This window comes from Bactrocera dorsalis, chromosome 3, assembly GCF_023373825.1.
Source record: "Bactrocera dorsalis isolate Fly_Bdor chromosome 3, ASM2337382v1, whole genome shotgun sequence".
In the NCBI taxonomy this organism is placed as follows: domain Eukaryota; kingdom Metazoa; phylum Arthropoda; class Insecta; order Diptera; family Tephritidae; genus Bactrocera; species Bactrocera dorsalis.
In genome coordinates this window covers 33,151,344-33,223,432 of record NC_064305.1, presented here as the reverse complement: position 1 = coordinate 33,223,432, position 72,089 = coordinate 33,151,344, and the positions used below count along the sequence as shown (strand labels likewise).

At 37.2% G+C, this 72,089-nt stretch overlaps 1 protein-coding gene and 2 long non-coding RNA genes across 5 annotated transcripts; 2 read left to right on the top strand and 1 right to left on the bottom strand.

Annotated features, from left to right (window-relative positions):
- Positions 1–17,722: 17,722 nt before the first annotated feature.
- LOC125777349 (putative mediator of RNA polymerase II transcription subunit 26) lies at positions 17,723–27,532 on the bottom strand. 2 transcript variants are annotated; one of them, XM_049452076.1, is made up of 10 exons: positions 27,319–27,532; positions 26,079–27,218; positions 25,827–25,982; positions 25,408–25,758; positions 25,180–25,311; positions 21,413–22,420; positions 21,161–21,316; positions 20,742–21,092; positions 19,553–20,645; positions 17,723–19,482 (listed from the first exon to the last, which is right to left on the bottom strand). In XM_049452076.1, exons 1-9 carry the CDS (start codon positions 27,530–27,532, stop codon positions 19,615–19,617), a joined length of 4,539 nt encoding a protein of 1,512 aa, XP_049308033.1. In that variant the 3' UTR covers positions 17,723–19,482; positions 19,553–19,614. The 2 variants fall into 2 exon arrangements, with proteins under 2 accessions (XP_049308033.1, XP_049308035.1); XM_049452078.1 differs by lacking the exon at positions 25,180–25,311 and having other exon boundaries at positions 21,413–22,552.
- Positions 22,185–22,685, top strand: LOC125777406 (uncharacterized). The gene is made up of 2 exons (XR_007422286.1): positions 22,185–22,282; positions 22,349–22,685. It is a non-coding gene; the product is annotated as an uncharacterized LOC125777406 (long non-coding RNA).
- LOC125777407 (uncharacterized) lies at positions 22,928–27,845 on the top strand. 2 transcript variants are annotated; one of them, XR_007422287.1, is made up of 2 exons: positions 22,928–25,107; positions 27,015–27,845. It is a non-coding gene; the product is annotated as an uncharacterized LOC125777407 (long non-coding RNA). The 2 variants fall into 2 exon arrangements; XR_007422288.1 differs by lacking the exon at positions 22,928–25,107 and adding an exon at positions 26,882–26,948.
- The last annotated feature ends 44,244 nt before the right edge of the window (positions 27,846–72,089 follow it).

Here is a 72,089-nt window from a genome sequence, read left to right as displayed (position 1 = left end):
GCGAAGCGAAAATTATGTTGCCTGAAAACATTTTGGAATGTTGAATTATTGCTGTAACGGTAAACATATGTAAGTATGTATAAAAAATACAAAAATGTTGACAAACAGTTAGAAAGGAGCAGAGTAAATTATTGTTTATTTTCATGTTTCTCATCAGAATTAATGCTGATTTTAAAATGCCTAAACTACCCGGACTTTGTAAAGAAATTTAAAAATATTTAAAGCAAAAAGCAAACTTTTCATGGCATATATTTTTTTTCGTCTAATTACGACATAAAACATGAAAATTTACTACTTTAAAGTGAAGGTCAAAGTTTGTGTTGACCCGTGTTATTATGCCAACGTTTTGTGTGTCACCTCTTCAATCGACTGAAAACGGGTTCCACAAAGCGACAATTTCCTGCCCTGCCATGCCCACGAAACGCCTTTAAGCGAAAACCTATTAAGGCAATAATTAAAATAGCTTGTGTTTGTTTTCGACTATTGTATTATATTGTTGTATCATAGCTTATTATTGTGGCTAGTGACTGTTGAAGGACCATTTGTTGTTACTTTTAATCATTTTGTAGGTTTTAGCGAATATTTTTGAAAAGAATTGTCCATTGAGAATGTTTGAGATGGTTTAATAAAGGGTTTGTCCGGAAAGTAAAAGGACTGAGTCAATTTAAAAAAAATCGTTACAATTCTTTAAAAACTTTCAAAATAGGCTCGACTCAGAATGCAGCGCTGCCAGCGCAATTTTCAAGCATTGAAGGTGTCATGAAAGGCATTCTCCGGCCTTGAGTGCCGAGGTGAATGCTGCATGGATCCCCTCTGTCGTCAAACAAGAAATGCGCTATCGTGGGACACCAGGCAGGAACGAAGTTCCTTCGGATAATGTAGAATCGATACAACTTGCAAAAAAAATACCACATGATAATACATGAACATTCGTAAGAAGGCAGCAACATAACAATGGCCGGCATGTACACAAGACAACACAGCTGTCCATTTTGCATGTACACAATATCGTTGTGGCCATACTAATACCTTTCACTTCAATGAAATTTTAATATTTTGTTCAAAGTGAAATTTTTTTTATGCAAAAAATAAGTAAAAATTGGTAAATATTTTTTTTGATTTAAATTATCAATTGTTATTACAAATGATATAATAGAGCTATGTTATGCTTTTATTTGTAAAATAACGTCAAGTTTGTTAGAGCTGTGAATAATTTTACATTTTACATATTACTGGCATCACCACTCTACCTCCTCTTTCTATCTTCCATTCTACTATCAACTCTACTGTCGTCCTACTGCCGTCGGCAAATATAGGAAATATTCATATGCTGAATACAATGCTTGCGACACAACATGGCATCACGACAGTGAACTGAAAACGGCGTTGTGCATCCTACTACATGAACGCATGTACACAAGACAACACAGCTCTCCATTTTGCATGTACACAATTTCGTTGTGGCCATACTAATACCTTGCGCTTCAATGAAATTTTAATATTTTGTTCAAAGTGAAATTTTTTTTATGCAAAAAATTAGTAAAAATTGGTAAATATTTTTTTTGTTTTAAATTATCAATTGTTATTACAAATGATATAATAGAGCTATAATAGAGCTATTTTATGCTTTTATTTGTAAAATAACGTTAAGTTTGTAAGATCTGTGAATAATTTTACATTTTACATATTAGTGGCACCCCCACTCTTCCTCATCTCTCTATCTCCCATTCTACTGTTAACTCTACTGTCGTCTTACTGTCGTTAGCAAATATACGAAAATATTGAAGTTAGCGAGAACGACAACTGTCGGCCAACCGTCGTGTAGTCGTGCAGATGTCAAAATAACAGTGTCCGTAAGAACGTCTGTATTTTAATATTTGACAGATGTAGTTTGCAGTCTGTCGCGCTCTATGTGTTCCGCACTTCACTCAAAACTGCATTCACAATAATGTTACAGATTTTCATGCCTAATTATTTTGCAAAACCTAAAGGTAGGCTATAACTAGCGATCTTACAGTCTTTTTCTTACGGGTTATTTCCTCAAAGCCTGCGCCAAAAAATATGCAACAATTCAACTCCCCATAAACGTATTTAGTGCAAGCACAATTCTCAGGTGGTGAACACAATGACTGCGACAGCATGGCCGGCATGTACCAAGACAACACAGCTGTCCATTTTGCATGTACACAATATCGTTGTGGCCATACTAATACCTTTCACTTCAATGAAATTTTTATATTTTGTTCAAAGTGAAATTTTTTTTATGCAAAAAATAAGTAAAAATTGGTAAATTTTTTTTTGTTTTAAATTATCAATTGTTATTACAAATGATATAATAGAGCTATAATAGAGCTATTTTCTGCTTTTATTTGTAAAATAACGTCAAGTTTATTAGACCTGTGAATAATTTTACATTTTACATATTAGTGACATCACCACTCTACCTCCTCTTTCTGTCTTCCACTCTACTGTCAACTCTACTGTCGTCCTACTGCCGTTGGCAAATACAGTGAAAACTCCCTTGGGCGGACACTCACCGTCAGTCAACTTTTGTCCGCCCAATAGAAATGTCCGCTCAATGGAGTGGGTAGCTATTTTATAAATTTTTAATTTTATTATGTCCTTAATACTCAATACTTTCAGATTTAAATGCAAAACAATTCATATAACATTGTTCAAACAGGAATTTATGTATGTATTATGTACTTCAAAAATTCGTATAAATTTCATGTAAATTCACATGAAGTAATATATAAAAAAATATAAATATTAAATTCATTGCTTGAAAAACTGGGTAATTGTAGACTGGCTTACGTTTTTTTGCTTTTTTAAAAGAAAATTGTTTTGCAGATGGCTTTCCAAATTTTGCAACAATCCGAATGCAATAAGGTCGTCGCTACAAAATATTTTTAAATTTGAAACGGCAATCAATGCGGTTTCGTTTGAGAAAATTTCATTTCTTTCTTCGGTAGTACTCTCATTATCAGTACTATTATCGTCAATAGTTTCTATGGTTTCGTCAATTATAACGTCTAACTCGAAGTCTGAGCTTTCGGTTCATGCATTATTATCTATTTGGACAAAGTCATCCGAATTTGAATGAGTACACTCTCCAAGGGCTTTTGATAATTCAAAAATCGAAGCCAGCGTTGATAACGGCAAGTCATCTTCGGGATCGAACTCAGTAGCCAGATTTCTATTTTTGACAAATCCTGCCTTTTGGAAGCAATTTTTTACGGTTTACGGTTGAACATTTGCCCAGGCTTCTTTTATGAAATGTATTGCCTCTAAAACGTTTATATTTTTTTTTTTGGCGAACCAGTCTCTATGCTTACCAAAATATTTTTAACCTGAGAGTTTCGGTAGTGAATTTTAAAATTTTGAATAACTCCTTGATCCAAAGGCTGGCAAACTGAAGTGGTGTTACTAAGCAGAAATAGTATTTTAACATTTTTCAAACTTATATCTCGAGGGTGGGATGCTGCGTTGTCTAAAAACAAAAGTACTTTTCTGTTTTCCAACTCCATTTTTTTGTCGAGTTCTTTCAACCACTGTGTCATCACTTCACGCGTCATCCAAGCTTTCTTATTGGACTGCCAATTTACTGGAAGCTTTTTTAAATCCATTGATGCAAACGCTCTCGGTCGTGCAGCTTTCCCTATGACAAGGGGTTTTTCTTTTTCCCCTGCCATATTTGCACAAAGCAAGACAGCCAACCTTTCTTTCGATAGCTTACCTCCACGGCATACTTCATTTTTAAGAGCCAATGTTTTGTTCGGCAAAGCTCTGAAAAAAAGGCCTGTCTCGTCCGCATTGTAGACATCCCTAGGGCTATAATCAATCAGAAATGATGGTAGTTTATCTAAAAATTTCTGCACATCTTGCATATCAACAGCAGCACTTTCACCACAAATGTATTTGAATGTTATATTATGACGGCTCCGCCATTTTTGTAGCCAACCGTTAGAAGCCACAAAATCATTAATCCCCAGCTTTCGGGCAATTTCTCTTGCCTTTTCTTGGATTATTGGTCCAGATATTGGAACGTTTTGGCTTCGTGCCTTATTGAACCAGTCTAAACACATTTCATCAACTTTTTTTCCATCGATTTTCATGAATGACCTTTTTGATTCGACATTGCTCCCAGACATCCATTTTGTTCGAATTTCTTCTTTATTTTTAATTACCAGCGCAGCCTGCGTTTTTCTAATTTTGAACCTGATAACAAAAATTGGGCACATTTTCAATAATATATTTTGTCCGCTTACGAGGGGTTCGCGTCCGCCCAAGAGAGGTTTTTGATTGATTTGCTATGAAAACAGAAGTCAAAGTCCGTCGATTAGAGCTTCGTGTCCGCTTAGTAGAGGGGTTTCGTCCAACTTTGTAGCAATAACTGTCCGCGTCCTGCCAAGAGAGTGTACACAATAATGTTACAGATTTTCATGCCTAATTATTTTGCAAAACCTAAAGGTAGGCTATAACTAGCGATCTTACAGTCTTTCTTACGGGTTATTTCCTCAAAGCCTGCGCCAAAAAATATGCAACAATTCAACTCCCCATAAACGTATTTAGTGCAAGTACAATTCTCAGGTGGTGAACACAATGACTGCGACAGCATGGCCGGCATGTACCAAGACAACACAGCTGTCCACTTTGCATGTACACAATATCGTTGTGGCCATACTAATACCCTTCACTTCAATGAAATTTTTATATTTTGTTCAAAGTGAAATTTTTTTTATGCAAAAAATAAGTAAAAATTGGTTAATTTTTTTTTTGTTTTAAATTATCAATTGTTATTACAAATGATATAATAGAGCTATAATAGAGCTATTTTATGCTTTTATTTGTAAAATAACGTCAAGTTTGTTAGACCTGTGAATAATTTTACATTTTACATATTAGTGACATCACCACTCTACCTCCTCTTTCTATCGTGCAGCTGTCAAAATAACAGTGTCCATAGGAACGTCTGTATTTTAATATTTGGCAGATGTAGTTTGCAGTCTGTTGCGCTCTATGTGTTCCGCACTTCACTCAAAACTAATTTGCATACACAATAATGTTACAGATTTTCATGCCTAATTATTTTGCAAAACCTAAAAGTAGGCTATAACTAGCGATCTTACGGGTTATTTCTTACGGATATTTCTTAAGGGTTATTTCTTACGGTTTTTACTATCACTTTTTTTTCAATTAGCTCCCGCAGCAAAATCCTATCTTTTGCAAGCCTGCCGAAGGAACTTTGTTCCAAAAATGCTTGCCTTTCATCTGCCTTTTGAGGCAAGAAACAAAAAAAGTCTGGAGGGCCACATTTGTGCTGTTGGGCGGCAGCGGAAGCGTTGGGATGCCCGCTTTGGTTAGATTGCTGTTCACAAGAAAGGTGGTGTGAGGCGAGTGTTGTCGTGGTGCATCTTCCAATAGGCTGCGATGTCTTGTCGGACTCGATTGACCTTTCTTTTGAGTCTCTTGAGGACTTCCATGTAAAACTTGGTCTTGACGGTTTGTCCAGGAGGAACGAATTTCTGGTGCACGGAGCTACATATTTATGAAAGCTTCAAACAGAGCTAGAAGTATATATAAATAGAAATGATCTTTATAGCAGTAATGACTAATGAGATGGACCTTTAATTAGATTTCACCTAACCCAAACATTTTAAATGTATAGTATATGTATGTTTTAGGGACATTGCAAACTCGTCAGGAAGTATGTATTTGATGGATGGATAACGGCTATTGTCTAACCTAGTAATGTACGATTATTGCTTTGGTTGTTGTTTGTGCATGTTGGGTATTTGGTTTTCGCCTTTTTCCAGTCCTACTTAATATTATTGGAAATTTAACAATACTTATTATATCAATTTTCGTTTTTCTTGCAAATGATTTTTACACTTTATTGTTGTTACAGTATTTAGTTGTTTTTTATTTTTGCTTTCTCAGTTGCTGATAAATTTCATTTTAATGTAAAAGCAATTTGTCACCATTGTATAAAGTGAAAACAAGTTGGGTGCGAGAGGAAGAGAGAATGAGAAAGTGAGGTAAACACATCTGACACACGTGGCGCCACAAGAGTATAGCATACCGAATAGTCGTTCTTGATTGCACATTCTGCTATACGTGTATTACGGTCCTGTTGAAGGTATTAACAAAAAAGAGATAGCTTGCCAGTCCTCAACTTTTGCTGAGATATTAGGCGCTTAGCATTCTTAAATTCTTAACAGAAACTTTAAACTTTTGACTGAATTACACTAGTTGTAGTTTTGTTTTTTTTTCAAAATTTTATGGTATCCTTAATATAAAGTATTAAGGGGACATATCCTTTTTATACTTTTGCAACCAGTTACTAAAGAGTATTTTAGTTTTGTTCACTTAACGGTTGTACGTATCACCTAAAATTAAACGAGATATATATAGGGTTAATTCATATGCGTCTGTCCGTCCGTCCGTCCAGGCAAGCTGTAACTTGAGTAAAAATTGGGATCTCGATGAAACTTGGTATACGGCTTTCTTAGTACAAAAAAAATTTCGAGCTCGTAGATGGGCGTAGTCGGACCACTGGCACGCCCACAAATCGCCATTAACCGAAAGCATATAAAGTGCCGTAACAAAGCACCAAATTACGATATGAAGCTGTAATTTTTTGTAATTACATATCTTTACAATTACAACAACCAAATTTGCTGAGTGCAAGTCTTATATATAAGAACTTCTACCGACAAAATAGCCTAAATCTGAGGATAACCCCACTCACTTCCCATATAACGGTACTGCTAAAAACCACTAAAAGTGCCATAAATTAATAACTTAATACACCAGAGACATTAAACTTTACCACTAAGATGGCACCGCCCAATCTATGGTGAAATCCACATAATATTAAGGTAGGTTTCTAAGCAGGTGTTATAGGCGCTTTAAGCTCATTTTGCAAAACGATCTTTCGAGTTTGAAACAATTTGTTTTCGTTCACATTTTTCTCACAGGGATGCTTCCATTACATCTCTGTTGCAGTTTCCGACAGTGGCTGATGGCTACAAATCCCAAATACACACGCGAATATGTACAAAGCCCATATTAACAAATGAGCAGCAATTCATATAACACGTAGGAACATCGCATATTCTGTAATAAAACGAGAAACGAGTAAACTCGTTTTAACATACGTGTCACATTTGACAATTCACGTGAGATTTGCTGTCATTTGAGAACTCAAGAGATGGCTGGCGAGAGGTGACAGTAAACGGTGCTTGTAGGGGGTTGAACATTTGACTTGTCGCTATTGCACTAAATACAAAGCTCCGACTATACACTTATTTCATGCCGTACGTGCCACCTTCTAGCAACGTTCTGGCACTTCAATCGAGCTTTTATGCAATCAAATGTTGGAGAAGTATACTTGCGCTACCTATTTAGGTCAAAAAACGATTTTTGTTTTATTGCAGTGGTTTCTGTAATTCCCTCAATTCTAAGTGATACAGAAAACTGTAAATTCAGGGTAAAAATCATTAATACATACCAACATATAGCATATACATATGTATATATACCAGAGGCCTGCACGATTAAGGTAGGCATCGTACGATTACGTTACTAAGTAACCCTTCTGACGATTACCACGATGCGAAGGTAACATTGCGCATCGGCATCGCGGCATCGTGGCATCGTACGATTACTACCTGGTATCGTCAATAGCAAATGAAACGCTATAGTCTTACATGATGTTAATTCGTTGCTGGCTCGACAACGACTGAACGATAGAGCAGAGCCGCTCAAAATAATGCGCAATTTATTTACCAACGCATACAATCACACATTTGATATCTGCTAGCGTATGATTGTGTGCGCGCGCTTGCTTAGTACACTGAGTGAAATCGTGCTATTTGGTTATTTTGTTATTAAAAATTTAGAAAAAAATAAAAAATTATGGTTTTTGATTAAAAAAGCAATTAAGAACAACAATAATTTTAAGTTAATTTTTTTAACTTTCCATGATTTTTTCCATATCGACTTCAAGATCGTAAGTTTTGATTCTCATTAAGTCCTCTATATGCTTATTCGAAACTGAATTCCTGTATTTCGAGTGTATTTTTGACGCTGGCAGAATTAGCGTCATACCGTACATGCTTCGACTGCATTTGCTTGCGGCAAGCAGCTTGCCTATACTCCGAGTATAGGCATGAAAAATTTTGAGCGGCTCTGCGATAGAGCGTAAGCGTACGTGTGAAGTTAGTTTCCACAATTGTTCTAAGAAATGCCGACCACTGGTAACATGTTAGTAATCGGCGATGCCCGCGATGCCGATACCCTCGATGCCGATGCCCACGATGCCAAAGTACCGTTACGTAGCGTGTACTCGCCGCATCGGCATCGCCGCTTGCTAACATGTTACTTTTTTAATTACTCGTGCAGGACTCTGATATATACATATCAATATAAATAAAAATGAATCGCCAAAATGTATGTACGCTCATAACTTTCATATCACCTCAGCTGGAAGAAGAACTTATAGAATTGACAACAAACGAGGAAATAAAAATCAAGTTCAAAAATGGTTACCAAGAATTTTGGCTACAAAAACCGATCTCGCAATTGTACCCTAGATTGTGGTCAATCGTTCAACGATTCTTGACAGCATTCCCATCGTCAAATTTATGTGAACGTGGATTTAGTGCTGTGACAACACTGCTTACTAAAAATAGAAATCGTTTGCTTGTTACCGAACGTGGCGACTTGCGACTGTTCTTGAGTAAATTGGAACCTGATATTAACAAACAGCATCAGATTCATCCTTCACATTAGTTTTTATATATGGATCGATTATTTTAGTTTTAGTTTTATTTTTAATAAAAGATTCTCTGTTTTAATACTATAAATTTGTGTTTCAATAATCATTCTTATTGGCAGGTGGAGCCCGTAAGAGTTAACTTGAGACCTAAGCGCCGTTGTATGTTACCTACTGCGCTCATGTTTCAAGTTGCTGGTTATAGTAAAAGTTTCGTTTAGAATTCTCCGTGAATATACATATCGTCACCTGAAATGCAAAATAACGTATCATCAAAAAATTCGAAATTGAGTGTCTTATTGATTACGCTTCACCACTTCAAATTACAAAGATAATATTACATATGTTCAACATTTTCAGGTTCTGCACTCAGATATAAACCAGTTTTAACCAATATTAAATTTTTTTTTTTTCACTCATGTTCCATTTTATTGCGAGTTTCATTCATGCCACTTTACATTTCCGAAAATGTTGTTACGTTATTTTGCATTTCAGGTGACGATATATAGGTCACAATAATTAATTTGAAGTTACAGTGGTTTTTAAATATGTGAAAAAATGGGGGGCGCTAAAAAAATATTTAATCTCAAAGTGGGCGGTAGACAAAATAAGTTTGGGAACCACTGCTCTAAAGAGACGAAAACTCTGTGCAAAGTGGGTGCCTCACAAGCTCATAATCCTACAAAAGCAACGAATAACTGATTCTGAAAAGCGTTTGAGTGCTCTTTAATCGTAATAAAATCCGAATTTTTGCGTCGGTGTGTGACTTTAGAAACATAGCTCCATCATTTTTCACTGGAGTCCAATCGATAGTCATTCTAGTGGAATGCACATGATGAACCGGTTCTCAGGGGTGGAAAGACGAAAAAATCGACTGGATTACTAAGCCAGTTATATAGTAATCTGTTTCACTGCATATTTTGTTGCAGTTCTTTTTTACTATTCCAAATACTTAGCAATTGTATTAGTTTTGAGGAAGATATCTGTTTAGCTTGTGCGCATATATTCAAAGGATTCCTAGGTAGGTAGGAAGATAGGAGTGCAGCCCTGTTACCTATCGGGCTCAATTAGCACTTGTTATGCCATTTTGATACACTATTCGTAGAACCTCCTGTATCTGCTATTACGTTTCACCTTCTCTCTCAAACCATTTTGAGGTTTCGATGAAACAACTTACGTCTGATATGCTTTTAGTAGAAATCCATTCAAGATTTGGTGCTTGATGGCTTCCAAGTGTTTTGTGTCGGATCTGTGCTAGAGCTGGGCATTCGCAGAGAAAGTGGAAAATTGTTTCCTTGTTCCCTGCTACTCCGCAGCCTCGGCAGATGTCGTTGTAGGGCATACCCATTTTAGACGCATGTTCCCCAAATGGCCAGTACCCTGTTGTGGTACCTGTTATTCTGTAGATACTTTCTCTTGACCTATTTAAAAAGTCGTGGTTCTTTTCCTGTCATATGTTGGCTATAATTGTTTAGTTATGACGCATTTTGTATTGTTTTCCACCTGTTATTTGCAACTTGTTGAAACTGTCTATTGATCTGTGCCTTGATCGATCCTAGCGGGCTTGGTATTAGCTCCGCCTCAGATTCGTTGAGGAAAGCTCCTGCCTTTGCCAACTCGTCTGCTTTTTCGTTACCGAAAATGTTCCTGTGGCCGGGAACCCAGATCAAGTCTAGTTGGAGCTTGTCTTTTATTGAGCTTAGTGCTCTCTTGCAGTTACGAATTATACTGGAACTTGTCATGGGTGAAGACAAGGCCAGGAGCGCCGCCTGGCTTTCCGTAAATATAGTTGCTTCATGTATATTCTCGTGGCTTTCTAATAGAACTTCGCAGGCATTTTCTATGCCTAGTACTTCTTCGGTAGACGTACAGAGAGAAATGAGCCTAGATCAGCGGAGAATATCCCGTGCAAACTCCGCAGTCCGTTTTGGACCCATCGGAATAGACTGAGATGGTGTCCTCATCTCCTATTGAACCTCTTCTCCACTCTCGTCTTGATGGTATCCTTACCTGGAAGTGTTTATTGAATTCCAGCTTTGGGAGAATGTAGTCTAATTTATTAATAGTCAGCTTGTTTAGGATTACACTATGTCCGTAGTTCTGCTAATTCCAACCACCCAATTATATTATTCTTATCGCCGCAATAGCTGCTGTTTTGTGAATAAAAATGTCCATTGGTAGTTGATGCAGGATCACATTGAGCGGATCAGTCGGACATGACCTGATAGCACCAGTAACACCTGCACATGCTGCTCTTTGTATACCATTTAAGTTTTTAATGTTGTATTGTTTGTTTATCGCTGGCCACCATACCAGAGCTTCATATGTAAGTATAGGTCTTATGACAGCCGCATACATCCACATGATTATATTTGGTTTGAGGCCCCAATTCTTGCTGACGATTCTCTTACAATTATAGTAGGCCATGTATTTATTCTTTTTATACTCTCGCAACAAAGTTGCTAAGGAGAGTATTATAGTTTTGTTCACATAAGGGTTGTTTGTAAGTCCTAAAACTAAAAGATTCAGATATAGGGCTATATATACCAAAGTGATGAGGGTGACGAGTAGAGTTGAAATCCGGATGTCTGTCTGTCCGTCCGTCCGTGCAAGCTGTAACTTGAGTAAAAATTGAGATATCATGATGAAACTTGGTATCCGAGACGCATAAATATTATCTTATCTTATATACATATGTATGTACATGTAAAAATGAATCGCAAAATGTGTTGGTAAGCGCATAACTCAAAAACGCCTGGACAAATTTTGCCAATTCTTTTTTTGAAATGTTCGTTGAGGTTCAAGGATGGTTTTTACGTCAAGAAAACCCAGAATAATTGCCGGAAAACCCCTAAAACAGCCATTTTCTTTTTCCCATACAAACGAATGTTTGTTTGTTTATTAGTAACGCTAAGGCAACGACAGAACCAATCTTGATGAAATTTTCTGAGAATGTTCTGTGTGGATCGGGGAAGGTTTAGAAATAAAAAACCTGTATGCTTTTCGTGAGGAAAAGTCCGAAAATTGGACAATTCCAAAAAGTTAATTTTTTCCATACAATTTTTTTTGTTTTGTTTTTAAATTATTTGAATAGTTCAAATTTGTCGTTTGCTTCAAAAAATTTTTGAAATTATTCAGTGAAAATGTTATGTGTGTTGCACACAAAGTGATCAATTACAGATTGAAATTTGTAATATCGGTCGGTGTTCTTTTTAGCATCAACATAAGCACATTAGAAGCGCAAGGCACTTGACCGAGTACTCCCAAGATGCGATGGCATACGTGCGGTACTATGGATCGCGGTCAATCAGCAAGCGATCGTCACGATGTCACATCAAGACTTTTCAAGCAACAGCTTCGATGGACTTTATCTAGAAGCAACGTATATATGTTGCGATTAGATACTAGATGTCTCTGTTGAGTGGCAAAAGAGAGGTTTGCCCCACGCACACATTCCTTTTTGGATGGTGGTTACACCAGATGAAATTGATGAAATCATTTCTGCTGAAATTCCTGATGCAGAGAAAGATTCAGTATTATATGAAGTGATGAAAACCATTATGGTTCACGGGCCTTGCGGATATCACAATCCCACTTCGATTTGTATGTCTGACAATAAATCCACCAAACACTATCCACGTGCTTTTCTTTCGGAAACACAAACAAGAAATGATGACTGTACTGTACTGTACTTTATCGGCGTTGCTCACCACACGACAATGGCAGACCATTCAGCTTTCAATTTAGAAGAGTGAATATCGAAGTTGACAACGCACGGATCGTACTATATTCACCGCTGTTGTCTAATTCACATTCAAAAGTCATGTCAATGTTGAGTATCGCAGTTTGGTGTAATCGATAAAATACGTTTGTAAGTACATGACCAAAGGAAGCGACATGGCGGTTATTGGTCTTGAACGATACGGTTGATACGTGAACTGCACTAAAGCACTTTGTAGCGCTTTCCGACTGTTGTGTGTCTCGCAGTTAATTTGGAGAATGGCCAAAGAGTGTATTTCAACCCAGGGAATACAGTACAGCCAATGAAAACACCGCTAGCAACAAAATTACCATTTACGAGATTTTGCTCAACTTTCGTCAGTGATCCGTTTGCGAGGAGATTCGGAAATACCTCGATATTATGCATGGAATGCATCGTTGAAGAAATAATTACGCAGAAAGCAAGGCCAACCATTAGATGGACATCCAGGTGTGTTATCAATTAATGCATTAAGATGAATTTACACAATCCACCCGAAAAACGACGATTGTTTCTACCTTCGGTTGCTATTGATAAATGTGCGCGGTTCAACTTCATATGAGTCATTGCGTACTGTGAATGATACGGTGTGTGCAACTTTTTGAGAAGCAAGCCAGCAATTACAATTGCTGGAAAATGATACTTACTGGAATGAAAATGACGTTCGCACACTTTTCACGATAATAATTTCGACATATCAGCCTCCAAATCCGCGTCTATTATGGGATACGAACAAAAATGACATTGCCGAAGACATTTTACATCTAAAAATTGAATATGGATAAATTCCGGTTGATACTTCCGGTGGTTTGGTATCAATTCCATTTGCCGTTTATCGATTCACGAAAGATGAACTCATCAAGAATTGTTGAGACTTAAACTGGAAGATTCAAAGTCAAATTCCGGGAGAATTGCGCTCATACAAATCGATCGATCGTCTTGACAATGAAGACGACGCCGTGAATTATCCAGTGGATCTAAATTCTTTGGAGGGGCTTTATATGCCAGCGCATCATTTGCGTCTCAAAGTTGGATCTGTCGTTATTATGCTTCGCAATCTACAAGCGCCGAAACAAGCCGAAACTGTGTAATGGAACCCAACTGATTGTGACGCAGCTATCGAATACAAGGGGGCAGAATGCTTAATTCTATGAATTTGTTTGAGTTCTCACGATTTGCCATTTCAGTTCAAACGGATTCCGTTTCCAGTAAAATAGCATTTGAGATGACAATCATCAGGACAGAAGGATAGTCGCTATAAGTGTATGGCATAAATTTTGAGCTGCTATGTTTTTTACACGGCCAAAAATACGTGGCGTGCTCACGAGTTGGAAAACTATCTTCTCTGTACATTTACGCACCGGAACAGAAACCAAAAAATGTTGTTTATCAAGCTGCGTTACATTGAAAATAAAATCTTATATAAATCTTGTCTTATATAAAAATGAATCCAAAAATGTGTTGGTAAGCGCATAACTCAAAAACGCCTGGACCAATTTTGCCAATTTTTTTTTTAAATGTTCGTTGAGGTTCAAGGATGGTTTTTTCGGCAAGAAACAATCGAATAATTGCCAAAAAACCCCTAAAAACAGCCCTTTTCTTTTTCCATACAAATGAATGAATGTTTGTTTATTAGTAACGCTAAGGGAACGACTAAACCAATCTTGATAAAATTTTCAGAGAATGTTCTGTGTGGATCGGGGAAGGTTTAGAAATAAAAAAAGGTATGCTTTTCGGAAGGAAAAGTCGGAAAATTGGATTATTCCAAAAAGTTAATTTTTTCCCTACAAATTTTCTTTTAGATTTTTTTTTGTTTTGTTTTTCAATTATTTGAATCGTTCAAATTTGTCGTTTGCTTCAAAAATTTTTGAAAATTATTCAGTGAAAATGTTATGTATGTTGCACACAAAGTGATCATTTACAGATTGAAATTTGTTACGATGCCACGAAAAGGTCGCGCTAATATCGGTCGGCTTTCTTTTTGGCATCAACATACATTAGCAGCTCAAGACACATGACCGAGTACTCCCAGAATGCGATGACATACGTGCGGTATTACGGATCGCTGACAATCAGCAAGCGATAGTCACGATGTCGCAGAAAGATTTTTCAAGCTACAGCCTCGATGGTCTTTATCTTTAAGCAACGTATATATGGTGCTGTTATGTAGATGCTAGATGTACTCTGTTGAGTGGCAAGAGAGAGATTTTCCACACGCACACATTCTTCTTTGGATAGTGATTACACCAGATGAAGTCATTCAATCATGCGGAAATTCCTGATGCAAAGAAAGATCCAGTATTATACGAAGTGATGAAAACCAATTAGGTCCATGGACTTTGCGGGCACCACAACCCCACTTCGGTTTGTATGTCTGACAATAAATGCACGAAACAGTATCCACGTGCTTTTCCTTCGGAAACACAAACTAGAAATGATGGATATCCACTCTATCGGCGTCGCTCACCAGACGACAATGGCCGAACATTCAGCATTCAATTTAGAAGAGTGAATATCGAAGTTGACAGCATATGGATCGTACTATATTCACCATTATTGTCTAATTCAGATTCAAAACTCATATCAATGTTGATTATTGCAGTTTGGTGTAATCGATGAAATATGTTTGTAATTACTTCACCAAACATGGCGGTCTTGAACGATACGGCCGTTACATGAACTGCAATAAGGCGCTTTGTAGGATGTTCACTTTTATAATTCATAAACGTTTGCCGACTGTTGTGCGTCTCGCATTTAATTTTGAGAATGGCCAAAGAGTGTATTTCAACCCAGAGAACACATTACAGCCAGTGGAAACACCGCCAGAAACAAAATTGACTTTGACGATTATACATGGAATGCATCGTCGAAGACATTTTACATCGTATTCGCTAAGAATTGGAAATGTGTCAGTTCCGGTTGATACTTCCGGTGGTTTGATATCAATTCCATCTGCCGTTTATCGATTCACAAAAGATGAACTCATCAAGAATGTTCATCCGAACATTAGCCAAATTATCGTAACTACGATTCCTTGAGTGCACGCGCAATTTTAGCTGCCAAATTTACCGATGTTGTTGACTGAAACTGGAAGATTCAAAGTCAAATTCCGGGAGGCTTGCGCTCATACAAATCGATGGATCGTCTTGACAATGAAGACGATGCCGTGAAAAAAGTTGGATCTGTAGTTATTGTGCATCGCAATCTGCAAGCGCCGAAACTGTGTAATGGAACCTGACTGATTGTGACGCACCTATCGAATACAAGGGGGCAGAATGCTTGATTCTACGAATTCCTTTGAGTTCTATCGATTTGCATTTTAGTTCAAACGAATTTTGTTTCCAGTAAAAATTGCATTTGAGAAGACAATCATCAGGACACAAGGATAGTCGCTGGAAATGTGTGGCATAAATTTGGAACTGCTATGTTTTTTACACGGCCAAAAATACGTGGCGTGCTCACGAGTTGGAAAACTATCTTCTCTGTACATTTACGCACCGGAACAGAAACCGAAAAATTTAGTTTATTAAGTTGCGTTACATTAAAAAAAAGAAATGATAAATTTAGCTTTCTTTTCATTTCAAAACACATAATTTCACGCAGGACAACGGCTGCGGGGTCAGCTAGTAAATGATAAATTTAATTTTCTTTTCATTTCAAAACACATGTGCAATTTCACGCAGGAAAACGGCTGCGAGGTCTAGCTGCATCTCTCCTCTCAGCAGTACTCCAAAGAGGTCATAAAATGCCTTTTATTTTAGTTCTACTAACGCACATACATGCACGCATGTAGTCACATTAGCGACTGAGGCAGTCAACGTGGTAAAATTTTGAATTCATGTCTTTTTTAAAACAGTGGTCGGCATGAGAGGAGGATGGAGTCATGTGTAAGTGAGGAAAGTTCTCTGATTGCCATTCACTTGGGAGTGGCCCGAAATGATTATTTTACATGTGACTCAAGCAGCTCACGACTTCCGGTCTTTGAACAAGTATCCTCTGGGTAACGTCCGGTGTGTTTTACGTGGGTACCTGCTGACGACAACCTTACTCCACGGCGCTCAAAAGCACAGCGGATCAAATCAATGCGTTGATCAGCGCCCTGAGAATGCTAAGCATTTTCATTACCAATTGGCAGTGTGGAATGGACACACTAACCACCTTGGTCGGGTTCGAAGCCCATCTAAAACCTCTGCCGTGCTTTGGGTCCGGCACGGTTGCAATTCAACTCCACATTCAACTGACAAAGTCAGTTCTTCCCGCGATTTGGGTTTCAACCACAACCACCACGATACTCCCCGAGGGGCCAGTCCGCATGAGCAGGTTGGAGTTACCTCCAAGGGCTCCTGCTCCCCGTGGTACCAGAATTAAGTCTCCGGTCAGACTTCGTAGCCGAAACTACTACCAGTTGAGCTTCCATACTGCTCTGGACTGGTGGCCAGGGGTTGGACCCCATACATACATCACTTACACACACCAATCATACGAAAAACTAAAAACCCTAACTTCCAGCTAACCGCCCTCGCCGCTTATATAATTCACGCGCAAACAACCCTAACTGTTCGGTATTCCGACTAGTGGAGATCACACCACTAACAGCTAACCGTCCATCTGTCCAGCTAATCCCCATACCACCCAGATCCCTAATGTCCGAGTACATCGGGCACTCCGCAATTAAATGCGATCAGTTTTCTGAAACTGCCCCACAAAAACACCCCGACGTATCCGATAGGTGCCTCTGATGCAAAAATGCATTCAGAGGCTCATGCCCCGTAAGCAGAAAACCCAGACTCAGACAAAATCTGAAATCTGGGTTATCCTCAACGAACCCAACGTCCCGAATGTACTCGTACGTCACTCGGCCGTTAGGACTATTGTCCCAACGTTCTTACCACCTACACCTAACCCTATCATCTAGAAGCCTCTTGCTCCCTAGATATCCCTCCCTCTCCACATCATCGTCGGAAATCCAATCGTTCCGCAGCAATGACACACTCAAACCCCTTCTTAACCTGAATGCAACAGCACGCTGTATGACAACCAGGTCAAGAGGGGGTGCACCTAATAACACCTGCATCGCATCCGTTGAGACGGTGCGACATACAGGCAAGCAAGCAAGCATCATACAACGCTGTATTGAGAGGAGCCAAATCGGTTCAGCCATTCACGCGTGATGCCGTGACAACGAATACGGTTTCATTTTTATACTCTCGCAACAAAGTTGCTAAGGAGAGTATTATAGTTTTGTTCACATAACGGTTGTTTGTAAGTCCTAAAACTAAAAGAGTCAGATATAGAGTTATATATACCAAAGTGATCAGGGTGATGAGTAGAGTTGAAATCCGGATGTCTGTCTGTCCGTCCGTCCATGCAAGCTGTAACTTGAGTAAAAATTGAGATATTATGATGAAACTTGGTACACGTATTCCTTGGCTCCATAAGAAGGTTAGGTTCAAAGATGGGCAAAATCGGCCCACTGCCACGCCCACAAAATGGCGGAAACCGAAATCCTATAAAGTGTCATAACTAAGCCATAAATAAAGATATTAAAGTGAAATTTGGCACAAAGGATCGCATTAGGGAGGGGCATATTTGGACGTAATTTTTTGGAAAAGTGGGCGTGGCCCCGCCCCCTACTAAGTTTTTTGTACATATCTCGGAAACTACTATAGCTATGTCAACCAAACTCTATAGAGTCGTTTCCTTCAGACATTTCCATATACAGTTCAAAAATTTAAGAAATCGGATAATAACCACGCCCACCTCCCATACAAAGGTTATGTTGAAAATCACTAAAAGTGCGTTAACCGACTAACAAAAAACGTCAGAAACACTAAATTTTACGGAAGAAATGGCAAAAGGAAGCTGCACTCAGGCTTTTTTTAAAAATTGAAAATAGGTGTGGTGTCGCCCACTTATGGACCAAAAACCATATCTCAGGAGCTACTCCACCGATTTCAAAGAAATTCGGTATATAATATTTTTTTAACATCCTGATGACATATACTGAATATGGGCGAAATCGGTTCACAACCACGCCTTCTTCCAATATAACGCTATTTTGAATTACATCTGATGCCTTCTCTGTATAATATATACATTAGGAACCAATGATGATAACGGAATAAAACTTTACACAAATACGGTATTTGAGCTGAGGTATCCCTTGTGGAAAAATTGATCGGACTATAACTTTTCAAGGTCCCTGATATCGAACACGAAGAACTCAGTGCCTAACTTAACCTAATTTTTCACCGAAAATATCGGTAAATCTCTCAGAATCTCGGTTATCACTTTCTCATGCGAGAGTATAAAATGTTCGGTGACACCCGAAATTAGCCCTTCCTTAATTGTTTTTTATTTATTGAATTCAATTACATATTATTTCAAAACGTACATATGTATATGATAACAAATTTTTTTAGTATTTCAATATTGTTTAGAATTAACGCAATCCTTGCGCAAGAAAACGTTCAACAAAGAATTTATTTTCGATTTTATAAAACTAAAATTAATACTCAATATGGAAATATGTATTATGAGTATGAAAATACTTAAATATATATGGAGACGTATGTGAATATTTACTTATTCAGAAGTATTAAGCCTTAAATGCATGGTTTTTCCTTTTTAAATACCAAGTGTGTATTTTTTAAGTGGCGCGCCAAGCTGTCAAATTATTAAAATTAAAAAGTGAAATGTCATATCATGAAAGTTTGCATTCCAAAGTCAACACAGATATTTTTAGCACCTAATAAAAGTAAAAAATACTGTGTTTGAGTTACCGTTTAGAAATTATGTAAGGAAGAAAACACTGATGTATATATACATCATCATGCATTTAAGGGTTAACATAACTGGAATGCGCATGCGCATCGCTGTTACTTCTTTATCACCATAAGTACGCCGACATCATTTTCCAAATTTGTGATTTTATAGCGACAGCCTGCGGAGTAAGTAAACGTACATAAATTAATGTAATGTAAATTAAACGCAGTTGAGCATGCGCGCCTTACCTATATTAATGGATACCATATCACCAATACCGAAATTGGCGCTTTCGCGTTCCGTGCTGATTTCAAACGTTACTATCTGTCGTCGGAGTCGAAGTGCTCGATTCTGCACCATTCGCGTCACGAGTTCTTAAACGACGCAAACGTACACGCACAGGTCGTAAGCAAACGTTACTATCTGTCGTCGGAGTCGAAGTGCTCGATTCTGCACTATTCGCGTCACGTGTTCTTAAATGACGCAAACGTACACGGACAGGTCGTAAGCAAACGTTACTATCCGTCGTCGGAGTCGAAGTGCTCGATTCTGCACCATTCGGCATAGTCTCCCCGTCGCTCAAATTGTTGGCGGCATTTTTCAATTCATCAAACATTTCGTTGAGCTTCTCCAACGATGGCGGTGGTGGCAAATAAACGCGACTACACTCTAATAGTCCTGTGCGATTGGCGGTGTCATCGTCCGGGATTTGCTCTGCTGCTTCCACTGCGTCAGCTTCTTCTCGCTGCTGTTGTTGCTGCTGCTGCTGCTGATTTTTTTTAGCACCTGTAACTGCTTTCCTGGGTCTGCCTCTTTTTTTCGATATCGCAGTTTGCTTTCCCGTTGCTCCAGTCTTTTTGTTCCTATTTGTTGTGGTTTCGCTGGCTTTAGTTGTGGTTTTCATGTTTTGGTTGGTGATGGAGGAGGAAGTGCATGGTAAATTAATGTCATTTGGCGCTGGTGCGACTGCCATTGAACTTGACACCACTGCTTCATGGTCATCAGTTTCTATGGGTGTTACAGGAATTGCTTCCAGCTGTGCACTCAACGCCTCACTTTCGGTATTTCGTTGTGAGTGCACGGTGCTCGATGTTATATTCGTATCGCCAAGGTAACTAAATGTCACTGTTTTTTTAGGTTTACGGGTCCGCTTCTTCACATTGGCATCATTTACTCTGCTAGAGGCGACTGGCGTGCTTAGATCACCACCTCTACTCTCGTTACTGCTGCTGGAGCTTGTTCGGTTTGTTGGCTTTAATGACGTTGAATAAAACAATGATTTCAAAAGTGAGTGGTACTGCCAATCGGAAGTACTCGGCACGCGTTTCGATCGACGTAAGCCTGTATAGTGCAAACCAAAATTTATTTTTATGTAAATTATATCAAATAGTTGCTAGGAAATTATTTAGAGTGTATTAAAATAAAAGTGCCACTTACCTTCGGTGTCATCTGTGCGCTCAGTTTGATTCACATTGCTGGAGTTGTAAGTTTTTGAATCTTGTAGCCTTCGTTTACGTGAAACACGTGGCGCAAGCTTTGTGGGCTTTTTGAAGAGTTCATCATCCTTTTGGCATACAACTGTAGTGGCAGCGGTATTATTATGCATCGCGGATAATGTGTCGGCCTTTGCACCATTCGCACTACTATCCATTGGTTTGTCGGAAAATGCCGTTGGCGGCAAAACAAATTCTTCCATTGGCAAACTCGGCAGTACAAATGTGGAAACGGTCGAATAGCCCAGTGGCGGCGGCGGTGATGGTATTTGTATATTGCATACCGGTGAAATAACTGGTAAATTATATCAAATAGTTGCTAAGAAATTATGTAGAGTGTATTAAAATAAAAGTGCCACTTACCTTCGGTATCATCTGTGCGCTCAGTTTGATTCACATTGCTGGAGATGTAGCTTGTTCGGTTTGTTGGCTTTAATGACGTTGAATTAAACAATGATTTCAAAAGTGAGTGTCCATTCCAATTGGAAGTACTCGGCACGCGTTTCGATCGACGTAAGCCTGTATAGTGCAAACCAAAATTTATTTTTATGTAAATTATATCAAATAGTTGCTAGGAAATTATTTAGAGTGTATTAAAATAAAAGTGCCACTTACCTTCGGTGTCATCTGTGCGCTCAGTTTGATTCACATTGCTGGAGATGTAAGTTTTTGAATCTTGTAGCCTTCGTTTACGTGAAACACGTGGCGCAAGCTTTGTGGGCTTTTTGAAGAGTTCATCATCCTTTTGGCATACAAGTGTGTTGGCAGCGGTATTATTATGCGTCGCGGATAATGTGTCGGCCTTTGCACCATTCGCACTACTATCCATTGGTTTGTCGGAAAATGCTTTTGGCGGCAAAACAAATTCTTCCGTCGCGTCACGTGTTCTTAAACGACGCAAACGTACACGCACAGGTCGTAAGCAAACGTTACTATCCGTCGTCGGAGTCGAAGTGCTCGATTCTGCACCATTCGGCATAGTCTCCCCGTCGCTCAAATTGTTGGCGGCATTTTTCAATTCATCAAACATTTCGTTGAGCTTCTCCAACGATGGCGGTGGTGGCAAATAAACGCGACTACACTCTAATAGTCCTGTGCGATTGGCGGTGTCATCGTCCGGGATTTGCTCTGCTGCTTCCACTGCGTCAGCTTCTTCTCGCTGCTGTTGTTGCTGCTGCTGCTGCTGATTTTTTTTAGCACCTGTAACTGCTTTCCTGGGTCTGCCTCTTTTTTTCAATATCGCAGTTTGCTTTCCTGTTGCTCCAGTCTTTTTGTTCCTATTTGTTGTGGTTTCGCTGGCTTTAGTTGTGGTTTTCATGTTTCGGTTGGTGATGGAAGAGGAAGTGCATGGTAAATTAATGTCATTTGGCGCTGGTGCGACTGCCATTGAACTTGACACCACTGCTTCATGGTTATCAGTTTCTATGGGTGTTTCAGGAATTGCTTCCAGCTGTGCACTCAACGCCTCACTCTCGGTATTTCGTTGTGAGTGCACGGTGCTCGATGTTATATTCGTATCGCCAAGGTAACTAAATGTCACTGTTTTTTTAGGTTTACGAGTCCGCTTCCTCACATTGGCATCATTTACTGTGCTAGAGGCGACTGGCGTGCTCAGATCACCACCTCTACTCTTGTTACTGCTGCTGGAGCTTGTTCGGTTTGTTGGCTTTAATGACGTTGGATAAAACAATGATTTCAAAAGTGAGTGGTACTGCCAATCGGAAGTACTCGGCACGCGTTTCGATCGACGTAAGCCTGTATAGTGCAAACCAAAATTTATTTTTATGTAAATTATATCAAATATATAGTTGCTAGGAAATTATTTAGAGTGTATTAAAATAAAAGTGCCACTTACCTTCGGTGTCATCTGTGCGCTCAGTTTGATTCACATTGCTGGAGATGTAAGTTTTTGAATCTTGTAGCCTCCGTTTACGTGAAACACGTGGCGCAAGCTTTGTGGGCTTTTTGAAGAGTTCATCATCCTTTTGGCATACAACTGTAGTGGCAGCGGTATTATTATGCATCGCGGATAATGTGTCGGCCTTTGCACCATTCGTACTACTATCCATTGGTTTGTCGGAAAATGCCGTTGGCGGCAAAACAAATTCTTCCATTGGCAAACTCGGCAGTACAAATGTGGAAACGATCGAGTAGCCCAGTGGCGGCGGCGGTGATGGTATTTGTATATTGCTGCGTTAGTGTAGAATTTTTTTGAAAATTATCTTTTTCACTATCTGAAGCATCGCCATCTTCGTCAAACGAATGTACAGTAACAACGAACTCTTGGAATTGTTATCACGGTAGACAACAGCAACAAACTAACGCGCGTTACCTAAACACAAAACATCAACTAAATAAAAGTTAGTTTTTTGTTCACTGCACCATTTATTTCTATTATTTTATTACTGTCGTTGTTGGTTGCAGTGCTGGCCAATGAGCGAACGCCTCGCACATACTGCACATATCGGGTACTTTGGCAAAACTTGAGTGCAAGAATTGGATCAACTCAAATTATAGGACAATGATTGGTGATATATTTTGTTAACCCTCTGTTGACCAACAGTTGCACTTTTGATACCTTAACTACTCCCCTTGTTAAGCTCGAACGTCCCCGTTTCGATAAGGTCATTTTGAATCTCGAAATCGGCGTGATAGTGGAAGCAGGTCACATGGTTTTGTTTGTTTTTACAATTCTAGTAGCTTAGAACTAAGTTTACTTTACAAGTTCTTTTAATGAATTGGTAAATAATTCTATGGTGACAAATCAAAATTTTTGTTTTTACAATTGCAGTACCTTAGAGCTAGGTTTAGTTTACAAGTTCTTTTTAATGAAATGGTAATAATTCAAGATCAAAAAAATATGTTCTTTTAATTCAATTAGTTTGCTAATTTTATGTGGCTTAAAACATGTTATTTTACTTTAGTTCATTATTTAAACTTAATTTCATCAGGAAATCATTAAAGAGGATTATCGCAAATTGCTTTTGTGGATTCTTTTCCCTTCGATCATAACTGCAGTACCGAGATCTCTTTCGACAACTTTTTCTATAAAAATTTTATCAAATTTATTACCTAATCGTTTGTTTCTTCTCAAAAAAAAATTTTCTCCAACTTCGTATGTTTTGGGTGTTTTCTTTGCGTTAAGTCTTTTAAGAGTTTTTTCCTGAGCTTTTGCTAACCTTCTTCTAACAGCATTTAAAATTTCAGCCGGATGATTATGAAACACGTCCATAGGCTTAGCGTTTATGACAGAGTGAATGCTGTGATTGTATTTGTGGGTTGCTAGTAAAATTAGGTCAATAGTTTCATGTAATTCCTGCTGTTCCCTAATACAACGCGCTATTTCAAGCAAGGTGGAGTGAAACCTTTCCACTTGGCCGTTGCTTTCGCTGTGAAGTGTGGGTATGAAGAATTGATCAATAGAAAAGTGATCTCTCAGTAGTGTTTTTATTAGATTAGAGTGGAAAGCCTTTTCGTTGTCAGATACAATGGTTTTTGTATTCTTGAACAATAATAAAATTTGTAGAAGAGCATCTTTGACATCAACAGTGGATCTTGATGCGATTGGCTTCACGACGGCAAATTTAGAAAATTTGTCGACGCATGTTAAAAAATTTTGTTTGGTGGTAATAAAAATGTCTAAATGGAGGATTTCCCCCGGGAAGTTCGGGATAGGCGTTTTGCCAATGCCAGGGTCTGGTGGTTTGCGCTGGTACTTATTCTCCAAACAAATCTTACAATTTGCGATTAGATTTTTTAACATTTGTTTTAAATTCGGAAAGTAATATTCTTTGGAAATTTGATTAAAGTTTTCAGATAAGCAGCGGTGTGCTCGATTATGCTCAGTAGCGACTGTTTCCAGTTGGTCATCCTTGTTTGTCAGATCAATAACGAGTAATTCTGTGTGAACAAATTTTACACCTGGAAATTTAGATAATATGAGGTTCTGTATTTTCGCTAAAGTAGGAAGGTCACAATGAATTCCATTTGTTACGTTATAATTTATTGAAGATTTTACGCAGTGTATTAATTGCTCGACAGTGCAATGTTTCGTGTATTAATTGCTCGACAGTTCATGTTTTGGTTGGTGATGGAGGAGGAAGTGCATGGTAAATTAATGTCATTTGGCGCTGGTGCGACTGCCATTGAACTTGACACCACTGCTTCATGGTCATCAGTTTCTATGGGTGTTACAGGAATTGCTTCCAGCTGTGCACTCAACGCCTCACTTTCGGTATTTCGTTGTGAGTGCACGGTGCTCGATGTTATATTCGTATCGCCAAGGTAACTAAATGTCACTGTTTTTTTAGGTTTACGGGTCCGCTTCCTCACATTGGCATCATTTACTCTGCTAGAGGCGACTGGCGTGCTTAGATCACCACCTCTACTCTCGTTACTGCTGCTGGAGCTTGTTCGGTTTGTTGGCTTTAATGACGTTGAATAAAACAATGATTTCAAAAGTGAGTGGTACTGCCAATCGGAAGTACTCGGCACGCGTTTCGATCGACGTAAGCCTGTATAGTGCAAACCAAAATTTATTTTTATGTAAATTATATCAAATAGTTGCTAGGAAATTATTTAGAGTGTATTAAAATAAAAGTGCCACTTACCTTCGGTGTCATCTGTGCGCTCAGTTTGATTCACATTGCTGGAGTTGTAAGTTTTTGAATCTTGTAGCCTTCGTTTACGTGAAACACGTGGCGCAAGCTTTGTGGGCTTTTTGAAGAGTTCATCATCCTTTTGGCATACAACTGTAGTGGCAGCGGTATTATTATGCATCGCGGATAATGTGTCGGCCTTTGCACCATTCGCACTACTATCCATTGGTTTGTCGGAAAATGCCGTTGGCGGCAAAACAAATTCTTCCATTGGCAAACTCGGCAGTACAAATGTGGAAACGGTCGAATAGCCCAGTGGCGGCGGCGGTGATGGTATTTGTATATTGCATACCGGTGAAATAACTGGTAAATTATATCAAATAGTTGCTAAGAAATTATGTAGAGTGTATTAAAATAAAAGTGCCACTTACCTTCGGTATCATCTGTGCGCTCAGTTTGATTCACATTGCTGGAGATGTAGCTTGTTCGGTTTGTTGGCTTTAATGACGTTGAATTAAACAATGATTTCAAAAGTGAGTGTCCATTCCAATTGGAAGTACTCGGCACGCGTTTCGATCGACGTAAGCCTGTATAGTGCAAACCAAAATTTATTTTTATGTAAATTATATCAAATAGTTGCTAGGAAATTATTTAGAGTGTATTAAAATAAAAGTGCCACTTACCTTCGGTGTCATCTGTGCGCTCAGTTTGATTCACATTGCTGGAGATGTAAGTTTTTGAATCTTGTAGCCTTCGTTTACGTGAAACACGTGGCGCAAGCTTTGTGGGCTTTTTGAAGAGTTCATCATCCTTTTGGCATACAAGTGTGTTGGCAGCGGTATTATTATGCGTCGCGGATAATGTGTCGGCCTTTGCACCATTCGCACTACTATCCATTGGTTTGTCGGAAAATGCTTTTGGCGGCAAAACAAATTCTTCCGTCGCGTCACGTGTTCTTAAACGACGCAAACGTACACGCACAGGTCGTAAGCAAACGTTACTATCCGTCGTCGGAGTCGAAGTGCTCGATTCTGCACCATTCGGCATAGTCTCCCCGTCGCTCAAATTGTTGGCGGCATTTTTCAATTCATCAAACATTTCGTTGAGCTTCTCCAACGATGGCGGTGGTGGCAAATAAACGCGACTACACTCTAATAGTCCTGTGCGATTGGCGGTGTCATCGTCCGGGATTTGCTCTGCTGATTCCACTGCGTCAGCTTCTTCTCGCTGCTGTTGTTGCTGCTGCTGCTGCTGATTTTTTTTAGCACCTGTAACTGCTTTCCTGGGTCTGCCTCTTTTTTTCAATATCGCAGTTTGCTTTCCTGTTGCTCCAGTCTTTTTGTTCCTATTTGTTGTGGTTTCGCTGGCTTTAGTTGTGGTTTTCATGTTTTGGTTGGTGATGGAGGAGGAAGTGCATGGTAAATTAATGTCATTTGGCGCTGGTGCGACTGCCATTGAACTTGACACCACTGCTTCATGGTCATCAGTTTCTACGGGTGTTTCAGGAATTGCTTCCAGCTGTGCACTCAACGCCTCACTCTCGGTATTTCGTTGTGAGTGCACGGTGCTCGATGTTATATTCGTATCGCCAAGGTAACTAAATGTCACTGTTTTTTTAGGTTTACGAGTCCGCTTCCTCACATTGGCATCATTTACTGTGCTAGAGGCGACTGGCGTGCTCAGATCACCACCTCTACTCTCGTTATTGCTGCTGGAGCTTGTTCGGTTTGTTGGCTTTAATGACGTTGGATAAAACAATGATTTCAAAAGTGAGTGGTACTGCCAATCGGAAGTACTCGGCACGCGTTTCGATCGACGTAAGCCTGTATAGTGCAAACCAAAATTTATTTTTATGTAAATTATATCAAATATATAGTTGCTAGGAAATTATTTAGAGTGTATTAAAATAAAAGTGCCACTTACCTTCGGTGTCATCTGTGCGCTCAGTTTGATTCACATTGCTGGAGTTGTAAGTTTTTGAATCTTGTAGCCTTCGTTTACGTGAAACACGTGGCGCAAGCTTTGTGGGCTTTTTGAAGAGTTCATCATCCTTTTGGCATACAACTGTAGTGGCAGCGGTATTATTATGCGTCGCGGATAATGTGTCGGCCTTTGCACCATTCGCACTACTATCCATTGGTTTATCGGAAAATGCCGTTGGCGGCAAAACAAATTCTTCCATTGGCAAACTCGGCAGTACAAATGTGGAAACGGTCGAATAGCCCCAGTGGCGGCGGCGGTGATGGTATTTGTATATTGCTCCGTTAGTGTAGAATTTTTTTGAAAATTATCTTTTTCACTATCTGAAGCATCGCCATCTTCGTCAAACGAATGTACAGTAACAACGAACTCTTGGACTTGTTATCACGGTAGACAACAGCAACAAACTAACGCGCGTCACCTAAACACAAAACATCAACTAAATAAAAGTTAGTTTTTTGTTCACTGCACCTTTTATTTCTATTATTTTATTACTGTCGTTGTTGGTTGCAGTGCTGGCCAATGAGCGAACGCCTCGCACATACTGCACATATCGGGTACTTTGGCAAAACTTGAGTGCAAGAATTGGATCAACTCAAATTATAGGACAATGATTGGTGATATATTTTGTTAACCCTCTGTTGACCAACAGTTGCACTTTTGATACCTTAACTACTCCCCTTGTTAAGCTCGAACGTCCCCGTTTCGATAAGGTCATTTTGAATCTCGAAATCGGCGTGATAGTGGAAGCAGGTCACATGGTTTTGTTTGTTTTTACAATTCTAGTAGCTTAGAACTAAGTTTACTTTACAAGTTCTTTTAATGAATTGGTAAATAATTCTATGGTGACAAATCAAAATTTTTGTTTTTACAATTGCAGTACCTTAGAGCTAGGTTTAGTTTACAAGTTCTTTTTAATGAAATGGTAATAATTCAAGATCAAAAAAATATGTTCTTTTAATTCAATTAGTTTGCTAATTTTATGTGGCTTAAAACATGTTATTTTACTTTAGTTCATTATTTAAACTTAATTTCATCAGGAAATCATTAAAGAGGATTATCGCAAATTGCTTTTGTGGATTCTTTTCCCTTCGATCATAACTGCAGTACCGAGATCTCTTTCGACAACTTTTTCTATAAAAATTTTATCAAATTTATTACCTAATCGTTTGTTTCTTCTCAAAAAAAATTTTTCTCCAACTTCGTATGTTTTGGGTGTTTTCTTTGCGTTAAGTCTTTTAAGAGTTTTTTCCTGAGCTTTTGCTAACCTTCTTCTAACAGCATTTAAAATTTCAGCCGGATGATTATGAAACACGTCCATAGGCTTAGCGTTTATGACAGAGTGAATGCTGTGATTGTATTTGTGGGTTGCTAGTAAAATTAGGTCAATAGTTTCATATAATTCCTGCTGTTCCCTAATACAACGCGCTATTTCAAGCAAGGTGGAGTGAAACCTTTCCACTTGGCCGTTGCTTTCGCTGTGAAGTGTGGGTATGAAGAATTGATCAATAGAAAAGTGATCTCTCAGTAGTGTTTTTATTAGATTAGAGTGGAAAGCCTTTTCGTTGTCAGATACAATGGTTTTTGTATTCTTGAACAATAATAAAATTTGTAGAAGAGCATCTTTGACATCAACAGTGGATCTTGATGCGATTGGCTTCACGACGGCAAATTTAGAAAATTTGTCGACGCATGTTAAAAAATTTTGTTTGGTGGTAATAAAAATGTCTAAATGGAGGATTTCCCCCGGGAAGTTTGGGATAGGCGTTTTGCCAATGCCAGGGTCTGGTGGTTTGCGCTGGTACTTATTCTCCAAACAAATCTTACAATTTGCGATTAGATTTTTTAACATTTGTTTTAAATTCGGAAAGTAATATTCTTTGGAAATTTGATTAAAGTTTTCAGATAAGCAGCGGTGTGCTCGATTATGCTCAGTAGCGACTGTTTCCAGTTGGTCATCCTTGTTTGTCAGATCAATAACGAGTAATTCTGTGTGAACAAATTTTACACCTGGAAATTTAGATAATATGAGGTTCTGTATTTTCGCTAAAGTAGGAAGGTCACAATGAATTCCATTTGTTACGTTATAATTTATTGAAGATTTTAGGCAGTGTATTAATTGCTCGACAGTGTTAAAAAAAATTGTGTATCGAATAAATTTTTTAAACAAAATTTTAGTGGTTTTACTAAAGGTATTCGATTTAGTTAAAATGAGCTGATTCTTGAATTGATTAATGGGTTGCTTTATGGTTTTTATAATGTTACTAGATTATTCTTCACTATGAGCGGTTTTATTTGTTTCAGATTCTTCTAAGTTATTAACGTACTGCCTAGAGAGCGCGTCAGCTACCTAATTCTCTTTTCCTGGTTTATAGTGGAAGTTTGGCGAAAATTCCTCTATAAATTTTCTAAATTTGCCGTCGTGAAGCCAATCGCATCAAGATCCACTGTTGATGTCAAAGATGCTCTTCTACAAATTTTATTATTGTTCAAGAATACATATCGGGTACTTTGGCAAAACTTGAGTGCAAGAATTGGATCAACTCAAATTATAGGACAATGATTGGTGTTATATTTTGTTAACCCTCTGTTGACCAACAGTTGCACTTTTGATACCTTAACTACTCCCCTTGTTAAGCTCGAACGTCCCCGTTTCGATAAGGTCATTTTGAATCTCGAAATCGGCGTGATAGTGGAAGCAGGTCACATGGTTTTGTTTGTTTTTACAATTCTAGTAGCTTAGAACTAAGTTTACTTTACAAGTTGTTTTAATGAATTGGTAAATAATTCTATGGTGACAAATCAAAATTTTTGTTTTTACAATTGCAGTACCTTAGAGCTAGGTTTAGTTTACAAGTTCTTTTTAATGAAATGGTAATAATTCAAGATCAAAAAAATATGTTCTTTTAATTCAATTAGTTTGCTAATTTTATGTGGCTTAAAACATGTTATTTTAATTTAGTTCATTATTTAAACTTAATTTCATCAGGAAATCTTTAACGAGGATTATCGCAAATTGCTTTTGTGGATTCTTTTCCGTTCGATCATAACTGCAGTACCGAGATCTCTTTCGACAACTTTTTCTATAAAAATTTTATCAAATTTATTACCTAATCGTTTGTTTCTTCTCAAAAAAAAATTTTCTCCAACTTCGTATGTTTTGGGTGTTTTCTTTGCGTTATGTCTTTTAAGAGTTTTTTCCTGAGCTTTTGCTAACCTTCTTCTAACAGCATTTAAAATTTCAGCCGGATGATTATGAAACACGTCCATAGGCTTAGCGTTTATGACAGAGTGAATGCTGTGATTGTATTTGTGGGTTGCTGGTAAAATTAGGTCAATAGTTTCATATAATTCCTGCTGTTCCCTAATACAACGCGCTATTTCAAGCAAGGCGGAGTGAAACCTTTCCACTTGGCCGTTGCTTTCGCTGTGAAGTGTGGGTATGAAGAATTGATCAATAGAAAAGTGATCTCTCAGTAGTGTTTTTATTAGATTAGAGTGGAAAGCCTTTTCGTTGTCAGATACAATGGTTTTTGTATTCTTGAACAATAATAAAATTTGTAGAAGAGCATCTTTGACATCAACAGTGGATCTTGATGCGATTGGCTTCACGACGGCAAATTTAGAAAATTTGTCGACGCATGTTAAAAAATTTTGTTTGGTGATAATAAAAATGTCTAAATGGAGGATTTCCCCCGGGAAGTTTGGGATAGGCGTTTTGCCAATGCCAGGGTCTGGTGGTTTGCGCTGGTACTTATTCTCCAAACAAATCTTACAATTTGCGATTAGATTTTTTAACATTTGTTTTAAATTCGGAAAGTAATATTCTTTGGAAATTTGATTAAAGTTTTCAGATAAGCAGCGGTGTGCTCGATTATGCTCAGTAGCGACTGTTTCCAGTTGGTCATCCTTGTTTGTCAGATCAATAACGAGTAATTCTATGTGAACAAATTTTACACCTGGAAATTTAGATAATATGAGGTTCTGTATTTTCGCTAAAGTAGGAAGGTCACAATGAATTCCATTTGTTACGTTATAATTTATTGAAGATTTTAGGCAGTGTATTAATTGCTCGACAGTGTTAAAAAAAATTGTGTATCGAATAAATTTTTTAAACAAAATTTTAGTGGTTTTACTAAAGGTATTCGATTTAGTTAAAATGAGCTGATTCTTGAATTGATTAATGGGTTGCTTTATGGTTTTTATAATGTTACTAGATGACTCTTCACTATGAGCGGTTTTATTTGTTTCAGATTCTTCTAAGTTATTAACTTACTGCCTAGAGAGCGCGTCAGCTACCTTATTCTCTTTTCCTGGTTTATAGTGGAAGTTTGGCGAAAATTCCTCTATAAATTTTCTAAATTTGCCGTCGTGAAGCCAATCGCATCAAGATCCACTGTTGATGTCAAAGATGCTCTTCTACAAATTTTATTATTGTTTAAGAATACAAAAACCATTGTATCTGACAACGAAAAGGCTTTCCACTCTAATCTAATAAAAACACTACTGAGAGATCACTTTTCTATTGATCAATTCTTCATACCCACACTTCACAGCGAAAGCAACGGCCAAGTGGAAAGGTTTCACTCCACCTTGCTTGAAATAGCGCGTTGTATTAGGGAACAGCAGGAATTATATGAAACTCTTTATTTTACTGTTTGGATTTTTTTCGGATATTGAAAAAATAAGGGGTTGGTGGTCGGTAAAAATTTCTATATTTTTTACTCCGTAGAGATAATGTCGCAACGTTTTCAAAGCCTATACGATAGCAAGCAATTCGCGTTCATTTGTGGCGTAATTTTGTTCTGTAGCAGAAAGAGTTCTTGAAATCATTGTAATGGGGCGGGAATTTTGACACAAAACTGCACCTAAGGCGGTTGACGAGGCGTCCGTTGTCAATTCGAAAGGTTGGTTGTAATTTGGATATTGAAGAAGGACATCTTCGGAAGCTAACACTCGCTTCACCTTTTCAAAGGCGCTTAGCGCCTCGTAATCAAGTGTTATTTCAACATTTTTCGACTTTTTGCTCCTACATGCCCATTCTCGCCACGAAGATATTTGGTTAATGGCTAATTGAATTGCTATAGCACTAAACTACCGGCACTCACCTTTGATGATTTCGATGAAAAAAAAGGTTTTAAACGTTGGCACGGTTGGAAACAAGCGAGTGGGTATGCGCACGGACCGATATTAAAAGAGCCTCGGCGCCGTCCGTCAGTCCTTTTTGTTCATTGTGTCCGGTGTTCTCGTGTGTGGTGTATATGATGTAGGTGTGTTGAGCGTGAGGTGTGGATGTGAATGTGGTACAGATGTTTGGAATATGATATGTGGATGATGTAGATGGTGTAGTCGTGTTGAGTATGGTGTGTATGTGTGGGGTGTGTTATATTATATTAAGAGGGGGGTCAGTTGCTCATTTAGCCATCCCGGCCCCCCTAAACGACTGTTTAGCCTAAAAGGCGCTGCAGCTGTTGCAGCGTTGCTACAACGCTGCTCAGACCCGTTGCTCGACGAGATGGTGACCCCGGCTGTCGACGCCGCAATGATGTTCCGCTCCGCTGGGGTGCGGCACGAACTGAGGGTTGGAATCGGGGTATGCGGCCGCGATGGATGGGTGGCCGATTCACCTCGCGTGACGAGCTGCGGTGTAGTAGCGTGTGGTGCGGTCGGTGGCACATTTGGCACAGCCCACGGGAATCACACTCTGTAGTTGCATGAGTGTGCGACTGGCAGTTTAGGCAATGCCCATGAACCTGAGCAACTTGCTGCCGTTGCAAAGGCCGCATACCCCGAAATATTCCACAATGGTGGAGACGATGAGGGCGTCGACAGATGGGACACCTTATTCGACGGGTCTCCGAAGTCCTCGATGTAGTCGCTGATGGTCGGGTGCTACCACGAGGTGCGGGTGTAAGTACCGCTGCAGGCGCGGCTGCCGGTACAGGTGCCGGCGTTGTTGCCGGTGCACTTGCCGGTGTTGTTGTGGCCACAGTACGGGGCGCGGGTGTAGGCCCGGTGCGTGGCGCATTGGTAGCCCGAGCGGTTGATGGGGTTGCGGCTGACGTATCTACCTCCATGGTGATCTGTGGTAAAGGAGATGGTTAGTTATACATATTTGTCATATGAATTGATATGGACAATCATGCCACGATATGTGGTATGAATGGGTCGTCGTATTGATCGACCATTTTTCGTTAGTTTTCATTGTTGTCTTTGACGGTTTGTTATTTTTGACGGTCGATATTGGCGTATTTCTCGTATTACTGTTAAATTTTGTGATTTTATTATATCGCGATATTATCGGTTTGGTTTTTTCGTTTTTCCGATTCGCGGTCGTCGGTAGTCGGTAAAAAGCACAGCTTCACGAGCGGTCTGGTTAATGTTCCGTTTTGCGTACGGAGATCCACGACCCGGATGTGACCGTCGGAGCCATAATGAAGCTTTTCAATGCGGCCAAGCCGCCACTCGGTTGGGGGTAGACAATCATCGTGGATGAGGACACAGTCTCCAAGTTGAGGCGCCTGTTCAGGAGTCTTCCAGCGGTATCTTTTGTGGAGATCCTTTATATATTCGTCCTTCCATCGGCGGCTGAAATCATGATGGAGAATTTTAATTCGTTCCCATCGATTTAATAGGGATAGCGACTCCACGCCTGGCTCAGGAATGGCCAGGATGGGTGTTCCTTTTAGAAAATGCCCTGGAGTTAAGGCGGTGAAATCGGAGGGGTCTTGCGATAGTACTGTAAGTGGCCGTGAATTAAGAACGGCTTCAATTCGATTTAATAACGTCGTGAACTCTTCGTAATTGAATTTATAATTTCCAGCTACCCGTTTGAAATGGGATTTGAAGCTTTTCACAGCTGATTCCCATAAACCGCCCATATGAGGAGCGCTTGGGGGTATAAATTGCCAGTTGATACCTTGAGGGGCGTACTTTTGTACGATGTCGGGTGACACTTGTTTTAGGAAATCCACAAATTGCTTTTCGGTGGCTCGTTGAGCTCCAATGAACGTTTTGCCATTGTCGCTCATGATCTTTGATGGGTAGCCACGTCGAGCGACGAAGCGAGCAAATGCCGCGAGAAAAGCATCCGTCGTCAGATTACTACATAGCTCAAGATGTACTGCCTTTGTCGTGAAACATACAAAGACAGCCACATAGCCTTTCATGAGAGTGGGAGACCTTAACATGGATGCCTTTACTTGGAAAGGCCCAGCAAAATCAACACCTGTTGTGGTGAAAGGCAGAGCGAAATTGCAGCGTTCCGGTGGAAGTGCTGCCATAATCTGCGTTCGCATCTTCTGTTTGTGCATAGTGCAAATCTTGCATGTGAAGATGCACTTCTTGATTTGCGGCTTAAGACGGGGGATATAATACTCCTGGCGTACCATCTGTTGCATGAGACGATGTTCGGCGTGTAGCATTAAGATGTGGATGTAGTGGAGGAACAGTGTGGCAAATGGTGACCTCTCTGGGATTATTATGGGATGGCGTTCGTTATATGTTAGGCTCGAATTAGCAAGCCGACCATTGGCACGAAGCAGACCTTTCGTGTCCAGAAATGGGTTGAGGACTAAGAGTGAGCTCTTTTTGTCAATCGGCTTCGATTCTCTTAGTAGTGATATATCGCGGCTGAAATAGCGCGTTTGTGTATATGTTATTAGTGCGACCTTTGCCTTTTGTAACTCTAGGTGCGTCACTGTGTTGCATGGGAAATTATGTGATCCCTTAACTTTGCTTTTGAGTTGTTCTATGAATTTGAACATATAAGCGACTACTCTGAGCGCTTTTGGAAACGAGGAAAATCGTTCAAGGATGTCGGCATCATCCAATAATGTGTGAAAGGTGGCGATTTTTCGACCTTCTGGGCGATAATGTTGCGCATGGGGGATTGTGGCCAAGAATCAGGAGATTCTATCAACCATCGGGGGCCATTCCACCAGAGGGTGGTAGTGGCAAGGTGCAGTGGCTTGCACCCTCTTGTACCTAGATCGGCAGGATTGTCAGCACTGGCTACGTGACGCCAAGTGGCTGATCCCACTAGGTCAAGAATTTGAGACGTTCGGTTAGAAATATACGTCTTCCATGCATGTGGTGGTTTTTCCAACCAGGCTAGTACAATTTCTGAATCGGACCACATATATAGTTTGCATTTTGTCATATTTAAATGCATTTGCACCATGGCTACTAATTTTGAAAGTAGTAGTGCGCCACATAACTCAAGTCGTGGGAGACTTATAGTTTTTAAAGGTGCCACCTTTGCTTTTGCTACTAATAAGTGGCTTGTGGTCGTGGTATCACTTTGCGTGCGCACATAGATAGTAGCGCAGTATGCCTTTTCTGAGGCGTCACAAAAGCCATGTAATTCGACTTTGTGTTCGGGGGAATAGTTTACCCATCGTGGAATTTGTATCTGAGAAATGTCATTCAGATTTTTTGCGAACTGGGACCATTTTTCTAAGCGAAGAGGTTTCACTTGTTCGTCCCAGTCGGTTCCATCTAGCCATAATTCTTGTATTAAGATTTTCGCTTGGATCATAATTGGCGAAAGCCATCCTGCGGGGTCGAAAAGTTTTGCCACCGAGGATAAAATCTGTCTTTTCGTTATGGCTGATAATGCGGCTATGGACTCTGTCGTGTATGAGAACTGGTCCGATATCGCATTCCATTGGATGCCTAGTGTTTTTGTTGTACTTTCCTTTTCGAAAATAAGGAAATTAGTGTCCAACAAATTTTCTTTTGGTATATTTTTTAATATAGTTGGGTGATTTGCCGTAATCTTTTTTAATGGAAACCCTGCGGATTTGAGGGCTTGGATTACTTGTGATAGTGATTCGTATGCTTGTGGAAGACTGTGACTTCCAGACAGAATATCGTCTACATACGTTTGTGATTTTAACACCTGGGTCGCCAGAGGAAATTCGGACTTGGTGTTTTCAGCCAATTCGTGGAGTGTTCGAATGGCTAAGTATGGGGCACAGTTAACGCCAAAGGTCACTGTTTTTAGCTTGTAGTCGCGTAGTGGACTATTGGGGCATTTTCGGAAAATAATTCGCTGAAAATCTTGATCGTCTTTATGTACGACTATTTGTCTATACATTTTCTCGACGTCCCCGTTGAATACGTATTTGAATATACGCCAGTTTAGAATAAGCAGCACTAAATCGGGTTGAAGCGTGGGTCCCGTAAACAGGATATCGTTTAGGGAATTCCCCGAGCTAGTGGATCTTGAGGCGTTGAAGACAACTCTTACTTTAGTTGTTTTTTTATCTGGCTTTACTACCGCATGATGTGGCAAGTAAAATGAATAGTATTTGCCATTGATAATTTTTTCGCATGGGCTTACTTCCTCCATGTGATCTAAATGGAGGTATTCTTCCAACACACCATCATATTCTGGTTTGAGTTCACCTTTTTTAAGTAGGTTTCTTTCCATACTTAGAAACTGCTGTATTGCAGAGGTGCGAGAGTGACCTAAGGCGAGTGTGTTAGGAAATTGTTGCTTAAGTGGTAGTCGTACGACGTACCGACCATTTTCTGATCTAGTAGTTGTGTCTTTGTAAAAATCCTCACAATACTGATCTTCAGGGGTTGTGACTGATATGGGGGGGAGTTCTTCTAGTTCCCAAAATTTTCTCAATTGTGAATTGAGGTATTCATTTGAGACTTCCTCAACTTGAGTTGTTAATGTTGTAACTGGTTCCGCAACTAGTCCGCTTAGGACCCATCCGAAAATGGTATTTTGCGCCAGAAGTGTTTTGGTAATTTTCTCAATACCTTCGAGAATAATTTGTGGTATGAGATCGCTGCCTAATAGTAGATCTATTTGAGCGGGGGTGTTGCAGTTTGGGTCTGCTAACTTAAGGTGTGAAACCTTTTGCCAATGCTTGCTATTTATATGATAGCTTGGTAGCATGTTGGTTAATTGCGGTAAGACAATAGCTTCTGCTTGTATGCGTTTATCCGCCTTGTGGGAAAAGAGGGTAATGGGGCAGATTTTATTTGAGTTTTGAACAACTCTTCCGCCCATTCCCGTGATTTCAAAATTGGCCAGTTTTGTTGGCAACTGAAGCCTGTTTTGAGCCCTAGACGCTATAAATGATCGTTGTGATCCTTGGTCTATTAAGGCTCTGAGTTTGAACAGTTCTCCTCGGTGTTCGATGGAGACAACTGCTGTGGGTAATAGTACCCTACTGTGGTTTTCGCTATGTAGCGTTTGGGTTTTCATCGCCTTTGAGCAGCATGGTGCTTCTTGGCAGTTTTCAGGATTTGTTGTGGCAACTAATCCTGTTGCTCGTTTTACGTTTGCATTGTTTGGGGGTGAGCTGGAAAAATTTGTTATATGTAACATTGAATGATGTCTTTTATGGCAGTAAACGCAATTAAATTTGCTTTCGCAATCTTTAAGCGTGTGCGCATGCGACATACAATTGGTACATAATTTTTTCGATCTTACGAAATTGTTTCGATCGCTAACATTCATTTTTTTGAATTTTTCGCATAATTTTAATTTGTGACCTCCTCTGCACAGTTCGCATGCCGTTTGTTTATATTGTTCGGAAGAGAACGATTGATTTCTGAAAAAGCTTCTAACGGGTGATTTTTTTGAGGTTAGGATTTTCATGCATTAGTATTTGACAGATCACGTGGGATTTCAGACATGGTGTCAAAGAGAAAGATGCTCAGTATGCTTTGACATTTCATCATGAATAGACTTACTAACGAGCAACGCTTGCAAATCATTGAATTTTATTACCAAAATCAGTGTTCGGTTCGAAATGTGTTTTATCGCGCTTTAATTTTGTTCAGCGATGAGGCTCATTTCTGGTTGAATGGCTACGTAAATAAGCAAAATTGCCGCATTTGGGGTGAAGAGCAACCAGAAGCCGTTCAAGAACTGCCCATGCATCCCGAAAAATGCACTGTTTGGTGTGGTTTGTACGCTGGTGGAATCATTGGACCGTATTTTTTCAAAGATGCTGTTGGACGCAACGTTACGGTGAATGGCGATCGCTATCGTTCGATGCTAACAAACTTTTTGTTGCCAAAAATGGAAGAACTGAACTTGGTTGACATGTGGTTTCAACAAGATGGCGCTACATGCCACACAGCTCGCGATTCTATGGCCATTTTGAGGGAAAACTTCGGACAACAATTCATCTCAAGAAATGGACCCGTAAGTTGGCCACCAAGATCATGCGATTTAACGCCTTTAGACTATTTTTTGTGGGGCTACGTCAAGTCTAAAGTCTACAGAAATAAGCCAGCAACTATTCTAGCTTTGGAAGACAACATTTCCGAAGAAATTCGGGCTATTCCGGCCGAAATGCTCGAAAAAGTTGCCCAAAATTGGACTTTCCGAATGGACCACCTAAGACGCAGCCGCGGTCAACATTTAAATGAAATTATCTTCAAAAAGTAAATGTCATGAACAAATCTAACGTTTCAAATAAAGAACCGATGAGATTTTGCAAATTTTATGCGTTTTTTTTTTAAAAAAAGTTATCAAGCTCTTAAAAAATCAAAAAATATTTAAGTTATTGTGGCTACTTGCTTGGGGTCTGTTGAAGCTTCTATTGAGGTCGTTTTGAACGTTTTTCGTTCTGACTAGTTTTTTATCTACCCTTTCTGCAATTTCGTATTGGGTAGTAAGAAATTCTTTCATTTGCTGCCACGTTGGGCACTTTCTTCGAGATGAGAGCGATTGCTCCCACAAAAGTAACGATTTTTCTGGTAATGCAGCTGTGCATATATTTACCAGAATGGGGTCCCAATTATCTGTGGGAATATTCTGTGTTGATAACACAGACAAACAATTTGAAACCGTGGATTGAAGCTTTATGAATTCTTCGCTGGTTTCTTTCTGAATTTTTCGTAAATTCATTAGTATCGTCACTTGCTTGTCGACCAATATTCTCTCATTTTCGTAACGTGCTTTAAGAGCTTCCCAAGCAAAATTGAAATTTTCGTCATTGAGAGCGAACTGTTTGACTATTACGCCTGCCTGACCTTTGGTTTTGTATCTGAGGTGATGCAACTTCTGCGCTTGTGATAATTTAGGATGGTTTATGTACACAGCTGTAAACATGTCCCGGAAGGACGGCCACTGTTCATAACCACCATGAAATATATCTGTGTCGCATACTGGCACTTTAAGGTGAATGCCTGAACTTGCCTCTTGGGCTTGTCTTTGTGGCAGCTCTACTCTCGGTTGTGGAGTAGGTGCAATTGCTCTTAAAAGCTTTAGTTGATCAGAAATCATTGCCTTTGTGTCTTCGAACTGGTCTAGGCAGTGTTCATACTTGGTGTATGCCGAGGATTTAAAATTTTCCGGTAGATCTGAGTCGTCAGATTCTACGATTGCGTCATATGCCGCTTGGAGACGTGTCCAGAAATTGTCTAAATTATCTTTTTTGATTTCTAAGACCGATTCAGAATTGTCTTGAATCGGTGAAGATGAAAATCGAGTGCAGTATCGTATCAAACTGTCACTCTCAGCAATGAATTTTGTATAAGAAATATCTTTACCCCTCTTTAGTTTTGTAGCACCTTGCTTTGAGCGTGTAGCTTCAGCTGGTGTACACGGACTTTTTTCGTCTGAAATCATTTTTGGGATTTTTAGCAACTGAGTTGTTTTGGATTCCTTTGAGTCTGAGCTCATTTAAAAGATGTATAGAATAAATTAAAACGTCTTAGTGAAAACTAGACTTGTAGCTGATTTGAAAAAGTTTTGTATATAAGATTGTTCAATAGAAGAAAATCAATAAAACCAATGGCTTTTGGATACCGAGATTTCGAAAAATAATTTCGTTTATATATGTATTTATATATGTATATGAGTAGACGTGAACTCTTAAATAAATAAGAGTTTTGAACGAACTTAATATGATAAGACGCTTTTCGTATTTTATAGTGTTTATAACCGCGAACTCTTTTAAGTTAATAAGAGTTTTCCAAATTAAGTAAAATATTACGCGTATACTGAATATCGCTTTAATTTGGTTTAATTATCTATTGTTGACCGGAAATTATTATAAGTATTTTATTTTTCCGTGTATATTTTGTTTATATATGTTTTATGTCCAGATGTCCTTTAGGGTATACCTATAGGTGGATATTTTATTATGTGCTAATGAGCGCTCGTATTAGAGATCACTGCACTTTGTACATATGCATGTATGTACATATGTATTACGCTTTGTTTTTTACAGAATCCTGCTTATTTTTGTTGATCAAAAATCAAGGGGTATTGTGAGAATATGCCAATGTGGACTTTGAATATATGTTATACGCAATCCTGCTTGGTTTTGTTAGCCAAAATCCAAGGGGTATCGCGGAGCATATGCCAATGTGGACTTTGAAGCAATTAGCGTATATACATACGTGACAATACACTTTTGTACAAATTTTAGATTTTACAAAAAATGCTTTTTTGTTATATGTATTTATTGTTATTTAATTTGTACCCAATTTCGATTGGATATTTTTTCTCAGTATATTGAATATATTTATATGCGCCCGTATGTGCATATATATGTACGCATGTATATATATAAGTATATTTTCCTACGAAGAAACCACGAAAAGAGAATTAACCGACCGCCGGTAATTCTCTCAAGCTCACTCGTTTTTATGTATATATGTATATATTTTTATATTTGCGCCGTATATACATGTGTGTGTATATGTTCGCCGTGTTAATAAGCCGCGAAGAGAGAATTCAATAATCTTTTAATTTGAGATATAGGTATGTATGTATATGTATTTGAAAAATATTGATGTGAATATTATTAAGCATATGTATCAAGTTGGTTAGAATAATAAGTGAGCAAGTTACGCTCTTTGGAATGAATGTGTAGAAATATATAGAAATATATGTAACATATATGTATGTATGTATGTATGTTATCTCCAATTTTATTTGCGCATATGTTTTTTTTTTCTTTTCTGCCGCAGCTTGTTATAACACACCGGTAAGCATTTACCGGCAATCAATAATCCGCTATATACGTTACCGAACTGCTTTGTTTGCGGTTTCTACCCGAAAATAAACCGGATACCGAACAGTTTGGTAACGGGTTTTGTTTGACCGCAATTTTGGTCAGACCGTAATTTAGAAATTTTTTTTTTTTTTTTGTTTGAATATTAAACATACATTTATGTATAAAAAGTATAAAACTACAATACTGTTGGAAAACGATACCACTCACTTTTATTTCCGCCAGGGGCTTTTTGGGGATAATACTTGTAAGTGTGTATGTGTGTATGTATTGCGTGTGCCTTTTTGTGATGGTTTGTGCCTGTTTTTCTCCTCCCCAAGCCCGTTTGCTGCCGGTGTTGTGGTTGTGGGTCCAGATTCCAATTATGTCTCACTTTGTTGTTACTGCGCTCTGCTTGTTTGCTTTTTTTTTTTTTTATGTTTTCGTTTGTGCACAACTTTGTCACCTCACTTTTCTCTCGTTTTTTTTTTTTTTGTTTCACCATACATACATATATGTATGTATATTATATGTGCGCATGTTTTTTATGCTTATCACTTTTAGTCACCTCACTTTTATTTTGTACCACTTCACTTTGTACGTCTTGACAAATTTTGCACTTATGTATATAAGAGTTTGTATATATGTAAATATGTATGTATATTATATGTTTTCAAGATCTGCTTTGCATACCGGTAAAAAATTTTGTTTTTGTTTTTTTGCGGAGGTTTTATCCTACCGGTACTTTTTTATTTTATTATCCAACGGATCTGTTTCTCACTTTGTTGCCACCGGTGTTTAAATAAAAATTTTGTTTTCACAGGTTTTTTTTTTTCCTTTGTTACTAACGGGCTTTTGGTTTTGCTCCCTTTGTCACCACCGGCTTTTTTTTTTTTTTTCTTTTTTTTTTTTACGAAGACCAAATGTTTCACCTTTTGGTTTTTGGTTTTTTTTTCTTAAATCACAATTATGTGCACATATAATGTTCTGTTCTTGTTTTTTTTTTTTTTTTTTTTATTTTAGATGTATGTACATTTTTTATTCACTTCACTTTTTTTTTGTGATATTATTTATTATTTGCCGCGTCGCGTCACCGTGATTAATTTTTTATTTATTTATTATTATTATTTTTTTCCTTTGTTTTTTTTTTTTTTTTTTTTTAATTGACTTTATCACTGGTGCCGTCCGGTACGGCTCGAAGGACCATATTTGAATTGCTATAGCACTAAACTACCGGCACTCACCTTTGATGATTTCGATGAAAAAAAGGTTTTAAACGTTGGCACGGTTGGAAACAAGCGAGTGGGTATGCGCACGGACCGATATTAAAAGAGACTCGGCGCCGTCCGTCAGTCCTTTTTGTTCATTGTGTCCGGTGTTCTCGTGTGTGGTGTATATGATGTAGGTGTGTTGAGCGTGAGGTGTGGATGTGAATGTGGTACAGATGTTTGGAATATGATGTGTGGATGATGTAGATGGTGTAGTCGTGTTGAGTATGGTGTGTATGTGTGGGGTGTGTTATATTATATTAAGAGGGGGGTCAGTTGCTCATTTAGCCAATGGCTTTACCATATCGGCATAATTTTTTACAAAACGACGATAGTAGCCTGAAAGACCGAGAAAAGATCGCAGCGCACGCAGTGTTCTTGGAAGATTATAATTCAAAATTGCATGGACTTTATCTGGACAAGTTCTTATACCCTTTTTCTGAAACCATATCCATTCTCAGCATCAACATTTGCCTCTATTTCTCTAAGGAAATCGTATCCAATGGTACCGTCAAACGCACCTATGTCAGGAAGTAAGTAAAACGTTGAGGTATGACCGAGAACATTCATTAGGCATTTTTTATTTATTAAATTCGACCCATTGATAGACTTTAACTTGAACGGCTTATCGATACTTTTGATGCCGTGCAGAAACGAAAAATTTTTAACATAGTTCTTAGAAGTTCCGGTGTCAATTAAAAGACGTAGCTCCTGACCGCTTTTGGTAGTTTTAGTTATAAACGGCAGGAGCGACTTTAGTTTAAAAAATTAATTTCCTCGACTTGTTGCGTATCGACATCAACGTTATTGGTATTACCATCAAAGCAATAACTTTCAGCATAATTTCTTAAACAGTCACCTTGAAAATTATTTTCATTATACCCTTCCCAATCTTCTTGGTCGTATATTTCTTTTTCAGGCATGAAGTTAACTTTTTGCATTTTGTTTAGGGGTGTGTGATTTGGGGAGGATTGCTCGCGTGATCGCTTAAATACCGGAGGATGAACTGTAAAATGCTGCTGCGGCGGAGCGTTTCGTATTAACTGATGTTGTTGAACATTATTTTTATTTTGCTGATAATGGGGATAATAATGATTCTGAGGAGAGGAGCGTTTATGATAATAAGAGGTGTTGTTGTCGGTTTCCATTGGTGTAGGTTTAATGTTGGCGTTTTGAAAATTTCGTGTACTTGGATGAGTATTCCGATGAATCGGTTGAAAATGAGGTGTTACCTTTATTGAGTTACCTGCGGCAAAAGCGCTAGCAAAGTCATGGCCCATGTGACTTACTTCGAGTTCTTGAGCTACTGCGAGCGCGGATGACAGATCCTTTGGCCTTGCCGAAAATAGAATGTCGCACATTGGACGACGAAGCCCTGATATGAACACACGCAAGGCGTTTTCTCACGCTCGATCGTTAAGAGCTGAAATAATTTCCCTATTACCACTATGGGTCATTATTTGTTTGTTAATTATGAGAGTTAATTGCTTGTCGACTCTGTCATAGTAGTCAGAAATTGACAACCTATCTTGCCTTAACACGCTAAGTTCGTTCTCTAGAACGTACAATGGTCTTTTATCGGTGTACGATTGATCTAACCTCGCAATAATTGCTTGAAAATTAAGAACTGTATTGAACGATGAAAGAGTAGAGTTAGCAGATTCAGTAATCTTGTTTCGAAATATGCCCATTGCAATATAATATTTTTCCGAACCCTCTTTATAATAATTCATTGCAAACTGCGCAGCGGTGCGCCATGCCGGATATGATGAAGAATCGCCTTTAAATTCTGGAAGCGACTTAATTAAGTCCAAGCTAGCATTATCTTGTGCAACTAAGGGGTTGATAGATACCGGAGCATAAGTCTGAACAGTGGGAGGCGCTAATCGATTCAATTGTAAGGTTAATTGGTCAAGCTGCTCGGAAAATGCTTCCCTAGTCCGCTCAGTAGCAGCGTTAACTATTTCTACAACTTGTTCCCTGCTAATGTTCATGTTGATATTTAAAAACACTTAAATTTCACTTTTTATAAACTTTAAATCGTGGTTTGTAGCAAATATCACGAGATATTAATTTATAAGACGCCAGCTTATTTTGAAAAGTGGAGAAAAAGTAATTTATTTAAAACGATATGTGAGCAATGAAAAAGACCCTTTTACCAAGCCAAATCGGGGATTATAATTTTTTATGCAAAATGTCACAAGTTTTAACATACAAAATTTTTGGCTTTCCCATCAGAAAATAAACGTGTTGGAAGAAAATATTTAATAAGAATAAATTTTAAGCACGTGCTCTATTATCCCTTTAAATGAAAAAAATTAAGTTTGTAACTAAAAAAATATTTTTTCCTTTTGTTACTTAAAACAAATTTATTTTATGCCACATAAGTAAATTACTCTCATTTTTTAACAAAATTTTTCAGAGCTTTATTAACTTTTTATTGAACACAATACGACCACTTTTATTGATCTTAAATTAGTACTTACATACAAATATTATTTATTTTTTTTTTAATTTATTTGAGATTTCTGTCCTCAGTGGAAGTAGTCCTTTTCCTGTAGGATAAGTGTCCTTCTTTTATGTCCTTGGATATTATAATCCACTTATAAGGATATTATAAGAAGCCTTGCGTTGGGCGCCAGTTAGTTTTTTGTTCACTGTACCTTTTATTTCTATTATTTCATTACTTTTTAATCTACTGCGATGTTGTGTTATAAGGTTGGTACGCAGCTCTCAAGTAATTGCTCAAGAACAAAAATACATTCTTTCTCAAGTAATTTTGACAGCTGGTTACGCATTGTGAATGATCCACATTAGAAGAGCAAGAGAGAATAAACAAAGTAAACAAACTTTGTGCGTATGTATGTATGTGTATGGTAACACAAATATTTTCATTGAGATTTAAGGAATGTTGTTGATGATTGGTTGGTTTTATACAACATTTCAAAATGGAATATACTTTATAATAATGATTTCAACTAATTTAGGATGAATTTGACGATTACTTCGAATTTCCTTCAAGAAACAATTGTTGATTTGATGTTTCTTCGCAAAACCAGGTTTGCCATATTCACATTTTATTGAAAAAAAGTATTAAAAATTAGTACAAGATTTCTTGAGAGCTGCGTACTAGCACAAGTAACTTTATCGCAGGAACGTTTCTGGACCGTTTCTTAAGCGTTTTTTTATATGAAGTTTTTACGTTTCTTGAGAGCTGCGTACTAAGCTATAAAGAATACTTTTTCCAAAGAATTTTAGTACGAATATTTATTAATTGAATTTTCCAAAGAATTGTTTGTCCACAGTTAACAAAATGTACCATTAATTCCGAAGACTTTTAACAATTTGTATTTCTTGTTCATTCAAGTACCTTTCCGCTAACGAAAATGCAACAGTTAACAAAGTGTATAATAACTTTATTATTATTAATTGTACTACTTTGCAAAATGCACAAGACACATTTCCTAAGACGCAAGCATTTATTTTTAAGTTATTGCAAGAAAGCAAAATATTAGTATTTAAGAAAGCACGAAATAAAACGGAAGGCGGATTATCGATTAAACCTTCAACCCAGTTGTTTAATTTTTCGTTGTTCATCACTTCGGTGAAAAAAGTGGCGCAGTCGGTAGGATACCCGTGTATCCTTGTGTGTAAAAATTTAAAATCAAGTTACATAAGAAAGGATATTGAATATTTCTATATTCGTAACGGGTAGAAAAAAAATAAGAACAACGAATTCTTTAAAACATACAAAATATTTTTGCGAAAACGTTTAGTAAAAGTGACATTTGAACTTCATAAGATTGAAGAACGAATCCTTTAAAACATACAAAATATTTCTGCGAAAACGTTTAGTGAAAGTGACATTTGAACTTCATAAGATTGAAGAACGAATCTTCTAAGCATACAAAATAATTTTTGCGAAAAAGTTTAGTGAAAGTGACATTTGAACTTCATAAAATTGAAGAACGAATCTTCTAAGCATACAAAATAATTTTTGCGAAAAAGTTTAGTGAGAGTGACATTTGAACTTCATAAGATTGAAAAACGAATCCTTTAAAACGTACAAATTTTTCGAAAATAATAAAGATTTACTCTTATCGATGATAATTTCAGACAACAACCGAAATATAAAGATATACCCATATAAACAACTCATCAGCCAACTGCACATCCTAATCAACTTTAAACTGAACATAGTGACAATATTTTTTCCATTCTTGGAAACACATCCAGATCAACTTCAAACCCAACACAGAGCCAGACAGACAGCAATATAATATTCAACAACAACATCAGAAAGTGAGAATCCGATTAACTATATTATATATAATTATTATTATTATTAAATGTATGTAACTGAAAAAATTAGCATAGAGTAAGAAATTGAAAGAAAATTACTTTAAACGTCTGGAAAACAAGAGAAAAAAAGGGAAATAAAATGGCAGTACCAGTTCAAAACATTCTTACTATAAACCCTTTAAAAAATCTTAATAACTTACCTGAATTCTGTGGCGACTCAAGAGACCTACAGACATTCACCACACTTATTAACCGAATACACCCACACCTACAAACATATGATGAACTGGCCCAACTAGTTTTTTCGGACATAATAAAATCAAAGCTAAAAGGAAGAGCAAGACAGGCAATAAAAATAAACTGCCACGCGACCTGATGGGCAGAGATTAAAAACATACTACAGAATAATTTCGGGGATAGACGTTCTTGCGAAGAACTCTTTGACGAATTACGAAGCGTGACCTTTGGAACAAACACTTTAGATTTTTACAACGACATGAAAACCAGGTTACACAGGTTAAATAACAAATTAGTAACCATTTTAGGAGAAACCGAAGCAACTAGAGAGGGTGCGATGAACAACAAGCGCACTGCCCTCAATATCTTTAAGAACAAACTTCCTGAACCAATGAAACAAATCCTTTTCTGTAGGAACCCAGAAGACTTGGAACTTGCTATGGACATACTGTTCCAAGCCGGGTACGCACATACAGGGAACAATAACGTGAACAACAGCACAGAATTTAAAACTCATTCAAGTAATAGGAATACTGACTATAGAAACAATACACAATACAATAAAAAAGACAGTAGGAATAGAACACAGTACGGGTATTCCCAACAACTATTCAACAGAAGGAATTTCCAACCAATGCCCCAAAATAACGGAAGAAATTACCAACAATCCCAACCATACCAACAAGCAAACCCACAAAACCCCAGTCCTCATGGACATAGCAAAAATAGAAGGGGCTGAAAATTTTCAGGAATTAGCCTCAAGAATAAATTACCATTTATAATAATAAAAACAAAGATAGGTTTTATGAGACTTATAATAGACACAGGCGCAACAAACTCCATTTTAAATCCGGGTATCTGCGACCCCAAAAGAATTCATCCAACTATCCCACTTTTAATTAAAACCCTCCAACATCGAATTTACGTTAACAAAAAGGCAATAGTACCCATGTTCGAAGAATTTAGCGACATTGGAACTAATAAACCAATAGAATTTTATATAATAAAATTTCATAACTTTTTTGACGGTCTAATAGGTAACGATATATTGAGACCACTAAATGCCTCTATCGATTATAGAAAGAACGAAATAAAGATCGGTAACAAGACACTCCCTATGCACTTCGAAAACGAAAACTTAAATGAAAGAAAGATAGTAGTACCAGATGACTCTGACCTAGTATATTATAAGGAAGAAAACAGCGGAAACATTGTAAGAGAGGGAATTTTAAATGTAAGAAATCAAGAAGCAAAGATAAACTTACTATCTGAAACCAATCGGGTGTTTAGAACTACAATCAACATACCTATATTTTCTAAGTCATATAGGTACCCGTACGAACATAAGGAAGAAGTCACATATCAAATTCAAGAAATGTTAAAACACGGGATAATTAGGAATAGCAATTCTCCCTACTCAGCCCCAATTTGGATCGTGCCAAAGAAGGCCGATGCCAGCGGGAAACCAAAGTGGAGACTTGCAATCGACTATCGTAAACTGAACGAAGTAACGATCGATGACAAGTTTCCCATCCCGAACATAGACGAGATTCTTAAAAAACTGGGAAGAAGCCAGTACTTCACTACACTCGATCTGGCGAAGGGTTTCCACCAAATCGAGATAGAGGAAGAAGACATCCACAAAACTGCATTTAGTGTCGAAGGAGGGCACTATGAATTTCTGCGAATGCCTTTCGGACTAAAAACAGCCCCTGCAACGTTCCAGAGATTGATGAATAATCTACTCCAAGATTATATCAACAAAATCTGCCTAGTATACCTGGACGATATAATCATATTTTCAACATCCTTACAGGAACATATGAACTCACTTAGACTTATATTCGCAAGATTACAGGAGGCAAATTTAAAAGTGCAGTTAGATAAATCAGAATTTCTAAAAAAGGAAACAGAGTTCCTTGGGCACATAATTACAACGGAAGGAGTCAAGCCCAATCCTAAAAAGATAGAATGCGTTGTTAACTTCCCAATACCCAAAACAGCAAAACAGATCAAGCAATTCTTAGGGCTCACAGGGTACTATAGGAAGTTCATAAAGGACTACTCGGCTATAGCTAAACCAATGACTAGGTGCTTAAAGAAAGACTCGCAGATAAATATAAATGACTCGGACTACGAAAAAATTTTTAACACCCTCAAGACCCTACTAACACATGATACAATATTAACATACCCAGACTTTTCTAAAACATTTACATTGACAACGGACGCGAGTAATTACGCTTTGGGAGCGGTACTTTCGCAAGATAATCATCCAATATGCTACGCCAGTCGCACCCTTAATACACATGAAACAAATTATAGCACAATAGAGAAGGAATTATTGGCAATCGTGTGGGCTACAAAATATTTTAGGCCATACCTTTTTGGTCGTAAGTTTATAATAGAGACAGATCACAAGCCACTGACATGGCTTTTTTCTATAAAGGAACCAAATTCAAAACTTGTTAGGTGGAGATTAAGACTATCTGAATACGATTATGATATTAGGTACAAGAAAGGAATAAAGAATAATAATGCCGACGCTTTGTCAAGGATTGAAATTGAACCCAGCATTAATACACTAGAGTGCGACAGGGGAACGATAAAAAGTACTACTTCACCAATTAATATGTTTAAAAATCAAGTAGTTATAATGAAAACTACATCTGGATCATTAAGAATAAAAAATAAATCTGTTTTTAAAAATAAAAGAATAATTTCTATGAAGGAAATGGACAGGGAAACAGCAATTACAATACTAAAGAATCATTTTAATCCAACACAACTCAATGCTATTTTTATCGAAGACGAATTTTATACTATGTTTAAAACTGTTTACGAAGAACTATTTTCAAATAACCCAAATTTTAAAGTACTTAGATCTGCACTCATGACGGAAGACATAGAAGACGAAAATCGCTTAACTGAAATTATTAAAAACGAACATCTTGACAAAAACCATAGAGGAATTCAGGCAGTATATAAAGAATTAATTACGCGAATTTACAATCCTAAATTAAAACAAAGGATAACTCAGTTCATAAATAACTGTGAAATTTGTAACTTAGAAAAATCCCTTACAAAATTACAGAAACTCCATCCAAACCTCTGGAAACATTACATATAGACGTATTTTATACTTTAGGTAAGAAACTTTTCATGACAGCAATTGATAAATTTTCGAAGTTCGCGTTAGCATTTCAAATAAACGGTAGGAGTTGGACAGAATTTTTAACAAAACGTTTGCTGATAATCAATACTTATGGGAAAATAAATAAAATTGTTGTGGATAATGAACTAAGCTTTAAATCTATACCGATACAAGAATTTTTGAAAAAGGAGATCATAGATATTCACTATACTTCCAATAGTAACCATACGTCTTACGCCGACATTGAGAGACTACACAACACAATCAATGAGCACATACGCTTGTTAAGGCACGATAAAGAAAACAAAGACGAAAGTAAGATGATAAGAATAATAGGTTTTTATAATAATACAATACATAGCACGACCGGCATCAAACCAATTGATTTTGTAAATGGCAAAGTACATGAAGATAGATACAAGGAATTTCATGATCTTATAAATTCAAAGAAAGAAAAGTACATTCAGAAGTTAAATGAAAACCGGAAGGATATAGAATTAGAAGGCGGACCAAAATTACATTAGAGAGATAAGAGAGGGTAAAAATCACAGAAAATACAGGAAAATTAATGCTAATAAATATTATAAAGCTCACGTTAGACCTAAGAAGAAATACCAAGACAAGAGTAACCCCAAAATCAAAGCTACAATTAAATAAATGTAATTTTTTTTAGATGATTCTAAAAAGAAATCTTATAAAAATTAACGATGATTGTTTAAACAAAATACTAAACTTTGAAGAAGCTTATTGCAAAATGCAAACATTAAATACACAAGAGATAAGCGAAATAATTCCTGGAGTACTAATTCTTAAACATTTTAACAGCACAATATCCCATAACCGCAACAAAGCTAAATTAAACATTTCAGGAAATTTCTTAATTAAATTCGAAAATTGTGAAATAAACGCGTTAAACAAGACTTTTACAAATGTCAAAATAAAAATACAAGACAAGTTTATTCTACCTAATATCATTACAAAAATTAAAGACAATAGTAATACAACACTAGCAGACATAAAAATTGAATCTTTATATCTGAAGCAAATAGAATACGAAGAAACACTAAAAAATATACTATATATATACAGATAAGAACTCAAAAATACTTAGTTTTGATATAGATATCTCAATTATTATATCAATATGTATCTTAACTATTTTTATATACCTCTTTAAGAATACAAAAACATATATTCCAAAAGTACAATTAAAAAATGAAACTACTATAAACAATCCGGCAAAGATAATATAATTTCGTCGCAGCCTCAAACTAACGGTGGGGTTGTTATAAAGAATACTATTTCCAAAGAATTTTAATACGAATATTTATTAATTGAGTTTTCCAAAGAATTGTTTGTCCAAGTGCATTTTCGTTAGCGAAAATAACTATATATAATAACTTTATTATTATTAATTGTATTACTTTGCAAAATGTACAAGACACATTTCCTAAGAATTTTTACGCAAGCATTTATTTTTAAGTTATTGCAAGAAAGCAAAATATTAGTATTTAAGAAAGCACGAAATAAAACGGAAGGCGGATTATCGATTAAACCTTCAACCCAGTTGTTTAATTTTTCGTTGTTCATCACTTCGGTGAAAAAAGTATGTTGCTCGCTTGGTTACAGTTTTCTTAGTGCTCTACTAAAATTAGACTTTAATTAAAGTGACCTGCTCCATATGCTTAAAGTTGAGTTTGAGTTGTTGTTTGTTGCTGGAATGCTGGATCATCGCAAATCGTGAGTTTTGGCGGGAAAACCGAGCTGCGTAGGTGTCGTTGTTGGTTGCAGTGCTGGCCAATGAGCGAACGCCACGCACATACTGCACATATCGGATACTTTGGCAAAACTTGAGTGCAAGAATTGGATCAACTCAAATTATAGGACAATGATTGGTGTTATATTTCGTTAACCCTCTGTTGACCAACAGTTGCACTTTTGATACCTTAACTTAAATAATCGTGCGCGAAAACAAAATTTAACCAATAAGCTTAAACATACATAAATCGGGCGCGAAAAGCTAAAACACCAATAAAACAAACAAAAAAGAAACAAACGGGCGCGCACATTACAACAAATATACTCGTACATACACGAAACAAAACAACGACAGAAGGAGGTAGTCCAGCTGACTAAACAAAACGCAAGAGGAACAAAACGCTCAAGAAACCAGGCAGCTGAAAGACTGCAGAAGAGGAGGAATAAAGGAATTGGCGATAAAGCCCTTACATACATTTACACTTATTATCCCCCAAAAAACCCTTGCGGGAAGATAAAGTGAGTTGTATCGTTTCCATTTACATACTTATTATTGTATATTATGCACGTATGTATGTATGCCTAAAGTTACAGTTTTATATACATATGTTATCATATATAAAACCTGTAATAAAATATCCGTTTCAGAAAAAAAAAATAAATTCCGATATGAAATAAATATACATACATATGCAATATATATAAAAGTGATAGCCTTATATGCTTACCTTTGTGTTTCCATACACAACAATTTAAGAATCAGAATAACGAATTCAGGTATTTACTTTCAAATTTCTCAGGCAATACTCTTATGTTTAACAAAAACAATAAGCAGGATTGCAAACACTAAATAGGCAAAGGCATTAACAAAACAAAAAAAAAACAAAACCTCTCTACGCATAATTTTAATATACTTACATACAGACTACATATGCATACATATATTAAAAAGTGCATAATAAACAATTTGTCATACAACGTGACAAACATACATAAAGTGCATATGGGAGCACATACATATGTACATATATACTTATAATCATACGGCATAAAATCTGCCTGTATTTTAATACCCCACACCGCGTACTACATGCTACTTTATTAAAATTATAAATTTTAATTAGTTTTTCAAAAGAAATGGTAATTATCGTAACATTCTTTAAATAATATGGTAAAATAACACTGTTTATTTTGGTAATGGGAAAATAATTACTTAAACTAAAACAAAATTCGCTATTTACATATTTTACCACTTGAACGTTTAACTGTTTATTAATATAAATAAATTCTTGTATTTACCCACGATAAGCATGCAGTTTTTAGAAGATTTTGCCACTGAGATACTGGAGATACAAAGTACAGTCAAGTTCTTCTCCACCTGATCTCTCTACCGGAGTGGAGGCCTTCTTCTTCCTCTGCTTCCACCTGCGGGTATTGAATCGAAAACCAAGTCGCGAATGACTCATACTCTACGCTTCCTCAACCAGTCTAGGGAAAGCGAAACAAACGGCGCCGCCGTTGATACCAATGATATGAATATCAACAGCGTTTGCCAGCAGCTGTATACTAGTACTCTTTCCTTTTAGGTCTGCAGCCCGTATTATTTTGTCCAGCAATAGATTGAATAAGTCACACGTTTTTTTTTGAAACCTCGTTTTGTGTAAAACAGTTCGAAGAGATCCTTTCCGATCCTGACGGAGCTTTTGGTATTGCTCAACGTCAGTTTACATAGCCGTATTAGTTTTATGGGGATATTAAGCTCAGACATAGAGGCAGGGGCATAGAGGCAGTTCCTAATCGTGAATTCGAAAGCGGCTTTAAAATCGACGACGAGTTGGTATGAGTTCTTCCTTTCACGGGTGTTTTCCAAGGTATGGGGCATGGTTAAAATCTGTTCGATGGTAGATTTTCCTGATCTAAAGCCACACTGATAAGGTCCAATCAGTTTATTGGGCTTAACTGAATCGCATTGCTATAAGAAACCTCATCATCATCGGGCATTGAAACATCTATTCCACTTTAGCTGCTGTTCAGTAGGCTGAAGTAGTGTTCCCTCCATATTTTCAGCATTCTCTCAACGTCAGCCAGTAGAGAATAGTACAGGAGAATGCTCCGGTCTGGAAACCTTTTGTTATTTGCCGCATCTTTTCGTAGAATTTTCGAGCATTACTCCTGTCGGCCAGCTTGTCAAGCTTTTCCTACTTAAACATTTCGGCCTCTCCCTTTTTTGTCTACAAAAGCATCGCGCTTCTCGCTTCAACTCTCGGTATCTCTATCATCTCACACGTGTTGTGGTCGATTGTAGGGTTGCGACGTAAGCAGCCTGATTTCTCTCCACAGTGATCTGATACTCCTTATCGTACCAGCTGTTCTTTTTCTTTTCCGAAAACCTTCTCAATTAAAGAATCGCACAATCCAGGTGTATGCCCTTCAGTCGTAATCCTTAATACGTTTGCAGTGGCCATAATCAAAAAGGGGCTCTCATCTCAGCTCACAACCGAGTAGTACAAAGTTCTATACACATTTATCTAGCGCGCTACTTGTTGCAAGATCATTGCCCGCTTGCAGCTTCACCTATGGTAAACAGACGCTGCAATTAGGCCTCAGCGAACACTGTAACCGAACCGAACCGAACCGAAATCGACTTAGCTACCGCATCTTACACAAGAGTACTCTCGTTTCCATGGTGCGCCGCGAGGACGCAAGAATAGGAGTTGGTTGTAGGCCTAAGACTGTAACAGCTTATGCAGAAAATTAGTGGATTTAAGGGAGTATCTAACATATAACAGAGATATTACATGTAAGATGTATTTCTTGACCATGCTATTGCAAGTTAAATTTTAATTCGAATAAGTCTTTTCAGAAAGCAATGTTTCGTAGCTGACTAAGATTCAGAAGATTTTACTACTTCCATCTAAGATTTTATATATAATTGCCTTGATTGTCAGTAAATCTCACTATGCGCCAAAATGTAAGCAATATGTTTGGTCTTTATGTAGCCGCCCTCACTCCGCATTTTCTTTATTCCACTATTTATTTGGTCCCCAGATTCTTTCAAGACGACTTTAAGTTGTGAAAAGATCTGTTTTTTTTTTTTTCTTTTCTAACATGATACATTTTTGTAGGGACATATTACTGTACAAATGGCTGGGTTTATCCCGTCCAAAAACTGTCGGGTATGTTTGTTACTATAGCAACTAAACTTACAAGTATATTAAATCCACCTTGTTTTAAGCATTTGTTTAAGCCAAAACCAAAAGTACATATATTTATGTCTCTTCATATTCTTGCGTATGTGAGACAGGGAACATCATGTATTTTGTACACATTTTTCGGTGACCAAATAAAATATTTACATATGTCTCTTCATATTCTTGAATATGTGAGACCAAATAAAATAAAGCATTTCTGCTGTTTCTCTGGGTGAGACAGAGAACATAAAAATTGTCTTTATGTTCTCTGTGTGAGATTTGTGTTTTACACCATTTTTCGCTGTTAGAAAGAGAATAAAATATAAACAAACGAAATTCGTCATGGGCATGCACACATATATTTATCTCTCTGCATATTCTCTGTTTGGACATATACGCCATGTCATCATATGCCGTAAATTCATATATTTGTTTCTCTTCATATTCTCTGGTTGAATATATGGAGAACTGTTAAAAATGTAAACATTTTACAGCGTGACTTCTGTAGACGTGAGGTGAATTCCCTAGACAAAATCTAACGAATGTTCGCTGTCGAACCTGCACCTTCTCTATGTCTTTACGTTCTCTGTATCAACCATTTCAAATGGTAATTCACTTGTGGCTTTTTTCCCAAAAATATGTTTAAGCTGATTAAAGTGTGGGCACATCTGCAACACTTTGCCTGAAATATAAACATTAGACAAAATTTTGTCGCATTCATTACGCTTACCTTCAACACTCAACGTCCCGGCATTAGACTCAAGAAGGCCTGCTCCTGTTGAATGACAAAAAGAGTTGAAAGCAAATAAAGGCAGAACTTGGTACAAATGTGACTAAATCAGTGGTAGCCCAGTGAGAAATTGAAAAAAAAATTAAGCAATTTTTATTATTAATTAATAGTATAATGAAAATTAACAAATTGTCTTTTGAGGATATATTCCCTATTATGTTTAAAAGACTTGGAACATAAAAGGCATTGAATGGCATCAAAGGCATTTAGAATCATAAAATATTTCTCGCAGGGCATATTTGGTTTTGCGCTATAGTCTTACGTGATGTTAATTCGTTGACGGCTCGATAACGACTGAACGATAGAGCGTAATGTACTGAACACATAACGACGACAGACGACAAACGACAAACGAGAGTACGAAAGTGAAATGAAAACAAAACAACGCATGTACACAAAACAACGCAGCTGCCCATTTTGCATGTACACAATTTCGTTGTGGCCATACTAATACCTTGCACTTCAATGAAATTTTAATATTTTGTTCAAAGTTAAATTTTTTATGCAAAAAATAAGTAAATAGGTATATATTTTTGTTTTAAATTATCAATTGTTATTACAAATGATATAATAAAGCTATTTTTTGCTTTTATTTGTAAAATAACGTCAAGTTTGTAAGAGCTGTGAATAATTTTACATTTTACATATTAGTGGCATCACCACTCTTCCTCCTCTCTCTTCTTCAATTCTACTGTCGTTCTACTGTCGTTGGCAAATAGGAATTAGCGAGAATGACAACTGTCGGCCTACAGTCGTGTTTTCGTGTCGTCGTCAAAATAAGTGTCCATAAGAACGTGTGTAATATTTGACAGATGTCGTTTGTCGTCTGTCGTCGTTATGTGTTTTAAGCGTACGTGTGTAGTTAGTTTGCAAAATTTTGCTATGAAATGCCGACCACTAGACTAAATTGACGAAGAATTCAAGTGATGAAAAACAATTTAATTTGAACAGACCAAATGGACTTCATAAATATTGAAGGAATTTGAGACTCCCACTGGAAGCATGCCATAAACGGTTGATTAAGTTTTTATTTTCATTTTGAACGGTCAGTTAGTAATACAATATAATAATACAATATAATTTTATAATTAATTATATTAATAACAAGATATGTAATTAATTCATGAGAGTTTTGTTAGAAAATGAAAAAATATGACGGAAAAAATTATGGCTATTTAATTCTTAGCAAGCTCCCGCAATTAATTTGACCTTGATAATATTAATAGCGGATATTTGAATTTTTGTTCTACCACATTCATGGTAATCTTTGGTAGGGAAAAATTATAGACCCCCATACCACAATAAATGGACGCTTTAAATGTCGTGTGGCCGAAAAAGGAATGAAATAAAAACTCGACTCTAGTTGCTGGACTCGTGTCGCTCTTGAGAACGCACTGAGCGGTACCAAAAGAGAAATTGCCGATAATCAGCAATAAAAATGGTCTCCGTTTGAACACAGTATAATACATATGTATTTGTTCAAACTTGAGTACTAAACCGTTACCAGGAATAAAGGGATGTTCAACTTATTCCAGTATGAGAGCGCCTCAAAATAAGCGTTTTTTATAACATTTTCCATTATGGCCAGATCGAACGAAATAAGAATTTTTAGGCATTTTAAATTAAAACACCCAACATTTAGTGCGAATAAAAATTACTATGTGGTGGCTATTTATTATATGGAGAAACTATTTAAATCTTTTTAAAGTATATTAGAAGAACTGAACTTTGATCTTTCAATACCCAAAAAAAGGACTTAAGCTTGTTAGCTCTCACAATAATATATATGTATTCACTTGCAAAAATTTTTGCATAATTTTAGCCTGAAGTAACAAGAAAATATTTTCAATTAGAAGAAAGTATTAAAACACGCCGCGAGCATTGTATAAACCTACAAGTAACCAATCCTTCATTTTTCACTAACACATACGCAAAAATCTACTACAAATTAGGCACTTGGTACGGGTTGCCCCTAAATATTCTACTACAAATTAGGCACTTGGTTCGGGTTGCCCCCAAATATTCTGCTACTAATTAGTCACTTGGTACGGGTTGCCCCCAAATATTCTACTACTAAAACATTCAAATGCCTCAAATCTGCTATAGTGTGTTGCCGTGCTAGGTTTTAAAATTTATAACTTTAACAATATTTTTATAAAATATTCAAATATTTTTCGATTATTTAAATTCCAAAATATTAAATTTAATCAGTTTTGTCCAAAATATTAATTATTGTATCAGTATATTATTAGATGTTTCCAATTTTATAAAAAAAATATCTATATAACTTTTCAAAGTTTACCAAGACCTACCAATTCTACCTCATTTCAAAATATACAAATCGAGGTAAATGTGGACGTAGATGAAAGCAGCTTTCTACATAAAAATGCTTTTGTGTATTTTTGCAGTTATTTGTACTATAAATATTTTAAACAACATAATTGTTTAATGCCCTTGCCAAGATTTGATGGTGGTATTACTGAAGAGTATTTTTTCTTCACTTCAGAAAAGCAATATAGTAATTGCCAAATAGTAAAACCACCCCTTGAATTTATAGATTTTATATCGAAGATATTTATACACAACATTTTGATTCTACTTGCCATAAGATCGGGTTTTCCCAAATATTTTTGAAAAAATGGTTAACGTAGAACAGTACTATTGATGTGAAAATTGTAATTCTGATATTATAAAATGTCTATTCATTAAAATTAGAACATATTTCCTAGTAAACGCTTTTAATAAAAAGTAAAACAAAGTGATTTCAAAAACGTAAAGTTCTTGTGTGTTATACATAAATAGTAATCACGTCCGTTTGTCTGTCTATATGAGTCGGAATTTATATGTATGTATATATGTCTGTCAGTCTGAATTATTTTATATTTGTCAAAAAGTGTATCTGTCGAAGGCCGCATTTCCATAGTTACCTTGATCTGTGATTTTGAAATGAGAAATTTAGCGATTAGGTTTGTACGCTTATTATCAATATTTTTTTTTTGTTTTTTAAATGTTCCAAGGATCCATTTTTCCACCACTATTCCTTTGATAGGGTTTTTAATAAGTATTTCGCTGTGGGTGATTTGGAATATTTTGTAAATATTATTTATTACTTAGTAGATTGTTTTGAATATTATTGTTGTTGTTCCTGAATTGTACCTGATTTTTTATATTAGGGGTATTCTCTTGCTCTTGCAAAACCCGGTGCACGGTGCAAGCATTGCAAATTTACAACGGCACAACAACAAACACACGCAGAAAAATATTTGCAAGGGCTGTGAAATATGTCAAACCAAAACCCGTGTATATTGGCGTGCAATGTCGCGCAAAAATAAAATTGCAACCCTGTTGTAGTTGCCATTTTACATAAAGACATATTACGTCGTTAAATTGTTGAGAAAGGTAAATTTTAATTAGATTTTATAATTTCTATTTAAATTATAAAGTTTTGTTACAGTTTTTTTGTTAAAAATGCATACAGAAGGTGCGCTAATTCACAATAGTCATTTACAATAAATTGACTGAATCAGTCGCTCACATATCACTAGATTCTGCAATGGGTGCTCTCGTGCCCTTGTATATTTTGGTGTAGTATTTTTGCAATCTGCAATCTTGCAAGAGCAAGAGAATACCCCAATTAATTTTTTTTTTTTGTTAAAATAGTTTCCAGTTGATTGTTTTGACATATATTGTCAATGTTATATTTTTAATATAATTAATATTCATGAATTGTACCTGACTTTATATATTTATTTTTGTCTAGTCATATTTTTTATAATAAGTAGATTGATTTAAAACTGTATATAAAAAAGGATGAAAATAGGACTCCTGGGGAACCGAACACCCAAAAAAGATCGGTAGCGCGCCTACATTGCAACCTCAGAGGTGGTGAGGAAGAGCAATAAATATCCAATAAACTTTTGTTTCAAAAATATTCTTGAAAGTTTTCATTAATGTTTTCCGTTACAAATACTTTTTCACAAAAAAGTTGATCTACTACACTTCTTTTAATTACATCTCTGCGCCTAAAAAAGGCAGATTTCGATCAGGTGATCTCAGCTGTGAAAAATTCTTGGAAAACAGCTGATTCTTTTGTTACTTGTAGGGTTATACAATGGCCGCGAGTATAACAAGCATGGTATATATATCTATATGAAGCGATAAAGTATACAAAATGAAATACTCTTTTATGTAAAAAAGAGTTTGTTATTTCGGATAATATTAGCAAAAGACGTGTTTTTATTAATATCGCTTTGTATTTACTTGCGATATATATTATTTTTATTTATATTTTGGCTCGAAAGTATATTTGAATTCTTAATTACTTTTAAACCGCGTTTTTTACATATTAAAATATTTGATGTCCGAAATTATGTATTTAGGTACACCCTAATACTCGGATTTATATGTACGTATGTATGTACGTGCTTATGTTTTGTGCAATTGAGAGCTCGTTGAAGGGATCAATGTGCTATTTACATAAATGCACGACTTGTTTGTGCTTTTATGATTATGGTTTTGTTCCTAAGCAATTGAGAGCTCGTTAAACAGATCAATTCGCTTTTTGTACGCAATCCTTCTTGTTTTTGTTTGACAAAGAACAAGGGTATTGCTGAATATTTGCCAATGTGGACTTTGGATAAATATATAGTTAGTTACTGTTGCGTCAAGCGACAAGATATATATGTATATTTAAACCTGAAATTAAAATTAAGAAAAATTAATTATAAAAAAATTATAAAATATTGAATTATTTAAATTATTGTATACTTGCCTTAATTATGCATTCATACTACTAATCTACTACTTACCTTAATACTCTATTACAATATTGAACGAAAAGTTGAAGATAATTATATTTACCCCTTTTTTATACATATGAACATTACCACTAGTTTAAGCCGTTAGTTTAAGATTTAGGCTAAGCAACTAAATGAAATAAAATAAAGATGCTATTGTATTAAGAACCATAGAACCGAGCGCACGCGTCTTAATTTTTTATCGCATTTAATTATCGTGACAGGCAATTAGGCTTCTTAATTTTATTCGCGCATTCCCAAGTTTATATTTTCGCATCTCAAAAACGCTTGAGAATTTTTCATGGCGCCCGAGCAGGGACATGAGCGTGATTAGAAAATTAAAATAACTACATACAATATAAAATATCTTTTTCGCAACCAATTGCCAAATGTCGTTTTCGGTTTTCGGATCTTCGGTTCTCACGGTTCTCACGGTTAAGTGAAGTGGCAAGTTAAAAAAAAAAAAAAAAAAATATTATAAAAGGGATTAAGGATCCAACTATAAAAACATATATATGTACATATATGTACATACATATAGTTAAAATATATTTGAAGTGCGTGCAGTCCAATACAAAAATACAATAAGTGGAACCTATAATAAAAATAACGAAATACACATTTACATACATATAATATAAGTGCAGTGGAAATCTGTGGAAAAAATATATACATATACATACAGTGTTAAATCAAGTGCTAAAATACTTACCGTATACTTACCTCAGCATAAAAATCCTAAAAGAAGAAAAAGGAGAAAAATTGTGGAGTGTGTGCTTAGTGTAAAGTGAAAAATTCACCAAAGCGAAGAAGAAAGAATTAAAATAAAAGGTGGTACTAAGGTGGAAGGTGAATTTTATATGCGGAACAGTAGTGGGCGCAAATAAAAGCTCAAAAGTTTTTGAAATACCAAAAATAATATTATACATACGTTACTGTTGAAAAAAAAAAAGGAAACAGTTTTATAAACTGTTTAAAGTGCCGCATAATTAAAAAACCGGTAAAGCCGGTAAAGTGCCGGTAAAAACGACAAACCGTTTCCACCGCTATCCGCAACTTTTTGGTGCTTCAATCCGCTGCTGTTATAACTCCGCTGCTACCACACGTCGCTGCCTTCAATCTATTGCTGTCGTCGCTCCGCTGCTGTTATAACTCCGCTGCTGCCATCACGTCGGTGCCTTCAATCTATTGCTGTCGTCGCTCCGCTGCTGTTATAACTCCGCTGCTACCACACGTCGCTGCCTTCAATCTATTGCTGTCGTCAATCTGTTGCTGCTGTCGTCGCTCCGCTGCTGCCATTACTCCGCTGCTGGTATAACTTCGTTGCTGCCGTCTATCCGCTGCTGCTTAAGTCATCGTGGGAATGAGCTGCCGCTGTATCCTGTGCCAGAGGGACGTAAGCGCCGGCAAACAGCCGACGCACCAGGTAACGAGTGCGAATTATTGAAAGTGGTGCAAACAAAAAACAATAATAATAAAACTGCAAACGCACACTTTCAGTTTTTGGCTCTCCCTTTTCACATTACACGCCTATTTACACATATATATATATATCGTTTTCTACATATATTATATATTTTACATATACGTATTATATACTATACTTATATTGAAGTGAATGTGAAGGGATTTTGGGATTGCGGATTTGCCTACATTAAGGTGCGACCTTTTTGTAAATCGCCTAATTTTAAAATTTTAATTCGGTCAGTTTTTTCGCACATTATCTCTTGTCTTCGCAAATTTAATTCTTGGACAATATTTTTTCGCGTTAAATTTTCGACTGTGCTAGTGCTCATTTTGCATAACTCATCGGTTTGGCTTTCATATACTTGGGAATCGATATTATTTTTTCTCGTTTTCGTAACCGATTCCAAATATATTTGTTGCCAACCTTTATTGCTATTGGTTTGGCTTTCGTATATTTGAGAATCGCTTTATATATTTTTTTTCGTTTTCGGTATCGATTCTTAATATATCTGTTGCCAACCGTTGTAGTTTTTTTTCGTAAATTTAATTTAAACAAGCAAAATGAGCAAGCCAAAGCCAACTCTCGCAAGCCTGTCTCCAAGTAAGGAGTTGACGGATTTAAAATCGTTAAGACGTCAAAGAACGGTTGCGAAGAGTAGTATTTTGCGCATTAAAACGGGCCTTCTTGAAAAGACAATGTCTTTAGATCCAATCGAATTGGAATGTCGTCTAGATATATTAAATTCACATAGTGAAAAATTAATGAAGTGCCAATCAAAGATTGAAGAAATTGATGAAGACGACATGGCCCGAGGGGAGTTAGAGGACATAATCGTTGAAACGAAGTCCATAATAAAATCAATTTTAGCGAAAAATAGAACTTCACTTGCCGAAACATCTTTTGTAGCTTCTCACAGCTCAAGGCTCCCTAAAATGAATTTGCCGAAATTCAAGGGAGAATATTCAGAATTTAAAAACTTTATGAGTTTGTTTGAGAGCTTGGTTCATAATGATCCAAATATCCCAGATATAGAAAAATTTAACCATTTGGTAAATTCTCTATCTGGAGAGGCGTTGGGAACAGTTAAAGCGTTTCAGATGTCGGATGAAAATTATCCGAAAGCGTTGGCGAGTCTCAAAAAAGTTTATGATAATAAATGTTTGATATTTTTCAATACAATATCTAAACTTTTTGAGCTGCCAACAATCCCAAAGCCTTCTGCGCCTTCCCTGCGTTCAATGATTGACGAAGTGTCCGCGGTATATGATTCATTGCTATCGCTGGGCGATGAAAAACAAATAACGAACGCAATAATCATACATATTGTAATGACAAAGGTTGACCCTGCCACCCGATCCAAATGGGAAGAAGCGCTGGACTATGACAAACTGCCACTGTGGAAGGACTGTGAGGCCACCTTAAATCGAAGATACCAGCAGCTGTCAGCGGAAGGAGCATCACACTCTAGGACGAAGCCCATACCTACAAGCAGTGCGCATCATGGGAAACAACAACAGATGGACAGGACCAAATCGGCGCTGGTTGCTGCAAATACGAGGCAGCCTCTTTGCCAACAGTGCAAATCGAGGGATCACCATCTAACTGTCTGCCCTACTTTCAAGGCTCTTCCGGTGCAACAGAGGTTCGAGTTCGTCAAATCGGTACCCTTATGCATAAATTGCTTGCGTAAGGGACATACCGTTTCGAAATGCAGAGCGGATCGATGTCGTGTGTGCAATCGTTCGCATCACACACTGTTGCACCAATATCCAGTCTCTTTCCCCGCTGCACCTCATCCGCAACCATCAACCACACATGCCATGCATACAGCCAGTATGCCGGATCGGGTCATGTTGGCTACAGCAGTAATTTTAGTGAGGACCAGCTGTGGAGATTACCTGCCTGCGAGAGCCTTGCTGGACTCAGGCTCCCAGGTCAACTTTATGACGGAGGACTTGGCACAAAAGTTGCGGATTCGACGTCAGCACAAAACATTAAGCGTAATTGGAATTGGCAATTCCAATACAAAAGTGGGGTCAAAACTAAACGCGTTTGTCAAGTCCCGGTTGAATAATTTTGAATTTTCGGCGGAATTCTGGGTAATGCGATGCATTTCGGCAAATCATCCAGACCATAACATCAATGTTAATGGCTGGCAAATTCCGCACAATATTGAATTGGCGGACCCAGAATTCCACAAATCTAAAAAAGTGGATATCCTATTGGGTGCTGAAACATTTTTCGACCTTTTAGCTGTTGGCCAAATTAAAAATGGTCCTAACCAACCAACACTTCAGAAAACCCTTTTAGGATGGATTGTGTCTGGCAAATACGCCAGTAATATAAGTTCTCCTCCCAGATTACATAGCACATTATGCCAAGCTGAAGAAGACTTAACGTCAATCGATTCAGTAGTCCAAAAATTTTGGGCTCTAGAAGAATTACCTTCAGAATCAAATGGCATCAAATTCACACCAGAGCAACAACAGTGTGAAAATTTTTTCGTTAATACTACTCAAGTATTGCCTTCAGGACGGCTTCAAGTCAGAATGCCCTTTAAAGCTGACCGTAAGTTACTCGGTAACTCATTTGATACCTCAGTTCGGCGGTTTCAGGCCCTGGAGATAAGGACATTAAAAGATCCAGAACTTCGCAAAATTTATCTGGACTTTATGAATGAATATAGAGCCTTGGGTCACATGAGCCCAACGAACAATAACATCCCGAGTGAGCCACACTACTTCATTCCGCATCAATGCGTTTTAAGGCCCGAGAGCACAACAACCAAATTACGTGTTGTATTTGATGCTTCGAGTCGATCTTCAACTCAAATAGCGTTGAATGAACTTTTGATGGTAGGTCCAACCATCCAAGAAGAGTTATACTCAACTCTTCTTCGTTTTCGCTTACATAAGTATGCATTAACAGCGGACATTACTAAAATGTACCGTCAAATAATTATGCATGAAGAAGACAGAAATTGTCAGCTTATTGTGTGGAGAGAGCATCCTTCTGAGCAAATTCAAATTTTTCGTCTTAACACCGTAACATACGGCACTGCGCCTGCTCCATTTCTCGCAACACGGTGTTTGCAAATGCTCAGTGATGCCAATACAACGAAATATCCACTCGGTTCATTGGCCATCAAAAGAGACTTTTATGTTGATGATTTATTAACAGGGTCCGAAAGTTTTGAGTCTCTAGATCTTTTGAGAAGTGAGGTAATTAAAATATTAAACTCGGCAGGATTCTCCTTAACGAAGTGGTTTTCGAACCACCCTAAATTTTTCGACAGTGATTGCACTGAAAAGTCATTAAGCTTCAATGACAAAAGTTCCACTAAAACGTTAGGAATCCATTGGTTGCCGAAAGAGGATTTGTTTCGATTTGTTTTAGATGACAATTTTAATGATCTGCGAGCCACTAAACGAAACATATTGTCAGTTTCTGCTCGCCTTTTCGATCCTCTTGGATTACTAGCCCCACTAGTTACCAAAGCAAAGATCTTATTGCAAGAGCTTTGGATCCAAAAACTAGATTGGGATGAGTCGATTCCATTGCGCCTTGACACTAGCTGGCAGAACTTTAAAGCCAACCTAATGCAGCTCTCATCTATAAGCATTCCTCGTTACGTAAACGTTGAGTCGAGTGCCATCTGCCAAATACATGGCTTCTCCGACGCCTCAATAAGGGCGTACGGATGCTGCATATACATACGAAGCCAATCTGCTAGTGGCATTAAATGCATGCTGCTTACTGCAAAGTCTAGAGTGGCTCCGCTGAAGACCAAATCTCTTCCGCGTCTTGAGCTCTCGGCAGCACATCTTCTTTCAAAATTATGGTCAAGAGTAGCGCCTATGTTGAGTCGACATTTCGAAAATATAACATTTTGGACAGACTCTGAAATCGTTTTACATTGGATTAAAACACATCCATCTTCACTACAAACCTTCGTCGCAAACAGAGTGTCCGAAATCCAAGAGTTGACTGACAAAGTACATTGGCGACATGTGCCAACGAAACAAAATCCTGCGGATCAAGTGTCTCGGGGTTGTAACGTGGACGAATTGAATAATTCAATATGGTTTGGCGGTCCACAGTTCCTCCTAGAAGACCCTGCATTATGGCCAATTAATAACCACTTCCAGCTCTCACCAGAAGACGAAGCATTAGAGAAGAAGAAAAATACATTTACATTACTTTCGACTACTGAGAAAAGTTCAATATTGGACCTTATTGAAAAATTTTCTTCTCATAAAAAATTGCTTCGTGTGGTCGCATATATATTACGATGGATCAGGCGACCACCAAAATCCTCCAGAGGCCAAGATCTGACTTCAGAAGAGCTAAACTTGAGCTTTCTAAAAATTGCACAGGTGGTCCAACATTCAGAATTTTCGGATGTTATTCAAAAATTGCATAAAGGCACCACCCTACCCGCAAACTTGCAAAAACTCAACCCGTTTTTGCATGAGTACTCGGATATGTCGCTGTCATTCAAATTAATCCGAGTAGGAGGTCGCTTATTAAATGCACCTCTCCCATACGATGCCAAATTTCCGCTTTTATTAAATAAAAGTTCGCACTTCGTTATAACGTACTTACGGTTCCTGCACATTCGAAATCACCACGCTGGGGCAAAAGCGTTGGTTGCGCTTCTTCGAGAACGCATATGGCTAATTAATGCCCGAGAAGCTTGCAGTAGAACCGTAAGAAACTGTATACATTGTTTTCATTACAAGCCGAAGTTGCAAAACCAAATAATGGGAAATTTGCCAGTCGAAAGACTTCGAGCACTACGGCCCTTTCTTATATGTGGCGTAGATTTTTGTGGTCCGATATATACAACTTTAAAAATACGCGGTCGACCACCCGTAAAAACATATATTGCAGTTTTCGTTTGCTTTACGTCCAAAGCAGTACATTTAGAGTTAGTTTCAGACCTATCAACTAATTCATTTATTCTCGCCCTAAAAAGGTTCATTGGACGCCGAGGAATCCCGACGAAGATATTCAGCGACAACGCCACCAATTTCGTCGGCGCCGATCGCAAGCTGCGCGAATTGAAGGAGGCGTTTCTGGCAATGGGTCCAGAACTGAAGAGATTCGCAGCAGACGAAGGGTGCAGCTTCATCTTTATACCACCGCGGGCGCCGCACTTCGGCGGATTATGGGAAGCCGCGGTGAAGTCCGCCAAACACCACATCGTTCGGGTAACCGGCAGCGCGCTACTCACAGCAGAGGAGTTCGCAACAGTGTTGGCCGAAGTGGAGGCCATCCTCAACTCTCGCCCCCTAGTACCTCTCAGCCAAGATCCCAACGACGGCGAGGCGTTAACACCAGCGCATCTTCTAATAGGATGCTCCCTGCGGGCATTACCCCCAGAGAAGGTGCCAGTGGACCCAGTTCGTTGTTGCGAGAGATGGCAACTTGTTTGCTGTCTCAAGCAACAGTTCTGGCGACAGTGGTCCAAAGTATACCTGACGGGCCTTCAAGAGCGCAACAAGTGGCTGCACCCCAAACGCAACATGCAGCTCAACGACCTCGTTCTCGTCCACGAGGACAACGTGCCGCCGCAGCAGTGGGTACTAGGGCGCGTCGTCGCAACCGTCGAAGGGCAAGACGGCAAGGTGCGAGTCGCAGAAGTAGCAACCAAGACGGGCACGATTAAGCGCCCCATCCACAAACTGGCTGTCCTTCCACTGGATATTGAAGGAATCTGATCCTGTCAAGGTGGCCGGTGTTGCGTCAAGCGACAAGATATATATGTATATTTAAACCTGAAATTAAAATTAAGAAAAATGAATTATAAAAAATTATAAAATATTGAATTATTTAAATTATTGTATACTTGCCTTAATTATGCATTCATACTACTAATCTACTACTTACCTTAATACTCTATTACAATATTGAACGAAAAGTTGAAGATAATTATATTTACCCCTTTTTTATACATATGAACATTACCACTAGTTTAAGCCGTTAGTTTAAGATTTAGGCTAAGCAACTAAATGAAATAAAATAAAGATGCTATTGTATTAAGAACCATAGAACCGAGCGCACGCGTCTTAATTTTTTATCGCATTTAATTATCGTGACAGGCAATTAGGCTTCTTAATTTTATTCGCGCATTCCCAAGTTTATATTTTCGCATCTCAAAAACGCTTGAGATTTTTCAGTTACATACAGTTTTATATGTACCAATATCGACTTGTTTTGTTTATTTTGTTCAAATGATATTTATTTGTTTTAGTTTAAGTAATTATTTTCCCATTACCAAAATAAACAGTGTTATTTTACCATATTATTTAAAGAATGTTACGATAATTACCATTTCTTTTGAAAAACTAATTAAAATTTATAATTTTAATAAAGTAGCATGTAGTACGCGGTGTGGGGTATTAAAATACAGGCAGATTTTATGCCGTATGATTATAAGTATATATGTACATATGTATGTGCTCCCATATGCACTTTATGTATGTTTGTCACGTTGTACGACAAATTGTTTATTATGCACTTTTTAATATATGTATGCATATGTAGTCTGTATGTAAGTATATTAAAATTATGCGTAGAGAGGTTTTGTTTTTTTTTGTTTTGTTAATGCCTTTGCCTATTTAGTGTTTGCAATCCTGCTTATTGTTTTTGTTAAACATAAGGGTATTGCCTGAGAAATTTGAAAGTAAATACCTGAATTCGTTATTCTGATTCTTAAATTGTTGTGTATGGAAACACAAAGGTAAGCATATAAGGCTATCACTTTTATATATATTGCATATGTATGTATATTTATTTCATATCGGAATTTTTTTTTTTTTTTTCTGAAACGGATATTTTATTACAGGTTTTATATATGATAACATATGTATATAAAACTGTAACTTTAGGCATACATACATACGTGCATAATATACAATAATAAGTATGTAAATGGAAACGATACAACTCACTTTATCTTCCCGCAAGGGTTTTTTGGGGGATAATAAGTGTAAATGTATGTAAGGGCTTTATCGCCAATTCCTTTATTCCTCCTCTTCTGCAGTCTTTCAGCTGCCTGGTTTCTTGAGCGTTTTGTTCCTCTTGCGTTTTGTTTAGTCAGCTGGACTACCTCCTTCTGTCGTTGTTTTGTTTCGTGTATGTACGAGTATATTTGTTGTAATGTGCGCGCCCGATTTATGTATGTTTAAGCTTATTGGTTAAATTTTGTTTTCGCGCACGATTATTTAAGTTAAGGTATCAAAAGTGCAACTGTTGGTCAACAGAGGGTTAACGAAATATAACACCAATCATTGTCCTATAATTTGAGTTGATCCAATTCTTGCACTCAAGTTTTGCCAAAGTATCCGATATGTGCAGTATGTGCGTGGCGTTCGCTCATTGGCCAGCACTGCAACCAACAACGACACCTACGCAGCTCGGTTTTCCCGCCAAAACTCACGATTTGCGATGATCCAGCATTCCAGCAACAAACAACAACTCAAACTCAACTTTAAGCATATGGAGCAGGTCACTTTAATTAAAGTCTAATTTTAGTAGAGCACTAAGAAAACTGTAACCAAGCGAGCAACATACTTTTTTCACCGAAGTGATGAACAACGAAAAATTAAACAACTGGGTTGAAGGTTTAATCGATAATCCGCCTTCCGTTTTATTTCGTGCTTTCTTAAATACTAATATTTTGCTTTCTTGCAATAACTTAAAAATAAATGCTTGCGTAAAAATTCTTAGGAAATGTGTCTTGTACATTTTGCAAAGTAATACAATTAATAATAATAAAGTTATTATATATAGTTATTTTCGCTAACGAAAATGCACTTGGACAAACAATTCTTTGGAAAACTCAATTAATAAATATTCGTATTAAAATTCTTTGGAAATAGTATTCTTTATAACAACCCCACCGTTAGTTTGAGGCTGCGACGAAATTATATTATCTTTGCCGGATTGTTTATAGTAGTTTCATTTTTTAATTGTACTTTTGGAATATATGTTTTTGTATTCTTAAAGAGGTATATAAAAATAATTAAGATACATATTGATATAATAATTGAGATATTTATACCAAAACTAAGTATTTTTGAGTTCTTATCTGTATATAGTATATTTTTCAGTGTTTCTTCGTATTCTATTTGCTTCAGATATAAAGATTCAATTTTTATGTCTGCTAGTGTTGTATTACTATTGTCTTTAATTTTTGTAATGATATTAGGTAGAATAAACTTGTCTTGTATTTTTATTTTGACATTTGTAAAAGTCTTGTTTAACCCGTTTATTTCACAATTTTCGAATTTAATTAAGAAATTTCCTGAAATGTTTAATTTAGCTTTGTTGCGGTTATGGGATATTGTGCTGTTAAAATGTTTAAGAATTAGTACTCCAGGAATTATTTCGCTTATCTCTTGTGTATTTAATGTTTGCATTTTGCAATTAGCTTCTTCAAAGTTTAGTATTTTGTTTAAACAATCATCGTTAATTTTTATAAGATTTCTTTTTAGAATCATCTAAAAAAAAATACATTTATTTAATTGTAGCTTTGATTTTGGGGTTACTCTTGTCTTGGTATTTCTTCTTAGGCTAACGTGAGCTTTATAATATTTATTAGCATTAATTTTCCTGTATTTTCTGTGATTTTTACCCTCTCTTATCTCTCTAATGTAATTTTGGTCCGCCTTCTAATTCTATATCCTTCCGGTTTTCATTTAACTTCTGAATGTACTTTTCTTTCTTTGAATTTATAAGATCATGAAATTCCTTGTATCTATCTTCATGTACTTTGCCATTTACAAAATCAATTGGTTTGATGCCGGTCGTGCTATGTATTGTATTATTATAAAAACCTATTATTCTTATCATCTTACTTTCGTCTTTGTTTTCTTTATCGTGCCTTAACAAGCGTATGTGCTCATTGATTGTGTTGTGTAGTCTCTCAATGTCGGCGTAAGACGTATGGTTACTATTGGAAGTATAGTGAATATCTATGATCTCCTTTTTCAAAAATTCTTGTATCGGTATAGATTTAAAGCTTAGTTCATTATCCACAACAATTTTATTTATTTTCCCATAAGTATTGATTATCAGCAAAAGTTTTGTTTTAAATTCTGTCCAACTCCTACCGTTTATTTGAAATGCTAACGCGAACTTATATTATTCGCGATCCCCTTATACGTTTTACTTGCCTTGCGGCCAACAACAACCGCACTGCTGAAACGCTACGCCTGCAATTTCCGCTGTTGTTGGGAACTTTTTAAAAAACAATGCAATTTGCTGCGCAGCGTAAAATTAAGCACACCCGAAAGAAACCAAAAAAAAAAATATTAAAATAATAAAACAAAATCGTGTATATTAAAACTTAAAAAAAATTTACAAAGAACAAAAATCCTCCAATTGCATTGTTTAAAAATAGTCAAGTAACGGGTGATTTTTTTGAGGTTAGGATTTTCATGCATTAGTATTTGACAGATCACGTGGGATTTCAGACATGGTGTCAAAGAGAAAGATGCTCAGTATGCTTTGACATTTCATCATGAATAGACTTACTAACGAGCAACGCTTGCAAATCATTGAATTTTATTACCAAAATCAGTGTTCGGTTCGAAATGCTTTTTTATCGACAAATTTTGTTCAGCGATGAGGCTCATTTCTGGTTGAATGGCTACGTAAATAAGCAAAATTGCCGCATTTGGGGTGAAGAGCAACCAGAAGCCGTTCAAGAACTGCCCATGCATCCCGAAAAATGCACTGTTTGGTGTGGTTTGTACGCTGGTG

Excerpts from the sequence above, each read along its gene's own strand:
- LOC125777349 (XM_049452076.1), bottom strand. The coding sequence starts at position 27,532 with ATGGATAGTAGTGCGAATGGTGCAAAGGCCGACACATTATCCGCGACG. Across the intron at positions 25,312-25,407 it reads GCGCACAGATGACACCGAAG|GCTTACGTCGATCGAAACGC; the intron begins GTAAGTGGCACT and ends TGCACTATACAG. Across the intron at positions 22,421-25,179 it reads CAGCAGTAACGAGAGTAGAG|GTGGTGATCTGAGCACGCCA; the intron begins GTGGTGATCTAA and ends ACAAGAGTAGAG.